This window comes from Theropithecus gelada, unplaced genomic scaffold (genome assembly GCF_003255815.1).
Source record: "Theropithecus gelada isolate Dixy unplaced genomic scaffold, Tgel_1.0 HiC_scaffold_15876, whole genome shotgun sequence".
Taxonomy (NCBI): domain Eukaryota; kingdom Metazoa; phylum Chordata; class Mammalia; order Primates; family Cercopithecidae; genus Theropithecus; species Theropithecus gelada.
In genome coordinates this window covers 1,435,581-1,507,669 of record NW_020257632.1, presented here as the reverse complement: position 1 = coordinate 1,507,669, position 72,089 = coordinate 1,435,581, and positions in this window count along the sequence as shown.

Here is a 72,089-nt window from a genome sequence, read left to right as displayed (position 1 = left end):
GAAAACATATCAGTAGTTGCCAGGGGCTGGGTTGAGGAAAAAAGTTGACTGAAAGAGACATGTAAGAAGTTTGCAGCATGATAAAACTCTTCTATTTCTTGATGTTACAAAACTATATGTAATTATAAAACCCACACAACTGTACACTGAAAGGAGTAAATGTTACTGTATGTAAATTATATCTTTATTTTAAAGATGGGAAAAAGTAATGTGTATTTACTTAATAAAGTGATTTTTCTTATCAGAATATTGTGGTGGTCTAATTAATCTTATTTTGATGCTCTAGCTTGAAGAAAAATCACATGCTACTTGCCATAGTATCCCATTTGTGAGAAAGCGCTTCACCTCCTTACGACGAATCAATGAGAAATCTTCTAAACAAATCTTGGTTTAGTTGACCAGTTAGTGAGACTTTAGGAATTCAGTCAATTATTATGAATGTACTGCAATCTAAATTTTTCTAGTTATATGTAATTTTTAAAAGTGTGATCCAATTGATTCTAATATCTGAAAATCATTGTCACATTAAAATGATTTTCCACTGAAATGATCCTTTTTAATTAAAAAAATAAGTATTGTTCTTTATGAGACAAATCTGTCTACATTAGAGGACTTCAAAAAGTCGTATTTATTCCAAGTATTCCTATACAAATTAGCACTAAATTTTGATAAATAGAAATTGTACTTAAAGCCTGAATGTAGTTAATAATGGCATTTTCACTGTTTCACAGGTTTCATGGAGCTCATCAAAATTAACTATTTGAACAAAGAAAAAGATGAGTAAAGAATCCAAGAGGATTACTTATGTAATATTCAGCTTGAACATTTTCCAATTATTTTTCAATTGGACTCTATGTAAATGGGGAAATCTGGAAATGTCCCCAGAGTGTGGTTTGTGGCCTTCTAATAATCTGTCCAGGTTTTATAAATGAGAAATCTTGTCATCTTATCATAGAGTTCCAAAAAATTGTAGCAAACTTTGTCTGCTAAGTGAACCTAAATAATTCCAATTTTAACTTCAAGAAAATTATCCTTGGAAATATCTCACAGTTCTGCACATTGCTGAGGATATAAAAATGTCCCCCTTTCCAAGAGTTATTAACCCTCACAACAGATTCTCTGAAACCTTAACAGCAGCAGTTCAAAAACATTCAATTATAACAATCACATTTTTTATTTCCCTTCTAAAATTATTTCCTCCTGATTTTGCATAGAAAAACAATCTAGGGTCAAAAAGCATTAACAATTTATTCGGTTTTCAACTGCTGAGTTCTTTATGTGAAATTGCTGTTTTATTGACACTGTGGAGTACACATCAAACCTCAGGAAATGTTTTACAAGGCATACTACAAATTTGAAGAGGTGTGATTCTGAAATATCCTTCGATTACCATATACAATTCATATAGAAATAATAGAAACAATAGAAGAAATGCATAACCAAAAGGTTAGCACTGTTCTTTAAAAACAGCTTCCCAAATTGTTTTTGTTGGAAGGTTATGTTTTTAAATTTTAAGTTTGAACTTTTGGGAGGCTATTCTGGGAACCTGTATACTAAGGAGAAGCAACAGTCAATCTCCACATATACTCCATATAACTTGGAAAGACTACAGCAAATTATCTAGTTTCAGAAAATGCAAGATATCCTCATCTAATACCCACAAGCATAATAAAATCTGGACTTGTCAGGCTGATATCAATTCCACCATTCCAATCTTTGTTTCAATGAATTATTTCCACCTTGTAATCCAGACAACTGAAAAACTTCCCTTTCACACATCTTTATTTATCATCTCTGTGCCTTTGCTCAAATAGTTCACTGACCTTGAATGTCCTTCTTCCCTATCTCGCTGTGCCCAAATCCCATTCCTTCTGAAAAGATCATGTGAAATGTACATTCCCTTATGAAGCCTTCCTTGACCACCGAACATTTGATTATTAATCAGATTCCTTCTTTGCTAGAATTTCTATAGAACTATATTATACCTAATAACATTTTTTATGTTATAATAGAACTGCTTATATACATGTGTTGTATCCATTACTTGATTATAATATATTTAAGGAGACAAAATATTCTGATTTAGTTTTAATTCTCTCCCTCCCTCAGGCCATACCATGCTTAGCACATGTTGAACTCTCAATAAATATTTGACAAATAGAGAAGGGAAGATGACAGTTCTCAGTTCAAATAAAAATGAGTTGGAACAGTATGTAAGTTCTGCACAATCATTAAAATAAAACAAGTCTCTTTGTTACCATTTCAACAAAAAGTTATTGCTGTTCAAGAGAACAGAGAGACCTAACTAAAAAGGTAGAAAAAAGAAACTATCTTTTCTGGTAATATTGACTCTTTATATTGATACTCATAAACATTTTTATTTATTCTTAATCACTGTAATGCAAAAACTTTATCATACCATGCACTGTAGACAAAATATGAAGAACATAGTTTCTGTTCTCAAGACATGAAAAAATATTGGTTTGTTTAAAGCTGGGTGTCAGAAAGGTAAAAACAAAACCTAATTTAACAAGAACTATGAGAAACATAAGTACAGGGTGTTTTGAAAATGCACAGCAAGGCATTACAGCTTCGGGTGACAAGGAAACTTCCTAATGAAGAGGAATTAAGGTATGTCCTCAAAAGAAAGAACAAATTCCCCAAGCAAAATCAAGAGTGAAGTTGAGGCTGCGTAGAGTACAAACACCTGGAAGTAAGATGGAGTATGACTCCTTCAGTCTGCAAGTATTCCTGTCTAGGTGAGGTGCTAAAAAGAAACGATCCAAAACAGCCTAGCCCAATATGAAATGTGAGGGATCCATGGAGATGATGGAGACAGCTGACCTGTGAGGCCTCCTCCAACTGCCCTCCCACTCCAGTGTTTAAGGAGCATTTGCAGGTCATTCTCTGTAGATACTACTCAACAAATGATCTGACACTTGCTTTATGGCCTAGTATGTGGCCTATTTTGGTGAAAATTCTATATGCCCATATATTCTGTAGTGGTTGTGCATAATGTTCTATAAAAATGTTAATTCGCTCAATTTTGTTAAAATTATTCAGATGTTCTATAAACTTCTTTAGCTGTCCACTTGTTTTAAAAATTACTGAGAGATAGGTCTTCAACTATTATTGGGAATTTGTCTACATCTTTTTTGTCTATTTTCCTGATTTGTCTTCATAGACTTTGAAATTAGGATGTTAATTGCATATACATTTAGAATACTTGGGACTCCCTGCTGAATTGACCCATTTGCCACTTTGAAATGTCTTCTGTTATCTTTCATAATTCTCTTTGACTTAAAGTCTACTTGATCCAATATTAGCATAGTGCAATATAGGTTTTGCCATGCTTTTGCTTTGGAATTACAATACATGTATACTATATTTGGGTTTTGTTTTATACTGCCTGAAAATTTTTTAAACAGAAACTTTTATTAAAACTTTACACTGTAATTTGTACAGCTAGGTTTAAATATGTTCTGCTATTTGTTTTCATGTTTGCACATCAATTTGGCTTCTTTATTCTGTCCTTTCTTGCTTTTTTTAAGTTAATAAAGAACTTTTTTATAATTATGTTTTAAATCCTCTACTGGCTTTTTAAACATTTTGTATTTTTAATTAGCTACTCTAGCGATTACAATATACATTTTTAACTAATTAGAGTCTACATCACATTAGTGTTTTACTCTTTTATAAATAATGTAAGAATCTAGCAAGAGCATACTTCTATTGATTCTCTTCTCTTATAATCTGTACTGTTGGATGCTATATTTTACCTCTATGTAGGTTACATGTCCTAAAATCCAACATCCTTTTTGTTGCATTAAAGAGTAAATTTGTTGCATTAAAGAGTAAATTTCTTTAAAAAGATTAAAAAGTGTCTTTAATATTTACCCAAATATTTACTGTATTCCTGCAGTCTCATATTCTTATCTAGAACATTTCCTTTCAACCTGAAAATTTTCCTGTAGTATTTCCTATAATGTGAGTCTTCTGGCAATGGATTCTCTTAATCGTTCTAAAAATGTCTTTATTTGATTCCATTTTTCAGTGGTTTTCAATGAATATAGCATTATAATCTGACAATTATTTGCCTTACAACTTTAGAGTTAGTATTCCATTATAATTTTGACTTCCAATGTTTGTATTTAGAAATAAGCCTTTAATCATTGTTGCTCCCCTGTAAATATTATATCTTTTTCCTCTGGCTGCTTGTAAGGTTTTCTCTTTAACTTCAGTTTTTAGCAATTACACTATGATGTACCTAGGTATGAATTTCTTTGCATTGATCTTACTCGGGGTTTGCTAAACTTCTTGAATATGGAGATTGAATTCTTTTTATCCGTTTTAAAGAAATTTTTGGTAATAACTTTATCAAAATTATTCCTGTTCTTTCTCTTCTTTCCTTTTGGGTCTTCAATTACACATTAGATGACATGGCAAGGTCTCACATCTCTGACATTATTTTCTGCTGCTTTTTCTTTCTTTGTTTTTTCTCTCTACTTCAGACTGAATCTCTTTCTTTGAGTTCACTGGGCATTTCTTCTGCCACATTCAGTTGTTGTAAACTTATCCACTTAACTCATTTCAGGTATTTTATTTTTGTTTCTAGAATGTCCACAAGTTATTTTTCCTTCAAGATTCTAATATGCTGTTGAATTTTTTATCATTCTTTCATTTTCCATTTTTTTCCTTATTTTCTATTACACATCTATGGTAGCTATTTTGAAGTATGTGTCTGGGATTACAATGTTTGTATCATTTGTATTTCTGCTTCTATGGAATAATTTTTCTCGCATTACATGGTTCACATGTTCTTGCATCTTTCCATATATTTCACAGTTTTGATTACATGGCACAGATTCTTTATTTTGAAAATGGTAGGTCATTTGATATATATTTTTCCCCAGGCAAGGTATGTCCCATTCTCATAAGTCAGGTAGGGTAAGAGGCTGATCGCCTGGATGTATTTGAGAACTGAACTGTGTTGAGGCTGGTTTGCAGCTTTATTTAGTATCATTTACCTCATGTGAAAATGTTTTGAGGGCTTGAACATTTTTGTGTTTTATTGCTGGTCCCCTTTGCAAGAAGAACTGTCCCCTAACCATTCGTCTGTGGGAGTTTTTTTCTCTGCCTTTCCAGGCTAGCTCATTAGTCTTTCACCTCCAACAAAATCTTTAAGGGAAAACTGATAGTGATGAGTGGTGGCACAATCAGTGAGTTAAGGGGTCCTGAGATTCCAGTAGGTCACACTGGTCAGCGTGCTCATTACAGTTTCACTGGCTTCTTCTCACATACAATCCCTCAGCTAAAGGGAGCTCCACGTTCTGCTCACTTGTATCACTCAGGCACAAAGTGACTAAAGCAACCATCAAAAAACAGTGGCTACTAATATATGTTTATCCATCTATCTTCCTTTATAGAATTGAGGTCCTTTAGGTTTCTTATAACCACAGTTTTCTATGCCTTTTAACTTATATGACAGTATAGTTCCCTAGTTTTTAAAGTACAGATCTGCTGTAACTTTCTATATTCTAACCAGAAATGGATCTAGTTTTAATTGTAATCAAAATATAATGTTAGTAATTCAAAATGAGTTAACATATGAATATGTATAAATGCATGTGTGTGTGTATATATATACACACACATGCACACACACACACACACACACACACACACACATATATATACACACACACACATATATAATTTCCCCAAATCTGCCCACACATCTCAGGGATTCCTAAAAGATTAATGTTTCTTAGGAAATAGAAAGAAAAATAGGCACCACCTGCATGGCTATTGCAAATAAAAGTTTATTCACAAAGTCCTAGATACATTCTTAAAATTGGTAAATACAAATTTAGAAAGCATTTCTTTACTTGGTTTTAAAAGTTCATTACTTCTGCCTTTTCTACCCCCATAAATAATACCAAAAAAAAAGTGACAAACTCTTAATGAGCTATAAAAAATGACAGCGTTTCAAAAAGAGTAACTTTTGAAGTTGTGACCATGAATGATCATGCCCTTCCACACACGGCTACTTGCTACAATGGTCAGAGCCAAGACACTGGGCTAAACTCCAGCTTGGAATCTGACCACAACATGGCAATGTTCCTTTTCCATCTTATGGTACAAATAGTATTTTTATGAGTCTAGGTACATTTTGGGAAAACGGAAATGATCATATTTGCCTCTGGATGATGCTTGCAAAGAAAATAGCTCATCTTAGAGACAGCATTTTTATAACTACAAAAAAAGACCTCTTTAAAAGTTTTTTTTTTTTTAAGCAAACAATAGCAACTGTACAACTTCAAAGTTTACCATTTTTTTAAATAGGTCATTTCAAGTCAAGAGTAATCAAATGCACAAAAGGATAAAGAGAAATAGCTGAATTTTCTCCAGTAAAGGAGACTTGAACAGCTATTGATTTAGGGATACTGACAGACCAAACTTCAGAATTGTTATGACGTGTAACCATGCTTTTCATTGAAAACTAGTAAAATAGTATTGTATTTACAAATCTTAGAAGTAAGTTTTCTTTAGATGCTAGCTGGAGATTAAAACTAAAAGAAAATTTGCTTTCTTTTCTAAGATGAAACATACGTATATTTTGTTTTTCTTTTTCTCTTTATTATACTTTAAGTTCCAGGGTACATGTGCATAATGTGCAGGTTTGTTACATATGTATACATGCGCTATGTTGGTGTGCTGCACCCATTAACTCATCATTTACATTAGGTATGTCTCCTAATGCTATCCCTCCCCTCTACTCCCTCCCCACAATAGGACCCAGTGTGTGATTCTCCCCTTCCTGTGTCCAAGTGATCTCACTGTTCAATTCCCACCTATGAGTGAGAACACGTGATGTTTGGTTTTTTATCCTTGCGATAGTTTGCTGAGAATGATGGTTTCCAGCTGCATCCGTGTCCCTACAAAGGACACGAACTCATCCTTTTTTATGGCTGCATAGTATTCCACAGTGTATATGTGCCACATTTTCTTAATCCAGTATGTCACGGATGGACATTTGGGTTGATTCCAAGTCTTTGCTATTGTGAATAGTGCCTCAATAAACATACATGTGCATGTGTTTTATAGCAGCATGACTTATAATCCTTTGGGTATATCCCCAGTAATGGGATGGCTGGGTCAAATGGTACTTCTAGTTCTAGATCCTTGAGGAATCGCCACACTGTTTTCCATAATGGTTGAACTAGTTTACAGTCCCACCAACAGTGTAAAAGTGTTCCTATTTCTCCACATCCTCTCCAGCACCTGTTGTTTCCTGACTTTTTAATGATCACCATTCTAACTGGTGTGAGATGGTATCTCATTGTGGTTTTGATTTGCATTTCTCTGATGGCAAGTGATGATGAGCATTTCTTCATGTGTCTGTTGGCTGTATGAATGTCTTCTTTTGAGAAGTGTCTGTTCATATGCTTTGCCCACTTTTTGATGGGATTGTTTGTTTTTTTCTTGTAAATTTGATTGCGTTCTTTATAGGTTCTGGATATTAGCCCTTTGTCAGATGAGTAGATTGCAAAAATTTTCTCCCATTCTGTAGGTTGCCTGTTCACTCTGATGGTAGTTTCTTTTGCTGTGCAGAAGCTCTTTAGTTTAATTAGATCCCATTTGTCAATTTTGGCTTTTGCTGCCGTTGCTTTTGGTGTTTTAGACATGAAGTCCTTGCCCATGCCTATGTCCTGAATGGTACTACCTAGGTTTTTTTCTAGGGTTTTTATGGTATTAGGTCTAACATTTAAGTCTCTAATCCATCTTGAATTAATTTTCGTATAAGGAGTAAGGAAAGGATCCAGTTTCAGCTTTCTACTTATGGCTAGCCAGTTTTCCCAGCACCATTTATTAAATGGGGAAGACAATTTCATTTCTTTAAATAATTAAGTTATTGATAAATTATCAGTTTCATTATAGTGCTTCCACCTAATACCTTTTTTTTTTAACTTTTATTTTAGGTTTGGGGGTACATGTGAAGGTTTGTTACATAGGTAAACATGTGTCATAGGGGTATGTGGTACATATTATTTCATCACACAAGTATTAAGGCCAGTACCTAGTGGTTATCTTTTCTGCTACACTCCCTTCTCCCATGCCCTACCACCCAAAATAAGACTTAGTTTCCGTTGTTTCCTTTTTTTGTTTTTATAAGTTCTTAACTTTTAGCTCCCAGTTAAAAGTGAGAACATGCAGTATTTGGTTTTCTGTTCTGTGTTAGTTTGCTCAGAATAATTGCCTTTATCCAATCTGTCAGATAAATAAATGGGCATTTAGGTTGATTCCATGTCTTTGCTCTTGTGAATAATATTGCAATGAAAATTGTGTCTTTATGGTAGATGATTTATATTCACCTGGGTATACACCCAGTAATGGGATTTCTGGGTATAGTGGAAGTTCTGCTGGGTCAAATCGTCATAGTGCTTTCCACAATGGCTGAACTAATTTACACTCCCAACAACAGCTTATAAGTGTTCCCTTTTCTCTGCAGCCTCAGCAGTATCTGTGATATTTTTTATTTTTACTAATAGCCATTCTGACTGGTGTGAGATGGTATCACTTTGTGGTTTTGATTTACATTTTGCTAATGATCACTGATATTGAGCTTTTTTTCATATGCTTGTTGGCTGCATGTTTGTTGTCTTTTGAGAAGTGTCTGTTCATGGCCTTTGCCCACTTTTTAATGGGTTTGTTTTTCTCTTGTAAATTTGCTTAAGTTCCTTATAGATGCTGGGTATTAGACTTTTTGTCAGATGCACAGTTTCCAAATATTTTCTCCCATTCTGTAGGTTTGTCTATTTGCTCAGTTGAGTTTCTTTTGCAATGCAGAAGCTCCTAAGTTTAATTAGATACCACGCGTCAATTTTTGCTTTTGTTGCGATTGCTTTTGATGTCTTTATCCAGAAATCTTTGCCTGTTCCTATGTCCAGGATGGTATTTCCTAGGTTGTCTACCAGGATTTTTATATCCAGTTGTGAGTTTTACATTTAAGTCTTTAATCCATCTTGAGTTGATTTTTTATATGATGTAAGGAAGTAATCCAGCTTCAATCATCTGTATATGGTTAACCAGTTATCCCAGCACCATTTACTGACTAGAGAGTCTTTTCTGCATTGCTTGTTCTATCAGCTTTGTCAAAGATAAGATCAAAAAAGATGAAGAAGGGCATTATGTAATAGTAAAGAGTTCAATTCAACAAGAAGACCTAACTGTCTTAAATATATATGCACTCAACACATGGGCACCCAGATTCATAAAGCAAGATCTTAGAGATCTACAAACAGACATAGACCCCCACACAATATAATGAGAGATTTCAATGCTCCACTGACAGTATTAAAGAGATCATTGAGACAGAAAATTAACAAGGATATTCGGAACCTAAACTCAGCACTGGACCAAATGGATCTGATAGACCTTTACATAACTCTCCACCGCCTCCCCCCACCCCAAAAAAACACAACAGAATACACATTCTTCTCATCTCCATATGGCACATACTCTAAAATTGACATCATAGTTGGACATAAAACAATTCTCAACAATTGTTAAAGAACTGAAATTATACTAAACACACTCTTAGACCACAGCACAGAAAAAGTTGGACATAAAATGATTCTCAACAATTGTAAAATAACTGAAATTATGCCAAACACACTCTTGGACCATGGCACAATAAAAAAAAAAGGTGAAGACTATGAAAATCACTCAAAACCAATGCACTCAAAATCACTCAAGACTATAAAAGTCATGCAATCGCATGGAAATTAAACAACATGCTCCTGAATGACTTTGGGGTAGACAACAAAATTAAGGGAGAATTCAAGAATCTTTTTGAAAATAGTGAGAACAAAAATAAAACATACCAGAATTTTTGGGACACAGCTATATCTGTGTTAAGAGGAAAATTCACAACACAAAATGCCCACATCAAAAAGTTAGAAGGATCTCAAATTAATGAACTTCACAACTGAAAGAACTGGAGAAGCACGAACAAATCAACCCCAAAGCTAGCAGAAGATAAGAAACAATAAAAATCAGAGCGGAACTGAAGAAAATCAAGATGTGATAAAACATTCAAAAAATAAAGAATCTAGGAGCTGTATTTAAAAAAAATAATAATAAAATAGAGTAATAAAGAAAAAAGAGAGAAGATTCTAATAAATGTAATCAAAAGTGACAAGAAGGATATTAGTTCATTCTCACACTGCCATAAAGAGCTACCTGTGACTGGGTAATGTATGCAGAATAGAGGTTTAATTCACTCACAGTTCTGTAGGCTGTACAGAAAGCATAGCTGGGAAGCCTCAGGAAACTTACAATCATGGTAGAAGGTGAAGGGGAAGCAAGCACATCTTACCATGGCAGAGCAGGAGAGAGAGGGTTAAGGGGGAAGTGCTACACACTTTCAAACAACAAGATCTTATAAGAACTCACTCACAAGAACAACAAGGGGGAAATTTGTTTCCATGATCCAATTGCTTCACACCAGGTCCTTCCCCCAACACTGAGAATTACAGTTAGACATAAGATTTGGGTGGGAACACAGAGCAAAACCATGTTAGCAGATATTACCACTGAACTCACAGAAAAACAAACAACCATCAGAGAATACCATGAACACCTCTACACACACAAACTAGAAAACCTAGAAGAGAAGGAAAATTTCCTGGACACATACACCCTCCAAAACTGAGACAAGAAGAAACAGGTTCCCTGAACAGACTGATAATGAGCTGCTAAATTAAATCAGTAATAAATAGCCTACCAACAAAGAAAGCCCAGGACCTGATGGATTCACAGCCAAATTCTACCAGATGTACAAGGAAGAGCTGGTACCATTCTTACAGAAACTATTCCAAAAAATTAAAGAGAAAGGACTCCTCCACAACTCTTTGTATGAGACCAACATCATCTTGATACCAAATCCTCACAGAGGCACAACAACCAAAAGAACTTTAGGCCAATATCCTTGATGAACATTGATGTAAATATCCTCAACAAAATGCAAACCTAATCCAGCAGCACATCAAAAAGCAAATCCACCATGATCGGGTAGGCTTCTCCCCCGGGATGCAAGGTTGGTTCAATATATGCAAATCAATAAATGTGATTCGTTGCATAAGCAGAACTAAAGACAAAAACCACATGATTTTGCAATAGATGCATAAAAGGCCTTTGATAAAATTAAACACCCTTCCAGGTTAAAATTCTTAATAAACTGGGCATTAAAGGAACATACCTCAAAATAATAAGAGTCATCTATGACAAACCAATAGCCAACATCATTTTAAATGGGCAAAAGCTGGAAGTCCTAGCCAGAGCAACCAGGCAAAAGAAAGAAATAAAGGACATCCAAAGAGGAAGAGAGGAAGTCAAACTATCCCTGTTTGTAGACAACATGATTCTTTATCTAAAAAAACCCATAGTCTTGGCCCCAGATCTCTGCTAGCCAATAAATAACTTCAGCAATGTTGCAGGATACAAAATCAATGTACAAAAATCACTAGCATTCCTGTACAACAACACCACCAAATCAAAAGTCAAATCAGAAAGTCAGTGTCATTCACAACTGTCACAAAAATAAAAAAATATCTAGAAATACAGCTAACCAGAGAGGTGAAAGATCTCTACAATGAAAAATTTTAAACACTCTTCAAAGAGCTCAGAGAAGACACAAACAAATAAAAAAGCATCCCATGGTCACAGATAGGAAGAATAAATTATCATCAAAATGGCCATATTGCCCAAAACAATTTACAGATTCAATGCCATTCCTATCAAGCTGCTAATGACATTCTTCACAGAACTAGAAAAAAACTATTTTAAAATTCATATGGAACTGAAAAAGAGTGCAATTAGTCAAGGCAATTCTAAGCAAAAAGAACAAAACTGGAGGCATCATGTTACCTGACTTCAAACTATACTACAAAGCTACACTAACCAAACAGCATTGTACTGGTACAAAAACAGGCATGTAAATCAATGGAACAGAATAGAGAGCCCAGAAATAAGGCTGCACATCTACAACCATCTGCTGTTTGACAAAGCTGGCAGGGCACTTGTTTTGATTATAAAATTTCATTCTCCCTCTTCTATACCAAAGAACAAAATAGTTTTCTACATGTCTGTGACATAATTTATCCTTTTAATGTTATTTTTAAAGTAAGTGTTTCCTTTGAATTGTCATTGTTAGATTCAGTTTCTAGAAAAGTAGAGACAAAGTCGCAGTCTAAGATTCCGTTTCTTTTGAGAGAATCCTAGATTATAAATCGCCTTTTTCATTCACTTTTTGAATAGCCATTTTTACTAAAGTTTTAAAAACTCCTCAGTTTGTATAGAAAATCTGAATAAAATATAGTATAAAAATAACTGATTTCTAAATATGCATATGAAGATATGGCTAGGAAAAAAGATTATTTTATTTAGTTTAATGTTCTGAAGAACTGAAAAATCAAATACTTGATTCCAAACATAAATTTAGAAAAATAATTCTTCTAAACAATATACTTTAGTTTAAGCTCTCCCTATCCCTCATGAATCATTTTGGGGAATACAAATATTAACTTAGTATTGGAAAGATGGTAAACAATAATGATTGGTTGCCAAAAACGATTTAAGATATATGTGATAAAAGAGAGTGAAGAGATAGTTGAAAATCTGATCTCTCCTCTTTAAGCTATATTAAAAATAATATTAAATAATTGCATGCAGAATGTTTACCCTTTGCATTATATTTTTAAGACCAACTATTTAAACTGATTCTATGAAAATTAACAAAAATGTTGACTCATTTACTTAAACAAACAGTACATTCCACTTCTGCTTCTTAATGCAAAGGCTTAAGATTACACTGCAAAAGAAATCTCAAGATACTGCACATTTGTAAAGCCGAAAATATGACTCTCAAAATCTAACTGTACTCATTTAATGATGGTAATATCCACTAAGTAGATACTTTAACTTGGAATTTTAAAGGTAATATCAGTGATAAATTATTATGTTTCTTTTCCTCATAACTCCTGAAGAAACTTGTCTTTATTATTTAATCCTTCAAAATGGTGTAGTTAATGAATATTTTCTCATATAAAGTAATCAAAGTGGCAGAAGAATCCAAGAATTTCATACCACTGGTCAATGCATGCAAAGCATTTGTCTCTGGTAGAGAGATTCAAGGAAATTCTTGTCATAATATCTAACAACTTCCTATGATGTTAGTCATACTTATTTAAATAAATCCTGAAACTGTGTTGCCCATTATGCATACATAATTTTATGCATGATTTTATCTCTGATCTTCTGGACTATATAGTTTAATTCTGCACTACTTCTCAGCATTAAGAGCCTATAACCACTCTGTGAAAACATGGTAGAGTAGAAATTACACTAACTACAGTAACTGGTGCATAATTAGATGTGCCATTTAATTTCTTAATGTGTTTTTCATTATCTGTAAATTAGAGGGCTTGTTGGACTCAAAAGTATCAATGAGAATGGGTTCTTCTAGCACTACCTGTAGGAATTTGTGTGTCATCCTGCTGTAGCTGGGAGTTTCCCATCTATAAAACAATGTATTATTTTGGTTTCAACTCCTAGTTCCACTGATTCTCTGTATTTTAGCATTCCCATATCTGCATAAACTGTTATACCTTTGCTGAAGATAAGCCTTTCACTGATTTCCACCCCAAGATCTTCTCACAGCAATCATGTGGTGATATTAGTGGATTTTACTGACCTTGAGAGGAAGGGCAATGGCTCAGTCATCTGCAGATCCTCTTTCTATCACATTTTTCTACCAGCTCCCTCTCCAAAGAAATAAACACATTTTTCTCCCTCCCCACCTATCCTCAATCCTCAAGTCTGATATCACACTAGATGTTTTTCCACTGACCTGGAGCCCTCTTTGTCTTACTTTCCATTCCAAGGGTTTTGAGCAGGTTTCAAAGTATCAAAGTATTTATTTCCATAAAGAATGCAGCTCACTTTCTAGGAGGAATTATAGTAACACTTTTTTTTCTATTTTACTATCATTTGATTTGACATAAAACATCCTTCCAAAACAGTCAAGTTTCACTTTTCAGATATTGTGTAAAAACATGATAACCTCTTCTTCGCACTCATGATTTTGTTAAAATGTGATTATGTTCCCCTCAACTTTTATCTTTTCAGCCTCTATTTATATATATGCTATGTATATATATCAGCCTCTATTTTTATATATACATATTTATATATATGATATACATATTAAGCATATACACACATATATGCTTAAGGAAATTCTTTAATTCCTTTTTTTCAGTGTTAAAATTTCATTAAATCCTTCTGACCTGCTGCCTTGAAAATCTCTTGGTCATTATGGTTCCAGTCGCTTTGAAAGACATAAACTCCCATTCCCTTCTTTAATAAGATTAATACCAATAAATTAAAACAGGATGTTATAATCTATCTTAATCAGGACTTGGAAAATATATGGCCTCATAACCAGTACCTTTGTAAGACATGATTGTGAAGCCAATACACTGAAGTATTAAAATCAGGTCACTAATAGTTCAAGATTTGCAAACTTAAACAATTGAAAGATTTTGCAGCCTATTTAGCATACTTTATTTTTGCGAAAGATTTTGAACACTTGTACACTTGTTAGGAAAAAATATTTTATAAAATTAATATTTCAAAATAAAACATGCTATAAACTCTACTTTCAACAGAATATAATCTACAATGGATGTATACTAAAACAAAAGCCATTGGAAGGGTTTAAAACAACCATAATTTATTATTTTAGGCGAATGTGGGTTAAGATTTGCAATGTACAGCTTCGATGCTACCATATAAATACAAAGCCTTTTTCTGCTCAGAAACAAACAGGTAGAAATTCACAATATAAAGATTGCATAGGCATCTATAAAAGCTTTTAAACTATCCCTACAAAGCTGCTCTACCAGATATAGATTGAAAGAATTCATTATTAAAAGAGGGATCAAAACAGGCTGCAATTATGCCCAGTTAATCCCTTCAAAACAGTGTGGTATTTCTTCACCAGAGTAATTATTTGCACAGGAGAGAAAATAACAACCATATAGAACAAATTAAAACTTTACCTTCAGATGCTACCTCAATTGTTATGCAGATTTCACTCTGTACATTCATTGACAAGCAAGGGAATCAAAAAATAAGATTTTTCTTCTCTAATAAAAATATTTTAATATTATTTACTCCCTACACAGTTGAAAATGTTATAACATTTCACATACTTTCTCTTTTATACTACCATATACATTTTAGCATACTTAAAGGATGTCTTTAAATACCTATGTATTAAAAGGGTGAGCAAATACATCAAGCATCCTCAGAATTTCTGTAGTCTGCACCTGAATGCATGTGCAAACACACATCAAATGACCACTGCCGTGTACAAACTGCTTGTTTAGGCTTTTTTAAATACGACGATCACATGTTTAAATGTCATGCTGGGATTTAGTTAACTAAGGTGGCAGGTTCTTAAGATGGAGAATTTATTATGTTGAAATTTTCCAAATGTAAGACTGAAAAGGAAAAAATGTGTCAACTTTTATTTATTTCCCATATAAATACAGGCAATTTAGTTCTTCCCCAAAATACAGGCGGATTAGATGAGTTAGACAGTAGTCAATTCATTTTGCATAGGAATGGCTCATTAAAAAAAGGGCCCTGCATTTGTATTAAGCTCTGATTGGACAGAGCACAAAATGAATTTACAGTGTCACTCAGAGATGTAGCAGGACTAATGAGGGAGGAATGGTGCAGCGTAGGGTGGGCAAAACTGTAGTGTGTTCATTCATTCCTTCAGCTGGTACCGCTCACGAAACTGAGGTGTCCCTCATTATACATGTGTCCCAGAGGCATTCTTTAATATTTTAATAAATAACAACATCAGCCCAACAAGAAATTAATGAATAGTATCATTAATAATGAGCTGGAGTCTTGTAGTGATAGGACAGATATTAAATTGAACCACTGTGGTGCTATCTCTAGAGACTTGGGATATTTCCAGTGGCAAACAAGGCGTCTGAATGAAGCAACCAGCTCTCTGTGCCAACAGCTTTTACAACAGGTTGGGAGTAATAAAAGAGGATTTTCTGCACGATAAAGTTAAGCCCTAGAAAATCTGCTGGTGTAGATCGGTGTGAAAAGTACTGCCAAACGTGATCCTTAATTAAACTTTAATTAAGATAAAGCTTTCATTTTTTTTCTCTTCCAAGAAAAGTAGCAGCCAAATGGGCCTTGGCTGTTTTCTACCAAAATCTAACCTAAAATCATTTTGTATTAGACCATAAAAATTATGCTAGAATGATATTAAGGTGCTGACTTAAATCCGCCAAATGAGAATATTATTAGGAATAGCTGAAATGGCATAATTTCTCGCCACAACAGTGGGAACATGTGTGCGTATGTGGAGTTGTATGAACAATGAAGTGGTTCTCTGTCTTAATTTCTCACTTTCTAGTATCCTCATTTTGAAATCACTTTAAAATATTTCAATTTTGCTTTGCAATATCAAGAATATTTTTATCTTAAAAACAAAGATACGGGTTATAAAACTTTTCAATTAATCTTGGACCTCTGATTATATTCAGATTATATTAAATTGCTTATAACTTGAATAACTGTTGTCATTTTTATAAAACTGCTTCAGATGCTGAAAAAATATTTAGCTTTTCTTCTTCTAATTCCATGACAGGCTATTGTTAGTTTTATTTATGTTAATACTTTCTTTCTGTATTTTTGTAAACTAAGGTGGTATAATTTAGTTCCTGCTTTTCAGTTAAACCGTAAATTATGCAGAGATGTGTTATGCTGATGAATAGATACAAGACTCAAAAGAATTACTAATAACTATTTTATTCACATAGTTTACATAGAGTATTAAATATTATTATTGTGGAGTTTTCACTGTCTACCTACCTAATATTTACTATACTGAAAAACACTAAATGATGTTATTTCAAAATTCATTTTAAGAAAATTTGAACATCCCTTTTTAACACAGAAATCTACATTTGATTATTTTAATGAAATCTATCTCTTTCAAATTTCTCATTCATACACTGAATTGAATTCTAGTTTCTTTGTATTGTTTCTCTGTGTTCTCTTGCATCTCATGAGATTCTTCAGTATCATTATCTTAAATTCTTTTTGGGGGGATTTCATACTTGTTTTTTTTCCATTGGAATCTGCTGCTGGAGAATTATTTGCTCCCTTGGAGGTGTTATATTTCCTTGCTTTTTCATGTTTCTTGTGTCCTTACATTGATATCTGTGCATCTGGTGTAACAGTTGCTTCTTCCAATTTTTTGAATTTGCTTTCATAGGGGAGTACTTTTTCCTGAAGTTGTATCTGTGGTGTTGGTCTGGCAGGGTACTTTGGCTTTGATTCCAGGTGTGTGTAGTGGTGCGGTCTCTGTATGATTTCTTCAGCCTTTCCCTGCATTTGGGAGCCCCTCCAGGTTCCCAGTTGATCCCAGCAGAGCAGGCTGCTTCCTTCTCTCTCGTTGTTTTCTGTAGGTGTTTGCTGACGCTTCTTTATTAAATTCCAGTGTTCTCCCTTAGATCATCTATTAGAAGTGTGATTAATATCGACTCACTATTTTGGTTCTTCTTTGTGGTGGAGGTGAGTACCAGGTGCCTCTAGTCAGCCATCATGAAGCTCTTTTCTCCCTTTCATATTTTAATAGAATGAAAGATGGTTGTAAGGTCTACACATTGCTGCAATGGCTCTATGGTTTTTATTCATGTTCAATGCTTTATGTTTTTATTCATTTTCAATTACATGCCTTATTACATACTGACAAATTTGAAACACTTTGCTCTTCAGTGACAATTTTCAGACTAATAAGAATTCTGATAATAAATAGAGTATAATCTGTGCAATTTTATTATGTCTTTGCAGTTTATCACTGATTTTTTTCATAATATAAAATTAATGTCTGTCTTTTATTTTAGGAATGGTTTTTATATGCTTTCAGGCCTAATTCTGTTAACCAAGAATGAACACTGTCAATAGAAAGTATCCAGGTTTTTATTCAACATACGGCCTTTGAACAATGGAGGCATGGAGCAAAGCAGAACTAATGCTAACCTAAGAAAACAACATCTTCATTTTCTCCTTCTTCATATAGTTTCCACACCAACTCTAGGACAGTTTAGGAAATAAACATCTCTTCAACTTCTAAATAGCGGCAATTGAAAAGGGTGGACTCATCTATAACGACATAGATAGAGGTCATCTATAAGAAGAGCTATTATAAATGTTCATTTTATGGCAAGTACTATGTCATTAAAAAATAGTCGAAAAATGTTAGAGTAGTTCTTGTCAACTTCTGACTTAGATAAAGAACAATGGCTAGAAGGCTCAAAGTGTGAAGAAGGAAGTAGAGAACCTGGTTAGTTTTCCCTGATCTGCTTATTAATTGTGACAAGGTGCGCCTGGGAAGAAGCCGAGTCAACGAGATGAGATCAAGAACAGGACTCTAAAATTTAGGAAAAAGACAGTTATTCACTACCCTATGTATCTCATTTTATTTGAGCTGAATCAAGTTAATTATGCCTCCTTTTTACACCATGCATACACAGATCTCAAGTCAAATAAACATTTAAATTAGTTCTACTCTAGAGAGCTTTGAGCCATTTCCAACTCACAGATTATATTCTTTCACACGAGGAAACTTAGTTTTTCAAATTGAGTTTCATCAAATGTGTGTCAGTAAGATCCTTTTTGAGTGCAGAACTGAATTAATCTATTGTTTATTGAAAGAAAAAAACTACAGTGCATTATGTTACATGTCTTTATGATCACAATAGCATAGTGTCTCTAGAATAACATAGAGTCAATAGAGCAACAGTTAACAGAGCATATTCTTATTGTATAGCTGAGACAAAATAATTTATACAACATTCTCATAATCTTAGCATTTATATGTTATTTGTAATCTCCGTCTTGAGCCAGTAATTCATATGGATGATGATTGGATCCTCCCACACATGAAAAACTAAGTACAAAGATGTTCAACACATAATTATTTACAATAGGAAAAATTTAGAACTATCCACAAATTACAACAGTGAGCTTACTAAGTAAAATATGCTCTATGAAATTAATAAATTACTGCGTAACAATTTAATTATAAAAATTACTATTTTAGGCCAGGCACAGTGGCTGATACCTGTAATCCCAACACTTTGGGAGACTGAGGTGGGTGGATCACTGAGGTCAGGAGTTCAAGGCCAGTCTGGCCAATATGGTGAAATCCCGCCTCTACTAAAAATATAAAATTAGCCGGGTGTGGTGGCATCACCTGTGGTCCCAACTACTCAGGAGGCTGAGGCATAAGAATTGCTTGAACCTGGGAGGCGGAGGTTGCAGTGAGCCAAGACTGTGCCACTGCACTCCAGCCTGGGTGACAGAGTGAGACGCTGTCTCAAAAAAAAGAAATTACTATTTTAAAATTTAGTAAGATCGTAAATACTTGTGTTATAAAGTTTTAATATTAAATTCAAAATTATGATAAAGACATGTATAAGAATATTCATAGAATTGCCCACAGTAGTAAAATTTGAAAAGGTTCAAAAGTTTATCAGAAAAGAATGGATATATAAACTTGTTTTCCTTTTCATTATATGCTAATGTTTCTGTAATGAATATTCATTATAGAACCCTAATAACAGAGGCCTTATCCCTGAGGGACTGAGCTTAAGACATGACAATCGAATAGGACATTCCTAAGCTAGGTATGCCAAGAACCAAATGAGTGAGGGAAAACAGTCACACTATAGACTCCAGAAAGATGCTCAAACAACTCCCTGACAGGAGCAGCTTGGAATGTTCACAAAGATGGATCTTGGAGAAAGAGTCTCAAATCTAACTAAAACAGAGAAGCAGGCTTAGATTTCAGGCAGACAAAGTGATGTGAAGAAATGGCCTAAAGTCTACCTATTGTACTCTTAAAACAATGAGTAAATCATTTGGTTATCAAAATAGTTTTGTGGTGGCAATAGGAAGTGACAGATTGTAGTGAATCTTAATTCTTGAAGCAGAGAGTTTGCATTTTGTCTTGTGGCATGGGAGCCATGGAAGATTATTGAGCTAACTGATAAAGAAGTTTAGAAAGGTGAAACTGCTGTATAGTGTTTTCTTAGGTTGAGCTTCTCTAAAAGCAAATGTTGAGACTACAACTTGAGTTTATTTGGTGGAACTCTCAGGACACAATTGATAGAGAGAGGAAGTGGGACAGGAAGGGAAAACGGCATTATAGGTGCATTAGTGAGTGAATGATCATTGTGAGCAACTTGGGTTCAGCATCACTGGGTAGCCTGTGAGAAACCATGAACACATCTCATAATTACATTACAAATGCTGCAGCCTATCCATGCCCAGGATGATCAGGCTGGGTCATTTTCCATCCACTTCTACTCTTTATTGATTGGAGGTTGGCCCTGAGAGTGTTAATTTCCTGGAATTTTTACATTGTCCTGTCTATGGTCAAACAAGCTCCTGGGATGCTGCAGAAATCCCTTAGGCAGAGATGGAGAGAACCACAGGCACTTGGGCACACCTTAAACAGTCTACTGCATGTAAAGATGAATTCAAGAAGACCAAGTAGAAATGAAACAAGACACCACCAATAGATGCATTGGAAAAGAATGAAATTGGTAGAAGAGAACACATTTAACAGGACATTAAGCATTGGGAAATCTGTATCAAAACTCTCTTTAAAATAACTGTGTTCTGTGCCTTATAGTTTCATTTTTAACATCTAGTCTTAGAAAATAAAATATATGTAAGGATTGTGCAAAGATACGCTTGTGAAAGGACGATTTACACTGCTGAATTTAGAGGCAATTTCTAACCAAAGAGTTTGATGAGGAGGAGGATGATGATGATGATGATAGTGGTGGTGATGATGATAATGGTGGGGAGGGTGGTAGACAATGACGATAATATAAAATAGTAATACAAATAGTTAACCTTTGTTTATTGAATACTAAGAAGACGCCTGGCATGACTCTATGTGTTCCATAACTATTATCTCATTTGTTTTTCATAATAATCCTATGGTATTAGTTGTCCTATTTTACAAGTGAAGAAACAAGTGATAGAAAGATTAAGTACCTTCTCCAAAATATTACATATTTTGTAATATTTGAAAGAGGCAGAGCCAAGAATCAAACTCAGACATCCCAGCTCTAAAATACAGAATATTGTAAATCAATGGAAAATGAGATTTACAAAGAATTTGTGGTCATAGGAGAAGTGCTTATAATGCAACATTAAGTTGGACTACAGCATATAAAATTGCATATACATAGATATTAATTTAGGCTGAATTTAGAATACTAGCAATATTTTGAGCTGAGCCTATATAGATTTCTCTCTAACTACAAGTACATAAGTACATAGAAATGCTAACAAATAGGCAACACATAAAAGTTTAGTAGAAAGAAAAATTCTTGAGTGCCAGAAGAGAAAATGAAGTCTAGAGTAGATTGCTACTATTACAAGTCAATGCTGCAGGAGTACAGTTGAAATTGCTTCAAGATTTAGGACCTATAAACTAGAGAATGCAGCTCTAATACTCCATAATGAATTTTTTAAAAATCTACTAGATCCAGAAAGATTTAGGCTTTATCCAGGTAGAAAAATAAAAAGCTATCTATGAGGAGAAATCAAAAGCACAAGCCTGTAATCAACATGGATGTGAATTCAAAATTTTACCAACATTTATCCATTCAACAAACGTTAGTAATGTAAAATAAAACAATTATAATAACTGTAACTTGAATTTTGTGTGATTAAAGTTAGGTGAACCTAAAATATGAAACAATAGTATCATGGAAATTAAACTGTAAGGAAGAAGTTTCGGTCAAAGTATGCTAACAGTATGGCATGGAGAGGATAGTTATGCTGACGGGCTTATTCGGTAAAGTATGCATGTTAAGAATCCAAGGGTAGCTGCTGAAAGAAAGGAAGAAAGAAAGAAGGAAGGAAGGAAGGAAAGAGAGAGAGAGAGAAAAAGAAAGAAAGAAAGAAAGAAAGAAAGAAAGAAAGAAAGAAAGAAAGAAAGAAAGAAAGAAAGAAAGAAAGAAAGAAAGAAAGAGAAAGAAAGAAAGAAAGAGAGGAAGGGAGGAAGGGAGGAAGGGAGGAAGGGAGGAAGGGAGGAAAGGAGGAAAGGATTGGAAAGGAGGAAAGGAGGAAAGGAAGAAAGGAAGAAAGGAAGAAAGGGAGAAAGAGAAAAAATGCTGGTGGGGCTGGGGGTGGTAAAAAGTCAATACATTTAATAAAGGGCAACAGAGGAGAAATAAGAAAGAATATTATAATCAAAACTCACACAAAAAAATGATAGAACCACCATCCAAATATATTAGTTATCCTAACAAATGTAAAACAATAACATTTTTAATTTTATCAGGTAGATTATGAAAATCTGTCCATATGTTCTTCGTAAGAGACACCTAAAACCAGGCAAATAATAACCAAAATGAACTGCTATGCCAATGTTAGTATCAGACAAATTAGTCTTTAAGGCACATGCAATTTAGGGAAAACGAAGGTCATTAAATTACATAAAAAGAACAATTCGGAAGGTATAATATTGCTAAACCTACATGAACTTAGAAAGATAGTCTCAATCTACATAAGAAAAAAACTATTATTAAGAATTTGAAACATACAATCATAGTGGGAGATTTTAACTTACCATTTTCAGAAACGAAACTGAGCAGAAAAAAATATTTTTAAAAGTTTGCATATTTGAATGACTACTTTATCATTATAGAGGATAATGCCAAGATCAACAAAAATTCTGGAAATATCATACATTTCTTGACGAGGAATCATATAGCTCAATGGTTTACTCTGTCAGAAAAAAGAATCAATTGCAGTACATTTTACCTAGTCACTACTTTCTTATGTTTTCTGAAAATATTTGGTAGTCCCAAGCTTAGCTAATGGTTCCTGGTATGGTGATCAGATAACTCTATATAGACTGGAAGTTGCCTCAAGGGGATATTTCATTAATTTTGGTGTAACATATTAAAAATAAGGATAAAGTAATAAAATTTTTGTGACTCAATCTAATGCTATCAAATGTATTATTAAAATTCCTTCCTTTAAAGCAGGGAACAAAATAGCATTATAGATGACTATTTTGTTGAGTATGTGTGTGTGTGTATGTATGTACACATTTTAAAAACATAAACTATTTTTTTTTTTTGAGACAGAGTCTCACTCTGTCACCCAAGCTGGAGTATAGCAGTGCAATCTCGGCTCACTGCAACCTCCGCCTCCTGGACTCAAATGATTCTCCTGCCTCAGCTTCCCGAGCACCTGGGATTACAGGCACACACCACCACGCCCGGTTAATTTTTGTATTTTTAGTAGAGACGGGGTTTCACCATGTTGGCCAGGCTGGTCTCGAACTCCTGATCTCAGGTGATCCACCTACCTCGGCCTCCAAAGGTGCTGGGATTACAGGAGTGAGCCACCGTGCCTGGCCAAAAAATATATATTTTTTAAAGTATGCTGATGTATATAGCAGTAAATCTAGCAGTATTTATATGCATTTTATACATGTACCAATTATCCCTAGATGAATACACAAAATGCTGGCAGGAGTGATTGCTTCTGAGGTGGGATACTTAGTGGCTGGGAAACAGGCAGAGGAAAGTTAATGTGCATGGCACACTTTCCGTTCATTTGGAACCACATGCATATTTAACTTACTCAAATAATTAAAATTTACAATCAAAATGCACTTATTAAATGAAATTTTAGTGACTGTAAATAATTTGTGCAGCTTAATATTTTTGTCTGAAAAATTAATAATAGCAATAATGCTATTGCATATACAAATAGGATGCCAATGATGTAAAAATTATGCATAGAAAAAACAAATTTGTGCAAATATACTAACAGTAGAATACCCCGGTGATAAAATATGGGATTTTGTTACTTTTGAATTTTATGTGAATCTGTATGTGTTTCACATTGAGTATGTAATTTATTAAAAATCAAGGAAAAATACTCTTTAAAGGGAATACTATTATAACCATGAGCTTAGATATTAACAGTAGAATTGGAAAAGACATTATGAAAAGGTTTTTTCAACTGTTTGGATATTGACAGACAAATTTTAAAAAGGATAATTCTGAAGTTTGGCTTGACCAAATGGCAGTTATTAATAGGAACAGGGAAATTAAGAGGAAAGGAAAAAGACATTTGAGTTGAAAGTGATGACAAGACACAACGTAGAAATGTCCAGCAATTTTTTAGAAGTGTTAAGAATAAATTTTTAAACAGAATCACCAAGAGAGTTAATGAGCTGTTGTTTGGATTTTAAGGCCTTTTATTAACTGGCCCTACTTTACTTCTACAAGCTTAAATCCAGGACAGCAATAATAAATCAACAGTAAAAATTCAGAAATAAACGACTGGCAAGTTACAAACTGATTTATTACATATTATGTCATTCACACTATGAAAAAGAAAAAACTGTTATATGATCTATTTTACCAATGAAGAAATCCAGGTTCAGTGAAGCCATTGAGTACTTTGCCCTAGGGTCTAGAATTCAGGTCTCCAACTCTCTGTACACAATTTTGAGTGAAGTTTGTATTAACTCAGGCCAAGTGTATGCAAATAATATTAGATACTTTCTAGACAATATCTAGATGTGCGTATATTTTAAATCTGAACCTCTGTAAATAATTATTTTTATTCTTAGATTAGTTTTCTACTTTACCAATTCCATCATTAATTTCTCTCTTTCCTATTTCAAAATGTAAATTTAAATGTTACATAATTTTTTATTCTGTTAGCTAATTCGGTTATTCTGAAAATGGTTTACAAACTGTAGAAAAACACTATGGGGCATTTTGAAGCGAAAAATCTTATAATTTTTATGCTTTATTACCTCATATATTATTGCCATGAGCATAGTGTCAACATTCTTGAAATATAATTATTAACTTTCATTGGAGTCTACTTCACAATATCATAACTGAATCAATGTGGAGGAGTAAGTACATAATTTTGCACAACCTCTGCCTCCCAGGTTCAAGCAATTCTCCTGCCTTAGCCTCCCGAGTAGCTGGGATTACAGGTGCCCACTACCAGACCTGGCTAAATTTTTTTGTACTTTTAGTAGAGACGGGATTTTGCCATGTTGGCTAGGGTGGTCTCGAACTCCTGACCTCAGGTGATGCACCTGCCACAGCTCCCGAAAGTGCTGGGATTACAGGCGTGAGCCACTGCCTGGGCCTTTTCATTCATTTCTGAGCTTAGTATTGAAGAATCCTGATTCCTGTTTATAATACTGCTGAATGCAAACAAAATGAATGCCAATCACCATTATTTCCAGGAAAAATAAAGCTAAAAGTCCACTTTATAAGTGGCGACACAGTCTCTCATCATGTCAATGAACAAGTTATCTTGTTATCAGCTCTTCTTATATAAACCGATCAGTTAAGGTGGCAATGTTTGAAATCATCTGATGATTTTGATCATATTATTGCCATAGTGGTCTCTGAAGATTCCTTGATTATAGATGATGAAAAGGCATTTAAGTACATAAAATAAACATCCATTTGTGGAGTCCATTGTCTACCATTGACAGATATGACTTCTTTCAATTTTAAATGATAATCCTCTATCTCTCTTTAGAGGGAAGCAGCATTTGGTCTGCCTTCTCAAATTAATTTTTGTTACTAGAAATGAATATTTGTGATTTTTGAACTCACAGACTAGCTAAGGAAGAATTTGTTGACACTGGCAGCTAGATTTTGAAAAGAGGTTTCTACTAGGCCTCTAACCAAGGATATAGAAACTGTGAGCACTTATATAGGCATAACTCATTTTATTTTTTATAATGCATTTTTTACAACTTAAAGATGTGACAACCTTACATGGAACAAGTCTATTGAGACTATTTTTCCAACAACATGTACTCATTTTGTGTCTCTGTGTCACATTTTGGCAATTCTCCCAGTATTTTAACATTTTTCATATCATATCTGTTATGGTGATCTGTGATCAGTGATCTTTGGTGTACTATTGTAATTGTTTTGGGGTGCCATGAACCACATCCATATAAGACAGCAAACTTAATAAAAGTTGTGTCTATTCTGATGGCTTCACCAATGGCCAATCTCCAGTCTCTCCCCCTTCAGGCCTCTCTATTCCCTGAGACACAACAATATTAAAATTAAGCCAATTAGTAACCCTACAATGACCTCTAAATGTTCAGGTGAAAGGAAGAGTCCTATGTCTCTCACTTTAAATCAAAAATTAGAAATGATAGAGCTTAGTAAAGAAGGCGTGTCAAAAGTCAAGATAGTCTGAAAGCTAAGCCTCTTACACTGAACAGTTAGACAAGTTGTGAGTGCAAAGAAAAAGTTCTTGAAAGAAATTAAAAGTACTACTGCAGTGAATTTGTGAATGTTAAGCATGCAGAACAGTCTATTGCTGATATGGAGAAAATTTGAGTGGTCTGGATAGAAGATCAAACAAGCCACAGCATTCTCTTAAGCCAAAGTTTAATCCAGAGAAAGGCTTTAACTCTCTCCAACTCCATGAAGGCTTTGAGAAGTAAGGAAGCTGCAGAGGAAAAGTTTGAAGCTAGCAGAGATTGGTTCCTAAGGTTAAAAAATATAAGCCATCTTTATAACATAAAAGTACAAGGTGAAACAGCAGGTGTTGTTGTAGAAGCTGCAGCAAGTTATCCAGAAGATCTCATAAAATTTCAATGTAAACAAAACAGCTTTATATTGGAAGATGCCATCTAGGACTTTCATAGCTAGAGAGGAGAAGTCAGGTCCTGGCTTCAAAGCTCCAAAGAACAGTCTGATTCTTTTGTTGCAGGCTAATGTAGCTAGTGACTTTAAGTTGAAACCAATGCTCATTTACTATTCTGAAAATCCTAGGCCCTTAAGAATTTGTGCTAAATTTGTTCTAAATCTACTCTGTCTGTGCTCTATAAATGAAATAACAAAGCTTAGATTTGGATGACAACACATGTTTGCAACATGTTTTAGTGAACATTTGAAGTTCCCTGTTGAGACCTACTGCACAGAAAAGAAAAAAAAAAAGATTCCGTTAATGTTACTGCTCACTGACAATGCATAGGTCACCCAAGAGCTCTGTTTAAAGTATATAAGGAGATTAATACTGTTTTCATGCCTGCTAACACAATGTCCATTCGGCAGCCCATGGATCAAGTAATTTCAAATTTTAAGTCTTATTATGTAAGAAATACACTTTGTAAAGCTACAGTTACCATAGATAATCATTCCCCTGATAGATCTCAAGAAAGTGAATTGAAAACCTTCTGGAAAGGATTTGCCATTCTAGATATCATTAAGGATATTCATGATTCATGGGAGGAGGTCAAAATACTAACATGAGCAGGAGTTTGGAAGATGTTAATTCCAACCCTCGTGGATGACTTTGTGAGGTTCAAGAATGCAGTGAGGAAAGTAACTGCAGATGTGGTGCAACAACCAAGAGAAATCGATTAGAAGTGAAACCTGAAGATGTGACTGAATTGCTACACTCTCATGATTAAACATGAGCAGATGAGGAGTTGCTTCTTGGATGAGCAAAGAAAGTGGTTTCTTTAGATGGAATCTACTGTTAAGGAAAAGGCTTTGAACATTGTTGAGATGACAAGAAAAGATTATATTATGTAAACCTTGTTGATAAAGCAGCAGCAGGGTTTGAGAGGATCAACTCCAATTTTGAAAGAAGTTCTACTGTGAGTAAACTGCCGTCAAGCAGCATCACTTGCACAGAGAAATCTTCCTTGAAAGGAAGGGTCAATGAATGCAGCAAACTTCATTGTCTCATTTTAACAAATTGTCATAGTCACCCTAACCTTCAGCAACCACCACCGTGATCAGTCAGTTGCCATCAACATGGAGGCAAGACCCTCTACCAGCAAAACCAGGACAACTCGCTGAAGGTTCAGAAGATCACAGCATTTTTAGAAATAAAGTATTTTTATAATTAAGGTCTGTACATTAATTGCACACTTAATAGACTGTAGTACGGTATAAACATAACTTTTATATGCACTGGAAAACAACAAAAAAAATGTGTGTGGCTTACTTGACTGCAATATTTGCATTATCAGGATGGTCTGGAACCAAATCCATAATGCCTGTACCTCGAAAATGGGGTCAGATGGCTAATGGGGCTGGCAAATGGTAATCTGCTGGCATAACTACCTAACTCCAGCGCAGTTATTTGTATTTGTGATTTGAGGTCCAAAATAACGAGCCCACAACATGGACTGAGGAAGTGGGATACTCTTTCTAGATTTGACTCCATATCTCTTCTTCTGTCAATTAAACAGTCCCCCAGACAGGATGCTTATTTTATTCTGGCAATAAGTATTGGGCAAGATGTTCAACATGCTGATAAATTATGTAGTAAATAAATTATTGAAGTGTATTATTAATTAAGGCATAATGAAATAGTTAGGTGGCCTTTTCATTTGACAGCTAGGAGTTAAAATTCGAGAGAGCTGTTTATTATATAGCACAAATAGCATTAAGATCCCAAAGTAGAATACGGGAAAGGTACATGTCTATATGCACTAAATGCTCATATTTCTGGTGACTCTCATGCGATTACAATGCACTAGCTACCAAGTCATTTTTGATAGTATTCTCTTAGCTTTTAATTTCTCACGTGGGGAAAAGATAATAAAGTCCTCCATTACTCTGACTACACTACACTGCAGTCTGTACAGAGTCTGTCTACACTAGAATGATACAATAAAACCATAGCAGTGATATATGTAAAAGTCACACTTTGTTTAAATGATTATTGTTTATTTTATGCTGCCATCCAAAGAAATTGTCTAAAAATGGGGATTGATTCACATACTCTCAAACTATTTTATGAACGTATTAAGAGAGAGTACATGCCATGATTGTGTCTATACCTATATCCCTGTGCATGGAACTTCTATATCTATATCCATTTAAAAATGTGTGTATCCATGATTCTGTGTGTATATACACAATGGAGAATGCTATTTAGATCTCTAAATGATTTTTCCCTGCCCTTAATCTGTATTTAATCAGGAAACCATTCTGTAATGAGAAAACTGTTCATTTTAGTCTTTTATGTTTGCGATCCCAAGGTTCCTCCTTAGTGATTACATTTAGTAACTCCCTTTCGCTGTCTGAAAGCACAGGCAGTTTTTCCATAATAAAAACTGGATTAGCATGTATCAGGAAGAGACACCACCAGCTGTCACTTTGAAATCAGACCACTCGGCCCTATTTGAGATGACAATGGATAAACTGATAAATGACAGGCAGTTTTCCTATATTTATCTAGTAAGTGGTTAATATAGGCTAACACTGTCTGTAATAAAGCTATAAACAGGGTCAAAGAAGAAAAAAGCTTCATTTGAATAGGATATACATTATTAAAAGAGAAAAATCCACTATAGCACACTGTATTATTTATTTCATTCAGTTGAGCTGTTATAATTGTCACTAATAGTTTCACTTCTCTTTCCTTATTTATTTTACTGTCTTCTCATTTGATAATGTTGCAGTTATATTACTTCTGCTGTACAAATTCTGAATATGTTTAAAGACAAAATTCCAAATGATTGAAACTTTTTTCTTCTAATAATTTCTGCAAATCATAGCATTTCAGAGAATTCTCTGTAACTGCAATTAGTGAAATAATTTTATTTATCACTATATTTAGCAAGTAGTATGATTCAGGCAGACCTCAAATATTGCCACGTTGTTAAACTAATCCAAACTACAGATGAACTAAAATAAAGGATGTATGAGCAATATGTATCAATAATAGTTTAGAGGACACTTATATTGATAGTGGGCTATCAGTAATCATTAGGAAATTAAGAGATTGTGATACTCTGATATTTGTCACTTATAGTAATGGCCTTGGGGGTTTAAATGATGACTGCTAGATTTAGGGCCTTTTAGTTAAATAATTTGTTTTTAAGTTGTTCTTCTTTAATTACTTAAATTATAAAAATAATTATTATCTTTTCAGATGTTGAAAATATATACATCAAGAAAAAGTTAATAATCCTCTCCATTATCCCCTTTATTTTTGAGCTAATCAATATTATCAGATTGGTATCTGCCTTTACCTGACTTCCTTCATGTTATATTATACCCATGTTAGAGATGATGAAACCAGCACAGATAGATTAAGTAACTTGCAAAAGATACGGACCAACCAAGTAATATAGCCAGGATTTAAACAGAGGCAGTCCACTTCCAACACCTACATCAAAACCATTATACTGAAAGGCTGCTTCTGTTAGATTTTATGACCGAATAAGTGAATGAGTGATTTAGGTGACATAAAAGTTATGTTGACCCCCATGTTTCATTTTGGGTGGGTATTATCATTAACAGATATTTGGTGTGAAGGGGATGGAGATTTGGAGTAGGAGTTACATGAATTCTTTTTAATTACTTGAGTTGTATTTTAAAGGACATTTGTGCTTTAAATGCTTATAAAACTTCCAAATTGCATATGTTCAGCTGGCACAATAGCAAACCAGAAATGTCTGGGCTGGATATACAGAACTGAGAGCAGCAGCACACAAATAGTGCTTAAAGCCATGTATGATAAAGGAAGAGACACCAGTCGCTTGATGATGTCACGTAAGATGCAAAGTAGAGAAAACTAGAAAGAAAAGACTGAAAAGAAGTAGCCAGAGTAGCTTGTTTGCTGAGGCCAAACAAGAAAAAGAGAAATCACAGAAGCCAAGGATGTTGAGAGTTCTTAAAAGAAAAGAGTAGTCAAAAATGCCCATCACTTCAGAGAGGCAAATTAAAGGAAAGCTAAAAGGAGGATATTGGATGTGGCAATTAGAAAATCATTCTACTTTTTTTTTTTTTTTTGCCAGATTAGTGAAGAGGTAAATAGAAATCATGAAGGTAGAAGGCATTTTCATAAGTTAGCTAATAAAGGACAGAGGTTGACAGGCCAAGGGATTTCAGGGTCACTGTCATTTTATTTGTATTATTTTACATGGTTTTGTTTTACTTTAAGTAGAAAAAGTAGTTGAGTATATTTAAAAACTGCAGAAAAAGAATCAAGGTGAGGGTACAGAGATTGCAGGGGATAAAATCTGACCTGTTAACCATTGTATATACCCATAGCATCTTCCACGGAATCTGATATCAAGTGGATGATTTCTCCTCCTTCTAAGAAATTCACTTTCTGGAACTTTTATTTAGTGGTGGATATGTTTTCCTCTGGGAAAAAAAAAAAAAATATATATATATATATATATACACACACACACACACACACACACACACACACCTGGGAATTTGAGAAAGGATTAGACAGTCACTAACCACACATGTTCTGGTTACTATTGTCACCTCTTACCTTCCCTTTTCTGATAATAGAATGTCTGGTTCCTACAATTTAAACCCAGGCCTAATGGCTCCCTTCAGAGCCCTTGGACACTGTCATGCCATTTGGATGCAGAAACCCAGGCCTCAACACTCCCCTTTCTTCACCTTGGGATATATATGTGATGTTTCCTCAGTTAAAAGATAGGTGATTCAGGGGTCTGTCAGCACACATGTTCCATTAAACAAACATTGCCCCCAAACTCACCCAGTCTCTGCCCTTTGCAGACACTGGGAAGGGCTGGTGACGCTGTCATCTGTCACTGTGCCCTAGCTACCCGTGACCGAATGTTCCTATAGACTCCCTTAACCTCCAAATTCTAAGAAACTAAAGTATTAAAGTACTTTTACACTCCAGTTTATTTTTCCTAATACCAGAGTTTATACCCTGCATGCTTGCTGGGGTAGTACACCCACATACAAACACACACACACACACCCACACACACTCATAATGTGTAGCTATATGTAACAAAATATTATATATATTATATCAGATAATATGATTTTCTAAAATTACTATCATGCAGAAATGTAAGGATTGGCCAGTTGAACACTAAATGACCTAATTTGTTAATAATGCTATTATACCCTTAACTTCCAAATTTAAAGTTTTTTTTTTTTTTTTTTTTTTTTGAGGCGGAGTCTCGCTGTGTCTCCCAGGCTGGAGTGCAGTGGCGCGATCTCGGCTCACTGCAAGCTCCGCCTCCCGGGTTCCCGCCATTCTCCTGCCTCAGCCTCCCGAGTAGCTGGGACTACAGGCGCCGCCACCACGCCCGGCTAATTTTTTGTATTTTTAGTAGAGACGGGGTTTCACTGTGTTAGCCAGGATGGTCTCGATCTCCTGACCTCGTGATCCGCCCGTCTCGGCCTCCCAAAGTGCTGGGATTACAGGCTTGAGCCACCGCGCCCGGCCCAAATTTAAAGTTTTAACCTTTAAATCTCGAGAGATATATTAAAGATTTTTGGACATAAGATATTTTTAGAAGGGAGGGAGTTCAATGATTAAAATCACATATACCAAAATTACTGTGCTGTTTTAGTAAGAAAATAACTGAAAGAACTGTCTAAACTCTCACTTCTATGCTTATTGTGAATTTATGTTTTTAATTAAGCACTTAATTAAATACTTAATTGTAGGTCTTTTTGGAATCTCAACCCCTTTCACATATGAATGTCTATTTTAAGAGATCAATAAACAATTTTCCAACATTATGCTTTGTTATTTCATATTCTATTCATATGTGTTAGTTGGCCAGTTTCTTTTTGGTTACCTTAATGTCTTTCTTTTTTTAAGATTACAGATATAATCTTAGTCATTTTGCCATTATTTATAAAACCCAAAAATAACATGAATAAGGTCTTTTCCCTTTGCCATTGTTTTACTCAAATAAGATTAAACTTAAGTTTCTAAATGTGGGAAGCCTTAACTAGAATAGTGTCGCAAAGAGAAACAAAGGTTCTTTTTTCCCCTTAAAATCTGTGTATAATTATCATAGTTCTGTACTTGATTTGATGTTTCATTAACTCATCTATTAAGATTTGATTTAGAACTATTATGACTGATGTGGATAATATACCAGACCCCTGTCCCATAACACTAACATACGTAAGTTTAAAATAACTATTTTTTATTATTCTGTTGCCAGGTAATTAAAAGCATATAAAAGCACCCACAAAATTATCAGATACCTGAAAAACTCTCTTTTTGATTACTCATTGGTCATTCACCTCTATTGTTCCTTATGCAAAGAACCTGATTTTATTTGGGTATGGGGCAGTCATATGCTTAAGATGAGATGGGGCACTCTCAGCTCTCATCTCAAAGTTCACTAGGCCCAGTGGCTCAGTTTTGATTAGTGTGAGTCAGTCATCAGGAATCTTGTCTCCTTGACCATGGTTGTTCAAGAACAGGCATGCAATGGAATTCTGATTGATGGGCTGTAGAAAAAGATAGTACTTGATAAATCTCTTATAAAGAGACATCAGAAGAAACATTTTCCCATCTAGTTCTTGAAATTGTATGTGTGAGAAAAGATGATACTTGGAGCTTTGCCATTTTATGACTATGACAAAATAAATTCGAGGTCAAAGCCAGTATAATGAGGATGTCAGAACTGAGTTATGAAAAATGCCTAGATTCTTGATCATTTCACAAAATACTAAATTAATGAATCTTCAGATCTTCCTACATCTTTGTTCCTTTTTCACTAAATAAAGTCAGTTTAAGAAGGTCGTATAATACAAGGTCAATACAAACAACTAGGAGTATTCCTATATAATGACAACATAAAACTGGATTTCTTTAATGTCACTAGATAAAACATTGAGGATAAAATTAATAAGATATGTGCAATATTTATACCCTGAAAACTATAAAACTGCTGAAAGAAAAGAAAGAAGACCTAGAAAAACTGATTTATAGATTCAATGTAGCCTCAATCAAAATCCAAGTAGGCCTTTGTAGAAATTGCAAGGTAATTCTAAACTGTATGTGAAATGCAATGACCCAAATTTTAATCTTTAAAATGAAGAACAAATCTGGAGAACTTACACTGTCCTATTTCAAGAATTACATTAAAGCTACAGTAATCAAGACATTGTGATGCTGGCAAAGAATAGACATTCAAATCAATGGAATGGAAATAACTCAGAAATAAAAGTAATACATGTATCATAAACTGATTTTTGACAAAAGTGTCAGGGTAATCCAATGGAGGAAAACAGTCTTTTCAACAATGGTTCTGGAACAGCTGGATATGTTTATATGGGGAAAAAAAAAAAAAAAACCTTGACCCTTACTACACAGTACTTGCAAAAATTAACTCAAAATCAGCCATAGATCTAAATGTAACAGTTAAACCTATAAAACTTCTAGGGAAAAAAAAAAAACAGGAGAAATTCATTGTGACTTTATGGTCATTAAATATTTCTTCGCTATTATTCCAAAACCTAGATTGATATAAGAAAAAAATAAAGATGCATTGTACTTCTCCCAAAATGAAAAACTTTTACTCTGTTAAAAAAAAAAAAGAAGAAGAAAGAAAAACTTTGAGAATATGTGAAGGATCATCTTCTTACAACTCAATAATTGGAAAACAATTAATCTCATTGAAAAGTTAAGCAAAAATGAGCAAAGGACTTGAGTAAATACTTTCCTGATGAATTGCAAAAAAGCACATAAAAAATGTCAACACCATTGTTTATTAGGAAAATGCAAATTCAGATAACAATGAGATACTACTACATGCTCATTTATCTAATCAATCCAAGATGCTAAAACAAAATGCCATAAACTGGGTAGTTTAAACAATACATATTTATTCCTCACAGTTCTAGAGGTTGAGAAGTCCTAGGTTAAGATGACAGCAGATTTGTTTCTTGGTGAGGGTCCTCTTCCTGGCTTACAAGTGGCCACCTCACTGTAGCCTCATAAGACAGAGAAAGCAAGCTCTGGAGTCTCTTCCTCTTCTTGTAAGAGATATTAATACATCATGGAGGCCCTACCCTCATGACGATATCTAAACCTAATTACCCCACTAAGGCCCTACCTGCCAATTCCATCATACTTAGGATTAGGGCTTCAACAAATGAATTTTGGGGTGGAAGAAACATTCAGTTCATAATACTACTTGAATGACTAAAATTTAAAAGTCTGACCATACCAAGTGTTATTGAGAATGTGATGCCATTGGAATTCTAATACACTGATTGTGAAAATGCAATGCAAAATTATAACAGCCACTTTAGGAAAGAATTTGGCAACATCTTATACAGTTAAGCATACATTTACTCTAAGACCCAGCGATATCGCTTCTAGGTATTTCCCTAACAGAAATGAAAGTATATATTCTCACAGAAGCGTGAACTCCAATATTTATAAAGCTTTATTAACAACAGACAAAAACTGGAGTATTTATCAATTGGTGAGTAAACAAATAATTTGTTGAATATAATGAATATAAGTCAGCAACAAAATAACTACTGATACACACAACAACATAGAAACATTTCAAAAGTGTTATGTTAAATAAAAACAAGCCAGAAACAAAGACTACATGCTGTATGATTCTGCTTATATGAAATTCCGAGAAAGGCAAAGATGGAAATCAGGTCAATTATTTCCAAGCGAAGATGGGGGACATAGGGAGGAATGGACTACAAGAAGTACAAGGGACATTTTGGGGTGATGGAAATATTCTATATTATGATTGTGGTTTAAATTTGCAGATACATATATTTTCAACACTTACTGAATTGTGATTTTATTTTATGTGAATTATATATCAATAAACCTGATAAAACTTAAAAGTATTTTGCTTGTTCCTGCAGCCCTTTACTCCTTTCTTTATTCTCTTCAACTAAAAAAGAACACCTAGACTATGATCCTTTGATGCTGTGACCATTTTGAGGAATGTAAACACTTTGCAAAATGTTTCAATTTTTTTTCACTAATTCTGACTATCTGAAAAATAGTATATGTTCCAGGAATTACATTTCTTTTAGGATAAAAGCACTGACATTGCAAGTACTATTTTGTTTCTTGAGGCAACAAATGCCACATGTTGTGGGAATTCAGACCAAGGAATTAGACAAGAGAGAATAATATATGGTCGGTATCATCTTATGCCCCCTGTTATTACCTAAACTAGAGTGCAAAATGTTGAACTAGCAATGATCTTGATCCTTCACATCAATTTCAATCTTTGAATAGATTAGAAAAGGTTACTAATAGTTTTTGAGTCTGTGTTTTCTCTCTCTCTTTCTCTCTAACAAACCACAGTTTTTCATATATAAATTCCATTTTTACTTCTTACAATTAAGAAAGTTTGCAGTGTTTAAAAGTGAATTAACTACAGTCTTATTCTAAAATTCAAATTAAAATGCTTTTGAGATGTGGATATATTTAGTTAACTCTTTATTGCCACTTTTTTGGCAGACTATGAAAAAAACAGTATTTGTACAGCATTTATAATTTTACTACAGCCAAGAAAAGTGAACAAATTTCTGACAAGAACTCCATCCTTATGCCTCAACAAAAGAGACTTAAATAAATCTCAGATCTTAATCTGAAATCTGAGATGATTAAACCAAGAAAATCACATTTGGTATATTAACTCCTTCTAGCTTTCTTCTACTTTTTCTACTGTCATTGTGTATTGTAATCATTTTCTTCACAAAATTTTCTTCTCATTTTTTAAATTGTTCTTACCATGAGAAACTAAGTGTTCAGGAACAACAGAAAAGTTTGAGAGACACAGGTTATATTTTGATTCCCTTCATACCTCAGGCACTAACTTAAACAATTCTCTATTTTACTCATTAATTTTCTTAAATATAAAAATATTAAAAATAACCATAACAGCTAATGTTCACATGGTAAGGACAGGTCTTTTAAATATGATAATCACCAACAGTATATTTAAAAATACAACAATCTTCCTCTAAATTTGGGTGCATACAAGAGTCTTTAGGCAATTTTTTAAGTATATTTTTGATTTCTTTGTTTTCTTGGCATACCTTATTTTTATAATAAACCAATCAATATTATCTGTTGTTTTAGAAGAAAAGAGGGCAAAATCCTCTCTTTGGACTGCTGACATTTTTTATTTGTGCATATCAACATTGTTTTTGGAAACTCTGCAAGTATCTCCAAAGTATTTTAATTTATTTAATTTAAAAGTAAAAATAAGTAAACTTTAGGAAGGTAATAAGTAGAAAACAAAATATTGGGAATTACTATATCTTTTCAGATACATATAATTCTGTGTTGTAATTTCCAATATGCTTTTGAAATGAAAATATATCAAAAATTTAAACAAAAAGCAAAAATCTAGGAGAAAGTTTGTAGTTTATTTTCTTAAAAACTGGCAACTTTAAGCCTGTTTTTTTTTTTGTTTTTTGTTTTTTTCCTGTGCTAATGAGAAAAGAAATTCCATATTTTCTGGAACTGTTTTAAGATCATTTAGTAATAAGCTGCAAACACTTTTAGCTGGTGGAAAAGTTGGTCTCACAGTGCAAACAATACTTCTTGGTTTCAGAAGAGGGGGAGCTAAAGGCCAAAGGGTAAATTCCACTTGTAACAGGCTGCATATTTTTGTGGGCAGAGTCAATGCCAGAATGGTCAACAGCCTTTACACCACCAAGCTGGCTTGTTGCTAGTGGGATCCACTTCCTTTAGATATGATAGAAAACTCATGTTGAAAAACTAAATGTATTGATAAGTTGTGGCAAATTGACCCCTGCCTTATTTTCTTAAATTTGTGATTTATGTATTTTCCTCATAAAGATCTGCTTTGTGAGGTTTTGTCTTTGTTGTATTCAGAGTGTAGGAAGAGAAGGAGGGTGTGATGAAGAAAAAGCCTGTGAAAGAGTTTGTTTATAACATTTGTTCTTATTGTTTAGAAGAATTTTTAAGCCATTATGGAAAAGGCCAAAAATAAGGAGAAGGGATAATTATGAAGACAATATTTTTAAGAGTCTTTTTGAGAATAGGGGTAAAAAAAAAAAAGCCAGTTATAAAGAATATCTCCCCAAATCCAAGTTTCCTGTCTAATTAGGTTCTGGCAGAAGTTACATTCTAAAGCGCTCTTCAAAACATTTGGGAATTTTAAAAATCCTCTCTACAGGGGACTATATTGGCAAGCACAAGCCCAACAGTGAAGAAAATGAAGGAATCAATAAGCCATCCCAAGTCAAAAGAGGATGCATTCTTGTACTGTACCTGCCCAAGGGAAACGTATTATGCATGTTAATTTAAAGAAATAAAAGTTTATGAGAAAGCTTATATTGTATCAAGTATGGTAATATATATTTTGTTTTGATTCATAGCAATTTTCATACCAATTTTTAATTATTCTACTCAATAGATATTGATGACATTACCTATGAAGATATAATATTTAGGGTGGTAATTAAATGTACACCTTTATTGTGAAACTGTGAACTCAAAGAACATTGGTGGAGATTATTTATGTTCTTTTATTTGTGCATGATTCCAGGCAATAACTGTTTCAAATGAAAGAAAAAGGTTAAAAAACTAGCCAATATTTAATAATACCTTGGAAACACATACCCACCACCCACAAATGTTCATCTAAACTATGACTTGGAAGTCATTAGCTACCCATCAGAAATATTGAGGATCCTTAGTGGAAAATTTTATGAGTCAAGATAATTTGGGTTCAAGTGCCATCCTTGTTACTATTTTAGGTTCATGAATAAGAACTTTGTAACTCTGGAGTTTAGCTTTCCCATCAGTAAAATAAAGACTTTCTGATTGGCAAGGTCTTCTCAAATTCTAGGAATAAGTAACTAGTAAGCACCAGTTGTAGGCCACCGCTAATTTTCCTTATCTATTCTACATTAATTCTTCTCAGTTCCATTTAATTACTGTTAATCTGAGTAGCAAATTTAACATTAAAGGATTAAAGAACAATAAATACTGATTTTTACTTTGTTCCATCTTTTAGATAATGCTTTAAAAAAATCCAGAAGCATTAAAGTCACAGAATGTTGAGAAATTTCAGGCAATTTAGCTAGTCCAAGAGGGAAAGTCATTTCAGCAATTCATCATTTTGCTTCTTAAATTTGTCTACACTACTCCCCTTTCCCACCCAGGTTTTTGTATCTTATATGATAATGTCTTAGCTCAAGCTGCCATTTAAAAAATACTATAGACTGGGTGGTTTAAATAACAGAAATTTATTTTCTCACAGTTTTGAGGACTAGACATGCAAGATCAAGCTTCCTGTCAATTTGGTTTCTGGTGAGAACTCTTTATGGCTTGCAAACTTCCACCTCCTTACTGTATCCTCACATGGCAAATGAGAGAGACAGTTCTTGTGTCTCTTCTTATAAACACATGAATCCTATCAGATCAGGACCTCATTCTTATGACCTCATTTAACCTTAATTACCTCAAAGACCCTATCTCCAAATACAATTGGAAATTGAGGTTTCAACATATAATTTTTTTCAGGGGACACAAGCATTCTGTCCATAACAGATAAATTAACATCTACTCTCTCAACCAGGTTAGAAATTGTCTGACTCCTTCCTTGCCTTATTAGTAGTTAAGTCCAACTGAATTCTTCTTCCCAATGCATTTCCAATTCTACTTTTTCTTCTCTCCTTTTAAATGCTTCTCATTTCTTGGATTTTTCCAAACAGATACAGTGAACTTCATAAAACAATAATGAATTCCTAGTGACTCAAGTAGTGGTACTCTGTGTGTGGGGGGGGGTAGATAAGGAGGTGTGGCTGGGGAGTGGGGGTAGTAATTAGTCACATTACAATCACAAGAAATGCTTTTGTAAAACATATTTTTTCCAAGAAGTTCTCTTCTCTACCTATAAACTTTCATTTATAAAAATAAAAAAAAAAAGAAACAGTACTGGTAATCAAACTGCATTCTCCTCTTTTGCCCAACTGCAGTGTCACCCCATGTTCTAAATTACTGAAGTTCAGAATAAGTTTCACAGTCTTTATTCTGATATTTATTCCAGAAAGTAACCATGGTGTGCCCTTTTAGGCTAACTATGCTTTACAACAGGGGTCCCTAACCAGTACCAGTTCATGGCCTGTTAGGAACCAGGGCACACAGCAGTAGGTGAGCAGTGTGTGAGCAAGTGAAGCTTCATCTGTATTTATAATCACTCACTATCACTTGCATTACCACCTTAGCTCCACCTCCTGTCAGACCAGTAGTGGGATCGGATTGTGAATGGCTCATGTGAGGGATCTAGGTTGCACATTTCTTATAAGAATCTAATGCCTGGTGATCTGTTACTGTCTGCCATCACTCACAGATGGGATCGTCTTGTTGCAGGAAAACAAATTCAGGGATCCCACCAATTCTACATTATGGTTGCTTGTATAATTATTCCTTTATATACTACAATGTAATAATAACAGAAATAAAATGCACAATAAATGTAATGCACTTGAATCATCCTGAAATCATCCCCCCTCCCCGGTCCATGGAAAAATTGTCTTCCACAAAAATGGTCCCTGGTGACAAAAAGGTTGGGGACAGCTGCATTACAACAAACGTGTACACACACTCTACTTAACCACTCTGCACTAGTCACAAATACTAAACGTCATCCTAAACCAGTGATTCTCAAACTTTTTGGTATCAGGACTGCTTTATACTTTTAACTAGCACTAAAGAATCCAAAGAATTTTTGTTTGTATGGGTTATGCCTATTGATGGATACAATATTGGAAATTAAAACCATAAACTTCTTAAAACATAAGTCTATACAGCATACATTCTGTTAGTGTTCAGAGTGATTATGTAATTGTAAGTTAAATAGCATATGGAAAACTGCATGACACTCAAGAGAGAATGAAAGTAAGAAAGCCAGGTAACATCCTGGAATCATTATAAAAGTTTGAACTTTTGTCTCAAAGAACTCCAGGAGTCCCATAAACTATATTTTGTGAACCTGTACTGTAGGCTCTTCATAATTACTAAGTATCAGTCTTGAAATTTTTGATCTTAATATCACTTCATCCCCAGTTGTACTTTTTTCTACAGGCCTAGTTCTAATGTCAGGTTCTCTATGAAGCATTTGTTGACCTAGTTATTCCATAATGATGGAGGTGATGACCAAAAAAAAAAAAAAATCAATAAAATCTATATCAGAGTAACTAGATGAAATGATATATTTATAATAAAGTAAATGATAATATATTTATACTAAAATTATATTAAGATAATAATATTTTAGGTAAAGTGGAAACACTTGCTAATGGGCTATAAAAGAAATAGAGAAGAGAGGTCAGGAAGGTGGTAGAATATGAGGCAAGCTTCTCATACCATCCCTGACAACTATAAGAATTTTGCACCTATCCACAAAGTCTCTCTGTGAGATCCTCGAATTTTAGGTAGGAGATTATGAAATCCTGGTGGAGTCTAAACCTAGAAAGGGTGTTTTGAGAGTACAGACCAGCATCCAGGTTGCAGACCCTCTGATTGTGTTCCCACATTCAAACCTGGCAACAGTGTAATTCCCCAAAGGGAATGGCTACAATGCCATTTGGACATGAACCTGCAACCAAAATCATTTACCAAGGGCCCTGGAAAGAATCATGCACACTAGTCTTTCAGCATAAAGGCTCACCTGCCCACTAGCGTTGATCTTGGGAGTGGATCTGAAAGTTACCCTGTAAATCAGCTCTAGCCACCCTCACCTGCGATCTCAGCTTATTACGGCTCACACAACAACACAGAGGGAGACTAACTTACATCTCAGAGCCTGGGAATTACCCATTTGCCTGAACCTTTGTGATGGACCCATTGTCCTACGATAGTTCCTGAGGGGGCCTGGCAAGAAGTTCTGGGCCTTCTTTCTACAACTAGGGAACTCCTCTGTTACTGCAGGAAACTGCTGGGAAGCACACCTGTCTATGCCACTGAGATGGGCTCACCAGCATCTTTTCACCTCAGATTCAGAGGGAATCCAGAGTCAGCTTCAGTACCCTTGCAGCAGTCATGGCATTGTCCCACCTATATAGGAATCTTCTGGGAGACATACATCCATCTTGGCCACCAGGAATGACTTCTAGACTTAAGTTTCTGGCCAGCTTTTCCATACAGCCTGGGTAACCCCCTTAGGTTTTCCCCAGATCCACATGGACAAAGGTGCCAAGCCAATCTTGGAGCCCTCACTGTGAACCAGGGATTAGGGCAACTGCTAGTGCTGAAATGGTTGCAGTGATCACAGTCTCTGACAACAGTATGCTTAGATGACTGGATAGGACCACCGAAGAAACACAGGCACAAACAAAGCCAGAGTGCAAAGACTCGAATGAATACCTAACTTATTAATGTGCAGACATTGACATATGTCCACAAGCATCAAGAACAATTAGGGAATTATGACCTCACCTTATAGACAAAACAAGGTGCCAGAGATGGATTCTAAAGAGATGAAGATGTGTGGTCTGTTAGAAAAGAAATTGGAAATAGCTTGGTTAAAAACGCTCAGTGAATGTCAAGAAAACACAGAGAAACAATTCAGAAATTTATCAGAGAAATTTTAAATAAATATTAAAACATCTTTTTAAAAAAATTAATATAGGCCGGGCGCGGTGGCTCAAGCCTGTAATCTCAGCACTTTGGGAGGCCGAGATGGGCGGATCACGAGGTCAGGAGATCGAGACCATCCTGGCTAACCCCGTGAAACCCCGTCTCTACTAAAAAATACAAAAAACTAGCCAGGCGAGGTGGCGGGCGCCTGTAGTCCCAGCTACTCGGGAGGCTGAGGCAGGAGAATGGCGTAAGCCCGGGAGGCGGAGCTTACAGTGAGCTGAGATCCGGCCACTGCACTCCAGCCTGGGCGACAGAGTGAGACTCTGTCTCAAACAAAAAAAAAAAAAAAAATTAATATAATTATCATATTACACAATATAATAATCCACCATGCTCAGGAGGCATGAGAGATTTGAAGTGAGGAGAGAAGGTAGCAATAGTCACCCAGAAGTGTGAGTGAGTGAAAGGGTTATTGAAATGTAGAATTCTTGGGCAGAACCAAAGATCTGCTAGGATATAGTAGTCATAGAATTAAAAGTGAAAATAGTGTGATAACAAGAACTGGCAGAGATCTTAACTTGAGATCTGTATTAGTCTGTTCTCACACTGCTGCCAAGAATGACCTGAGACTGGGTAATTTATGGAGAAAAGAGGTTTAATAGACTCAAAGTTTCACATGGCTGGGGAGGCCTCAGGAAACTTACAGTCATGGCAGAACGAAAAGGGGAAGCAAGGCATGTCTTCACACGGCTGGAGAAGGAGGAACAGAGCAAAGGGGGAAGTGCTACACACTTTTAAATAACCAGATCTTGTAAGAACTCACTCACTATCACTAGAACAGCAAGGGGAAAATCCGCTCCCATGATCCAATCACTTCCCACCAGATCCCTCCCCCAACACTGGGAATTACAATTCAACATGAGACTTGAGTGGGAAGACAAACCCAAACCATATTAGGATTTATCCCTAAGGGATCTGTGGCTGAAAAACATTTCAATATAATTGATTTTGTAAATACTTCTTTGTAGTATGATCATATGCATTTGTGTATATTTGTGTGCATTTAAAAACATTTTACTGAAAGAGGTACAAAGAATTTATCACACTGACCAAGCAGTTCATGCCACAGATAAAGGTAAAAATTTCTGGACTTTAGGGAGTATCTATAAAAGTCACAGCTGGAGGTCAGTTGAAAGACAAAAACATTGGGGAAGAATCCACTGCTTGATGTTTGCTGATAGAGGCAAGCCATTCTGTGAAAGGACTTTCTTACTCTGAACAAAAATCCATCAATATATGTTGAATAAATGAGTATACCCACCCAATAACCTGGGCCACCCACTTTCAGAGGTAGATCATTAAATACCTTTGATTTTTTTTTCTACAAATATTGGTATTTATAGACTTTTAAAAATCTTACTTCTTGAGTCAATTTTTGATATTTATCTGTCCATATGCTACATTATCTAGTTCATCCAGGCTATCAAATCTATGGCTGTAAAATTGGGTGTTTTTTACCATAAATATTTCAAACTCTAACTCATTTCTGAAATTTTACCCCTTTCTATTCTTAATGTTTACTTTTGCATTTTATTTATTTTTCTGCGCTATCAGACTTGCTATGGGTTTGGTTTCTTTACTTGATCCTTTCAAAGAACAATCTTTAGAATGTAATGATGTGATCTAGGCTTTTTGCTGTGTTTTCTGTTTGTTTTGTTTTGTTGTGTTTTGTCCTACCTTGTCAATCCTGAGTTTTAATCAATACCAACTTCATCAACGTGCTAGCAGGGTGATCTTAGGCAACTTATTTAAGCTTCTTGTGCATCAGTTCCTTACCTATAATATAGGGATAATATTTTCCTACCTCATACAGTTGTTTTGAAGTCTCAATGAATTTTTAATTAGTGTTAGAAGTGTGACGAGCTCATAGTATGCTGTCAAGAAATATTTTGTTGATGATCATTGTTTTCTGTTTTCTCATATATAAAACACACAAGGCATTTTCTATTTTTCTTCTTTTCTAATAAATAAATGATGGCTATACATTGGATATGGCTTTCCATATCCTTTCTCCTCAGCTCTCATATTTTTGGTCACAAAAGAGCAAGTTTTTTAAAAAATTTTACTCATTTTTTTATTTTCACCATCTTTGAGCTTTAACTTGGATAGGGCATTTAACATTTGGGCTTCAATTCTCTGTGCAGTAGAATTTATAATTAAATAGGGGCATACTGTGTACCATCAGCATTATGTTATAATTAACATAGAATAAAGCTATACAAATTCTCAGCGTGCGTTTGTTGAAGAAATACACACATAAATCAGTGAAATAGAATAAAGAATCCGGGGAGATAAATGCCTATGTCAGCATTTAAAAATTTGAATTATTTAGAAACAATTGACTATTTTATAAATGACCATATAATAATTGACTATTTGGAAAATATGAAGTTTAATCCCATATATGCATGCAACATACCTAAAACTATATTTCAGATAGGTATAAAGACAAATGCAAAAAATTCAAAGATACACCATATCAGAGAAAAAATGGAAATATTTTTAATAGTCTTGAAATTAAAAAGCCTTTTTAAATAAATTACAATCTGAAATCCATAAAGAAAACATTTGACAGATTTGGCTAATTTTTATACTTTAGTATTTTCAAAGATCTTATGGCCAAAGATAAAAGCAAGGCACCAACTAGAAAAAATATTTTCAACATATGTAATAGTCAGAATTTTTACAATCAAAATATATATCTACCTCCTACAAGGCAAAAAGAATAAACAATGTAACAGAAAATGAGAAAAGAATAAGAGAAAGCAACTCAGAGAAGAAATATTATTAGCCAATAAATACACAGAAATACCATCTACCTCACTAAGATCCGACAAAGATAATCTAAAAATGAGATTTCAATGTTTTGTTTTACTTTGTTTTGTTTTTTGAGGCAGGTTCTGGGGCTGTCACCCAGGCTGGAGTGCAGTGACGCATTCTCGGCTGACTGAAGCTTCTGCCTCTCAGGTTCAAGCGATTCTTGTGTCTCAGCCTCCCGAGTAGCTGGAACTACAGACATGCCACTACGCCTGGCTAATTTTTGTATTTTTAGTAGAGATGGGCTTTCACCATGTTGGTCAGGTTAGTCTTGAACTTCTGAACTCAAGCAATCTGCCCACCTCGGCCTCCCAAAGTGCTGGGATTACAGGTGTGAGTCACCATGTCCAGCCAGATATCAATGTTTTATCAAAAAAAGGAGAAATAATTTTTAAAAAAATATTAATATCCAGTTTTGGTAAAGGTGGAAAAATGAGCAAATTTCTATATTTTTAGTTAAGCCTTTTAGAAGAGAATTTTTTTAATGACAAAGTTATTCCACATCTAGAAATGTATTTTAGAGAAATGCAAGCACATGTGATCAAAAAAGACTATGCAAAGGTATTCATTACAGCATTGATTACTTATTTAAGAAAAAAAATTTAAGTCTTCTTGATGTCTTTCACTATAGAATGATTACATAAATTATGATTCATTCATAAAATACCTTGCAACTGTTTTAGAAGTATAAGGTAGAATGAAATATACTGACACATAATGATTTCTGTAACATTGGGGGCACAAAGTCATCTGCATATATACAAATACATATTTATATTCCTTTTGTGTAAGATAGTGACAGAGAAAGAGAGAGACACATAAAAAGACAGAGAAATGAGGGGCAAAAGGAGGAAAGAAAAGGAAAATGAAACATATTCTTGTACTCATACAGGAAATATTTATTGAACATCTGCTATATACCAGTTTTTGTTCCATGATCAAGACAGACAGGGTCACTGCTCTTAAAAAGCTTTTCTTCTAAAAGTGACAATGAAATGTAAACAAGAACATGAACAAATAAATAACTATGTAAGGAAGTCATCCACATAGTAATTATTCACTCATTAAGAAGTATTATAAAGAAAATAATATGGAGAATAGCATAGAGAATAAAGAAGGGCTGTGGCAAATAATAGATCAGTCCTCAGAGAAGCCTCATCTGAACTGAAACCTGAATGATGAGAAGGAGCTAACCAGAGAAGGGGAAAGAGAGCTTCCAGCACAGCGGATGGCATCTGCAGTCACTGAAGCAGAAATTAGTTTAGAGTGCTTAATTTAGGAAAAAGGAGACAAACCAATATGACTGGTGAATATCAATACAGAGAGAAATGTGAGAGCCAAGGCCAGAGAGGTGGACAGGGACCAGATCACATGTGGTCCTGAGAGTCATAGCAAAAGGTTTGGATTTTATTCATAGTGAAATGATTATTGGAGGGTTTCCATCAAGTAACAAAACTTGATTTCTTCTTACATGTATTCACTTTCACCACTACATATAGAATGAATTGCAGGGGCAACAGTCAAACAGAGGGACCATTTAAGAACGTGTTACAGTGGTATAGATGACAGAGTATGGTGGTGTGCATTGAGAGTAAAAATGGAGAAAGTTAAATGAGTTCAGCATACACTGAGGAGGAAAAGCAGCAGGGCCTACTAATGTGGAGAACATGAGAAAGAAATCAAAGAAGACTCCAAGGTTTTGGAATTCAGGAATTAGGGTAGATGGTGTAACGACTTATTAAATGGAAAGACAAGGGGAGGAGCAGATGTTGAACTTGCAGGAGTCAAAAACTCAGTTTTGGTCATCATAGGCTTGAGTTACTATTAATAATAAAACTAGCTCTTCTGTAATACTGTGTATGTTTTAAGCGCTTGTCATATATTACCTCACTTAATCTTTATAAAGACCTATAGCATAATACTTCTATAGAGTTAGAAACTTTTTAATGTTTTGTTTTTTTTAAAAAATGGGTACTCTATAGTTAGAAGATACTCATAAAAATTCTACATTAACTTAAATACATTTGTTTCTTATTCTATCACTCTAGGTGTGCACTTTTTAAAAACATGAATGTCAACAGTTACAGATAAAATTTAGAAAATTTTGCAGGACAGTTGAACATTTTGGTTTATTAAACCTAAAAGAAATGATTTTAAACATTCCTCATAAATCTGATCCCTGACTCTGAGAGTTCAGGCTCATTGGAGGAGGAAAAGGAGAAGAGATTACATCAAAACTTTTCCTTGGGTTTCTTTACTAGCTAAGGCAGGGTGACTATTTGTACATCTCATCCTCTGACGCTCCATTCCTAACATGAAGACTAGTGAAAAGTTAAACAAATTACTATTTTAACTGAGTTTGAAGAAGTTTATAGCTGTAAACTTAACTGGATAAAAATCTTGACATTCTATGGGTTTCCAGTTTTATTCAGCTCTTAAAAGAGAACTCTTGTCATCCTGTTTCTATATATATTTTAATTGCACTTTGTTCTAAAGAACTACATTCATCCCACAGCAAATTGGAATGGGATGCATATGTTTGCTCATAAAACCTATAACAGCCCTTAAAATGTAATCAATTTTCTCTAAAAAGACTGAATATTCATTCACAGTCCATCAAGCCACTCCCAGGAAAAGCAGTCTAATTTATCTTCTCCTAAGACCTTCATAACAACTACTTTTTTTCTGAAAAGAAAGGAGGAAAAACATTTCTTCATTTCCGTAGTGATGTCTGGGACAATGCTTTGTCCAAAGCACCTGATTGCAACTTTCTTCTTCCTCAATCCATTGACAAGCGGTTTGTAAAACTATTATTCTGTAAAATTACTAGACAATGGACGAATGATGCCCTTCCAAACAACACTTCTTGAAATTCCTAATCAAAATGTTCTGTCTGAAGTAGCTTGAGTCTGACAGCAAGCCCCACCATGAAATGCCAATGTTTATTCATTCAGCTCTCCTCTGCCTTTCGAAGACGACGATGGCTTTGTCCTCCTGCAGGGAAGAGCATGCTCTTACGTTTGCAGACAGCATTTGACAAAGTTCCACATCAGAGATCAAGGTCTTGGTAGAGAGATTGAGGTCTAAAAAAGGAGGAAAACAGAATGGACATAAATGTACATAAAATGGATTGAATGCTGGCTAAAGGGCAGAAGAGGGTATGGTCATAAATAAAAACTTTTCATGGTGACAAAAGGTAACCGGAGATATATTATTGGATCACTGTGAGGATCCCACTTATTTATTAACTGTTAAGGTGAATTTGGCAATCGAACTGAAAGGAAAATATCTGGTCTTTTAAATATAGTCATGTTAGGGAAATGGAGAATAACATTGAAATTCTATTTTCTGCAGGAAAAAGCAACAGTAAATTATGGGACATATATTTTATAAATTGATTCAAGCTAATAGGCCTTCAGTTTGAAATGCTAATCTACGTTTTTTGGTATCTTTTACCTCCACACTATTACTAAAAAGGGCAAGTAAGCAAATTGTAAAGAGAAGGCAAAGAATTGAAAGTAGAGTGTCCATTAAATGAAATTGAAAAAAAGAATATTTTTTCAAGAGAACCAGGAAATTATGAACTCAGCATGTAGCTATCATTGCTAGGGACCCCTTTGCCCTCTGACTCATCACCCAGAGTGTGTCAGATAAAATACAGGATTCCTAGTTAGATTTAAATGTCAGATAAACAAATAATAAATATGTAGTATAAGTATGTTCCATGCAATATTTATGGGATACACTGGGCACGGTGGCTCATGCCTGTATTCCCAGTGCTTTGGAAGACAGACGGGGGAGGATCACTTGAGCCCAGGAGTTCCAGGCTCCAGTACTTGAGCCCAGGAGTTCCAGGCTCCAGTGAGCTATGATCATGCTACTGCACTCCAGCCTGGGCGACCCTTCCTCAAAATAATAATAATAATAATAAATAAAAAGTAGAAATAATTTTTTAAAAGATCGTGGGATCTAGTCATATTAAAAATTGTATGTTGTTTATCTAATTCTAACTTTATTGAGTACCCTGTTTTGTTGCTGCCTCCTGTTGTTGTTTTTTTAAGTCTTGCAACCCTAACACAGGCATAAACTTCCAGCCAACAGTTCTGAACATTTATAAACTCTCAGTGAAAAGAATGGGATACTTGGGACCATGGTGTGGAAGGAGCACCTTTCCTGTGATTAAAGTGAAATCACACAGAACTAATTGTCATTATTAAAATAGATTTGGGGGAAAATATCTTTGATTTTATTCTCTTTAACGTAATCTTCCTCCCGCTTTACTTTTCCTGTTCTCTTCATTAGGAATAAGATAGTTTGTAATAAGAAACATTTTACTGTGATTAATGCTATAATGCATTTTTGAGTCTTAAGGATGTTTTTGTGTCTTGGTTTCTTTTAATAGAAAAAAATTGTTTTAGATTACTTTAAACATATCAATGTAATTTTAGATAGTTTGAACCTAAAATTAAATTCTTCAAAGATCCTATCAATACAGGGTAATTTTTAAAAAGCCACATGAGAGTGTCAGGAGGGACAGGAAATGTAGTTTGTCTCTTCCAGTAAGTCGTATTGTATCTTTGAATAACTCCGTGGCTTCTTTTGGCCTCTGCTTATTCATATATGAAAAAAAACAAAGATTAAAAATATCAGAAGATTATATTAAAATCATCTCCTGTCTCAACACTTTAAAATTGCAAAAGTTAGAATTTAACAGTTGTATTAAACATTGAAACTTTTATAAAAATTTACCTGTTTTTAATTGATGCAATTCTTTTTTTTATTATTATTATTTTTATCAATAGTTACCGGGCCTATCCAACTTGAAATTTCTAGAATAGTCCAACTTTAAAATTAATTCCAGGACTTGCATTTCCAGCAATATGACTGGTTATTATGAAAACTCCCTTGCTACGAAAACTGCTTAAAATATAACATAAAGCCTTTGATATGCATGGGTGAACTCATGAGGCAGTAAAGAGCTATCCCCATGGAATGAAAATGGAGGAAAATTAAACACCAGAGAAGGAAGTGGACACTGACACTTTATTGTAGTTGTCCTGCTTCTGAGTGTGACTATAGGGGTAGCTTGTAGTTGCTGCTAGCCTTGGCAACAAAGAGTTTGGCCTTTCCTTTTTGTTTCTTTTTCTGAACTTTCATTTTAGGTTCACAGGGTGCATATGCAAGTTTGTTACACTGTAAATTGTGTGTTGCTGGGGTTTGGTGTACAAACCATTTGCCACCCAGGTAGTGAGCATACTATCTGATAGGTAGTATTTCAACCCTTGCTCCCCATCCTTTCTCCCCCTCTGTAGTCCTCAGTGTCTATTGTTCTCATCTTTATGTCCATGTGTACCCAATGATTAGCTCCCACTTAAAAGTGAGGACATACAATATTTGGTTTTCTAAACCTGTGTTAATTTGCTTATGATAATGGTCTACAGCTGCATCCATGTTGCTGCAAAGAACATGATTTTGTTTTTCTTTAATGGCTGCATAGTATTCCATGGTGTATATGTCCCACATTTTCTGTGTCCTATCTACCATTGATGGACATCTAGATTGATTCCATGTCTTTGCTGCAATGAATATACACATACATGTATCTCTTTGACGGAACAATTGATTTTCCTTTGAGTGGGCATCCTTGTCTTGTTCCAATTCCTTTGGATATACATACAGTAATGGGATTGTTGGATTGAATTGTAGTTCTGTTTTTCATTCTTTGAGAAATCTCCAAACTGCTTTCCACAGTGGCTGAACTAATTTGCATTCCCACTAACAGTGTATAAGCATTTCCTTTTCCCTGCAGTCTTGCCAACATTTGTTTGTTTTTATTTTTGGACCTTTTAACAATAGCCATTCTCACTTGTGTGAGATGATACCTCATTGTCGTTTTTATTTGCATTTCAGTGCTGATTAGTAACGTTGAGCAGTTTTTCATACGTTTGTTGGCCACCTGTATATATTCTTTTGAGAAGTGTCTGTTCATGTCCTTTGCCTACTTTTTAATGGGGTCAATTGGTTTTTATTGATATGTTTAAATTCCTTATAGATTCTGAATATTAGACCTTTATTGGATGCATAGTTTGCAAATATTGTCTCCCATTCTGTAGGTTGTCTGCTTACCCTGTTGGTGGTTTCTTTTGCTTGGCAGAAGCTGTTTAGTTTAATAGATCTCACTTGTCAGTTTTTATTTTTGTTGCAATTGCTTTTGGAGACTCCATCATGAAATATTTGCCAAGGCAGATGTTCATAAGAGTATTTCCTAGATTTTCTTCTAGGATTTTTATAGTTTTAGGTCTTACATGTAAGTCTTCAATCCATTTTGAGTTGGTTTTTGTATATGGTGAAAGGAAGGGGGTCCAGTTTCAATCTTCTGTATATGGCAAGCCTGATATCCCAAAACCATTTATTGAATAATGAATCCTTTCCCCATTTTTTGTTATTGTGAACTTTGTTGAAAATTAGATGGTTGTAGGTGTGTAGCTTTATTTCTGAGTTCTCTAACTTGTTCCATTGGTGTATGTGTCTATTTTTGTACCAGTCCCATTCTGTTTTGGTTACTGTAAGCTTGTAGTATAAAGTCCAGTACTATATGCCTCTCGCTTTGTTCTTTCTGCTTAGGAATACTTTGGCTATGCAGGCTCTTTTTTGATTCTACATAAATTTGAGAATATGTTTCTCTAATTCTGTGAAAAATGATGTTGGTAGTTTAATAGGAATAGCTTGAAATCTGTAAATCACTTTGGTCAGTATGACCAGTTTAACAATACTAATTATTCCTATCCATGAGCATGGAATGATTTGCCATTTGTTTATGTCATCTCTGAATTCTTTCAAGAGTTTTGTAATTTTCATTGTAGAGATCTTTCACCTCCCTCTGTAGCTGTATTCCTAGGTATTTTATTTTTAGTGTGTTTATTCTGAATTAAACTGTATTATTGAGTTGGCTCTTAGCTTGGAAGTCATTGCCGTATAGAAATGCTACTGATTTTTTACATTGGTTTTGAATCCTAAAACTTTACTGAAGTTGTCTATCAGTATTAGGAGCCTTTGGGCAGAGACTATGGGGTTTTATAGGTATAGAATCATATCATCTTCAAAGAGAAATAAGTTGACTTTCTGTCTTCCTATGTGGATGCCTTTTATTTCTCCTTCTTGCTTAATTTCTCTGTCTAGGACTTCCAGTTCTGTGTTGAATAGGACTGGTAAGAGTGGACATCCTTGTCTTGTTCCAATTCTCAATGGCAATGCTTCCAGTTTTTCCCCACTCAGTATGATATTGGCTGTGGGAGTTTGTCATAGACGGCTCTTATTATTTTGAGGTATGTTCTTTTGATACTTAGTTTGTGAAGGTCTTTTCTCTAAATTTTTGTGGTTACATAGTAAGTGTATGTATTTACTGGGTACATGAGATGTTTTGATACAACATGTAATGTGTAATAATCACATCATGGAAAGTAGGACATTGATCCCCTCAAGCACTGATCTTTTGTGTTACAAATAATCTAATTATGCTTTTTCAGTTATTTTTAAATGTACAAGTGAGTTATTGTTGACTATAGTCACCATGTTGTGCTATCAAATACTAGGCCTTATTCATTCATTCTACTTTTTTGTATCCATTAACTATTTCCACCACACCTCCACTTCCCTTCTTGGCGGTTTTTAGCATGAAGGGGTGTTTGAATTTTATCAAATCTTTTTCTGCATCTATAGGGATGATCATGTGGTTTATGTTTTTAGCTTTGTTTATGTGTTGAATCACATTTATTGATTTTTATATATTAAACCAACTCTGCATCCTGGGAATGAAGCGTACTCAATCTGGGTAAATTCACTTTTTGATGTGCTGCTAGATTCTGTTTTCTAGTATTTTGTTGAAGACTTTTGGGTCTATGCTCCTGAAGCACATTGGCCTGAAGTTTTGTTTTTTGTTGTATCTCTGCCAGGTTTTGGCAGTAGAATGATGCTGGCTTCATAGAATGAGTTAGGGAGGTATCTCTTCCTCCTTAATTTTTTTGGAATAATTTTAGTAGGATTGGTACCAGCTCTTTTTTTTATGTCTGGTAGAAGTAGCCTGTGAGTCGATCTGGTCCTGGGCTTTTTCTGGTTGGTAGGTTTGTTATTAGTGATTCAATTTCAGACCTCATTATTGGTCTGTTCAGAATTTCTGTATCTTCCTGGTTCAATCTTGACAGGTTGTATGTTTCTGGGAATTTATCTGTTTCTTGTAGGTTTTCTAGTTTGTTTGAATAAACGTATTCCTAATAGTCTCTGAGGGTTGTTTGTATTTCTGTGGGTTTGGTGTGGTGATGTCACATTTGTAATTTCTGATTCTGTTTAGTTTGATCTTTCTTTTCTTCTTTATTTATCTAGCTAGTGGTCTATCAATCTTGTTTATTCTTTCAAAGCACCAACTTTTGGGTTCATTTATCATTTGTAGGGGTTTTGCATATTAATTTCATTCACATCTGCTCTGATTTTGGTTATTTCTTTTCTCCTACCAACTTTGGAGTTGCTTACCTCCTATTTTTCTAGTTCTTCAAGGTGTGATATTAGGTTGTTAATCTGAGATCTTTCTAACTTCTTGATGTTTAGTGCTATAAACTTTCCTTAGAAGATTGCTTTAGCTGTGTCCCAGAGATTCTGGCATGTTGTGTCTTTGTTTTCATTAACTACAAAAAAAAATTATTTCCATATTAATTTCATTTTTTACCCAAAGGTCATTCAGGAGCAGGTTGTTTAATTTCCATGTGATTGTATGGTTTGGGTATTAAGTTTTACTTTTATTGCACTGTGGTCCAAGAGCATGCTTGGTATGATTTTGGTTTTTTTGAATTTGTTGAGAATTGCTTTATGGCTGAGCATGTATTCAATCTTAAAGTATGTGCCGTGTACAGATGTGACTAATGTATATTCTGTTGTTTGATGGAATGTTCTGTAGAAGTCTGTTAGGTCCATTTGGTCAAGTATCAACTTTAGGTCTCATATATCTTTGTTAGGGCTGGGTGCAGTGACTCATGCCTGTAATCCCTCCACTTTGGGAGGCTGAGGCAGGCAGATCACTTGAGCTCATGAGTTTGAGACCAGCCTGGGGAACGTGGCAAAGCCCTATCTCTATGAAAAAATGCGAAAATTAGCCAGACATGGTGACATGTGCCTGTAGTCCCAGCTACCCAGGAGGCTGAGGTGGGAGAGTAGCTTGAGCCTGAGAGGTGGAGGTTTCAGTGAGCCAAGATCGTACCACTGCACTTCAGCTTGGGGAGCAGAGAGAGACTCTGAATTAATGTATTTATATTATATACTACATATTATATATGTATATAATATATAATGTGTTAGTTTTCTGCTTTGATGATCTGTCCAACGTGGTCAGTGGGATATTGAAATTTTTCACTTATTATTGAAGTGGGATGCAGTTATCTAAGTCTCTTCATAAGCTTCTAAGCACGTGTTTTATGAATCAACTACATTTTTGAGGGAATTGTATCACCGAGAAAATTCACCAGCCTGTACTTTAAAAGCCATTTACTGATCATTAGAATAATGCCAAATTCTTCAATATGTACAGGCAGCTAAAACTCTGTACAGCTCTGAGAAGTGCATATTGTGCACCACCCACCTTGGATATAGCCAAATTAAATAATGGACAGGGGAGAATTTACCGAAGAGTGGAGTCAAGGACCATAAACATCAATGGACAAGATTTTTTCTCCCAGAGTCAAATTAAGATAATCAAAGAACTTCCTCTACACCTAGGGAGGGACCTTTCATAATGGCTGTCATAATGATTTTGTAATTGCTACGGACCAGCAACTATTGTGCATCTCTTATCCTGTCCAAATGGGGTATTAATTATGAATTTTTAATCGCTGCTCCACAATTGTATATTGGGTGGGTAGGGGAGAGGAAAGGTACACAATTTGCTGCCCATGAACACAGAACTGTCCATTAGCTAGAGATCCTGGTTGGATTTAGAGCTGTGACTCTTGAGGAGGGGATGTGTGATCCATATTTGAAAGGAATTATTTAATGGATGTGATAAGAAGATAGACTCTTGCAAGAGTATCCTACATGCTCACCAAATAATTTTCCTTTTCCTCCTCATCACACAGTTTAACTGCATTTTCTAACATCACTCGCAGTTAGTTATGGACACATCACAGCTTTGGCTAATGAAATTTGCTAGAAATGGGTATGTATTTGCAGCATCTTATATAGTTTTCAAGATAGTAGATGTCCAATAGAAAATAATGAACACTTTCCTCTCCTCTCACACTTCTTTTCAATTTAGTTATTGTATAAATACTAATTGAGTACTCTTATTCTTTGGCATGCTAGGACTTGGACATGTAAGGCTGACCCAAGACTTCTCTTCAAATAATAACTTACGATCCGCAATATTTCACATACCCTCACCACTATCAGAATTTACTTCTCTTCCCTCTATGCCTACTAAGTTTTCCAAAGTTATATCAATTAAACTGTTAAACCATTATTAAGGGCATTCTCACTCGTTTCTTGTTTACTTCAATGCCCTAACTTTAGAGACATATTTTTATGAAGGATCTCTCAGGATGTGAGTTAGGTTAGTGAGGATTTGCCCTTTCTGATGTAATCTTTCCACAAGGATTACCCCACTTCCAGAAACTGATAATAAACCAGTTAGGGAAAGTTTTATAATAACATATCACTCTAAGTACACTTTCTGGGAATTGCATTACCAGGTTCTTGATATCATTGATAAAAATGCAGTTGCAATGGCATGAGTCTTAAACACCTCTTTGGAAAACAAAAATATGCCTGATAGATCATAAGGCCAAATTTAAGTTTTTTTAATCTAAGATATCTTCACAACAGCAGTACTATTTGTCTTTCCTTTGTGTGATCCAAAATTAACGGTGAGCAATCTAAAAGAAATTATAAAATGGTAAATATATGTGTTCTTTGAAAATAAACAAATACTTTTTAGACATGACCAGTTACCTAAACACACTATTGATCATTATAATGGAGGCCCGAGTCTTTTACTAACACACAAAGCATAATCATTTTGGCTTACGAATTGTCTGTGATAGGGCCCTTCCCCCTCTTTTTCTTGTGATCTTTAAACATCACCTTCCTACACTTTTCTGTATATAGACTAATTAAGAAAATAACGTTACATTTGATTTTCTTATTTTTATTCAAAGTGATTATCTTTAACAAATTCTTTAAATTATTCTGCTTTTTGTATCAGTGATTAATGTATTGTGCCTGGTTCCTCTTGCCTGCTAATTGTTTTATACAAGTGGATGCTAATATAAGCAATAAGGTTTTATTAATGTCCCAATCAAATATATTGAAGCATATATGTGTTAAATACACGAGTGCTAAATAGGTGATCTTTCTTGAAAGAACATTAGGTTTTGAACATGGATCCATATGTATTAATTAATGTCTCTTTCATAGCCTTTCTGTAAGATGATTAAAATTGTTTATATTTTATTATGTAAAACAGTACATTTATTAACATACAGATGTATTCACAAAATATAAGAGAAACCACACTACCTGAAGGCACAAGCTTGAATATGGACAGATTCATAATTCAAAATTATTTTTATATTTATTTCAAAATATATATTTTATTAATAAGTACCTTAAAGTTTTGCCCTGACAATTTTTTTTTAAAGTTCTATTGTTAAATAAAATAGAAACTGGGACAGGCATGGTGTCTCATGCTTATAATGCTAGCACTTTAGGAGATTCACTGAGGTGAGTGGATCACTTGAGACCAGGAGTTCAAGACTAGTTTGGCCAATATGATGAAACCCCATCTCTACTAAAAATGCAAAAAACAAACAAACAAACAAAAAATTAGTCTGGTGTGGTGGCAGATGCATGTAATCCCAGATACTTGGGAGGCTGAGGCAGGAAGATCACTTGAACCCACGAGTTGGAAGTTGCAATGAGCCGAGATCACGCCACTGCACTCCAGCCTGAGTGACAGAGTGAGAATCAGTCTAAATAAATGAATAAATAAATAAAACAGAATATGTTCAAAGTTAAAAAGAGAAAGATGATTATGAAATATGATAATCTTATACTATCAAAAATGTAGCTTCCATTATCAATAAACATCCGAAATTAGACTTGGCTAAAGCTTTAGTTACAAAAACCCATAGAGACTTCAGAAAAAAAAAAAAAAAAAAAATTTTAAAAAAAAAAAAAAAAAAAAAGATTTAGCAGAAACAGAATAAAACATTGATGTCACTGTAAATGTAATCATATGAAACAAAATTTAACTCTTTGTTTTTCTCAATTTTCTAAGAGCTGTTACCTTGGGACCTAACCATAATGTTTTACTTGTTTAACCTTCGAAATTGAGTTGCTGCCCGTGAATAAATTAAATCTGGTCATAGACAGTCTCTGAAGTTCAATTACTTCATTAACTCTTACCTATTTCTTAAAATTCGAAATTTTCAATATCAAAAGTAAGTCATGAAGACAGATATCCTGTCTATCTGAAGCCTGGTCAAAACAATTTGTAATCATCATAAGATAGATGCAAATGGTTCACAGCCACAATAAGCAAGGAGTTAGTAAAAATCAATAGGGAAAAGACAAACCACCTGTGATGGTTTTAAAACACTTAGTTTAAACTCTTTATTTAAAATTATGTTTTACTTCTCCCAGTGAGAAATTAGGTCTATGTACGGTCCCTAGGATCTGGGTGCAGCCCTGTGACTGTTTCAACCAATAGAGTATGGCAGAGTAATGCTGTGTGACTTCCAAGGATGCATGACAATGCAGCTTCACTAGAACACTCACACTTGGATCACTCAATCTCTGTAAAACGTTCACCTATTCTGAAGATATTCTGCTATGAGGAAGCCAAGCTACATGGAGAGACCTTAATAAGTGTTCTCCTCAGCACTCTTCGTCTTTGAGTCATCCCGACCCAGGTGCCAGACATATGAGTAAATGAGTTTGTGTAAGTATTAGTATTATTTGTGTATTAATACAGGTGTATATTAGTTTCTGCAGTGGAACGCTGGTCCCCTCCACCCACAATTCATATGGTGAAATCCTAATTCCAATGTGATGGCATTTGGAGGTGGGGTATTTGGGAGGTAATCAGTTCATGGGAGTGAAGCTCTCATGAATGGGATTAGTACCCTTAAAAGAATAGGCCAATACTGCCCAAAGAAATCTACGGTTTCAAATCTATTCCTATCAAACAACCAACATCATTTTCCACAGAATTAGAAAAAATTATTTTAAAATGCATATGGAACCAAAAAACGAGCCTGAAGAGCCAAAGCAATCCTAAGCAAAAAGAATAAATTCAGAGGCATCACACCACTTGACTTCAAACTGTACTACAAGGCTACAGTAACTAAAATAGTGTGACACTGGTATAAAACACATAAAACATTGCAACAGAATAGAAAACCCAGATAAAAGCTGCATACCTACAACCAACAGATCTTCAACAAAAATGGCAAAAATAAGCAATGGGGAAAGGATTCCCTATTCAATAAATGGTGCTGTGATACCTGGTTATCCATATGCATAAGAATGATGCTGGACACCTACTTGTCACAATACACAAAAATTAACCCAAGATGGATTAAATACTTAAATGTAAGACCTAAAACAATAAAATTCCTTAAAAAATAACTAGGAAATACCTAGTTCTCAACACTGGCTTTGGAAAAGAATTTATGACTAAGTTCTCAAAAGCAACTGCAACAAAAACAAAAATAGACAAGTAGGACCTGATTAAAGAGCTTCTGCCCAGCAAAAGAAACTGTGAACAGAGTAAACAGATAACCTATGGAATGGGAGAAAATATCCACAAACTATGCATCTGACAAAGACCTAATATTTGGACTCTAAAAGGAACTTAAACAAATCAGCAAGCAAAAAACAAATAACTTCACTGAAAAGTAAGCAAAGGACATGAATGGACACTTCAAAAAAGAAGACATACAGATGGCCAGCAAACATGAAAAAATGCTCAATATCACAAATCATTAGAGAAATGCAAATCAAAATCACAATGAAACACCATCCTACACCAGTCAAAAGGGCTATTACTAAAGAGGAAAAAAAAATCAGATGTCGATGAGGCTGCAAAGAAAAGGGAACACTTATACACTGTTGGTGGGAATGTAAATTAGTTCAGCCACTGTGGAAAGCAGTTTGGAGATTTCTCAAAGAACTAAAAATACAACTATCATTCAATTCAGCAATCCCATTACTGGATATATACCCTAAGGAAAATAATGTATTCTATCAAAAAGACACATGCACTTGTATTTTCATTGTAGCACTATTCACAATAGCAAAGACATGGAATCAACTTAGGTGGCTGTCAGTGGTGAATCGAATAAAGAAAGAGTGGTACATATAAACCATGGAATACTACAGAACCATAACAAAGAATCAAATAATGTCTTCTGCAGCAAGATGGATGCCAATGAAGGTCATTTTCCTAAGTGAATTAATTCAGACACAGAAAATCAAATACTGTATGTTCTCACTTATAAATGGGAGCTAAACATTGGGTAAACATGGACATAAACAGAGGAATGATAGACACTTGGGACTATGAGATGGTGGAAGATAGGAAGAGAGCAATGGTTGAAAACTACCTATTGGGTGTCATCCTCACTACCTGTCTGACAGGATCACTCATACCCCAAACTTCAACATCACATAATATACCCATGTGACAAATGTGCACTTGTATACCTCCGTGAATCTGAAATAAAAGTTGAAATTTTTAAAAACAGAATAGTCCAGAGATTGAGTTACCTCCTTTCTCACTTTGTGAGGATATAAGAGGTCAGCAATCTGCAGCCTAGAAGAGGGTCTTTACCAGAACCACACCATGCTTACTTCTAGCCTCCAGGCCTGTACGTAATAAGTTTTCATTATTTAGAAGCCACCCAGTCTATGATACTTTCTTTTAGCATCCCAAGCTCCCAGTTTCCTGCTATAATAAATGCTGCTATAATAAGTTGCTACAATTAATGACTTGAAACAACACAAATATATTATCTTGGAATCTGGAGGTTAGACTTCCAGAGTGGGTTTCCCTGGGCTAAAGTCAAGGGAATTGACTTGGAGGATTGTGTTCCTTCTAGAAGCTCTATGGGAGAAAATTTGTTCTTGCTTCTCTGGATTCTAGAGGCTGTTTTCATTCCTTCGCTTGTAACTGCTTCATCTGCAAAGCCAGCAATGGCGAATTGAGTCTTTCTCCTGTCACATCACTCTAACACTCTCTCTCTTATCTTCCTCTTTCTCTTATAAAGACCCTTGCGATTACACTGGGCCCAGCTGGATAATCCAAAATAATATACCTATCTCAAACTATTTGTTTTAATCACACTTGCAAGTTTGCTTTCACATGTGTACCACAGTCATTGGTTCTGGGGTTTAAGATGTGGGTACTTTAGGGGCATCATTCTGCCTATCATAAGGTGATACAACCAGAACCGGCTTTTTAATTTGCAGAGTCCAGTGTAAAATGAAATGCAGGACTCCATGTTAAACAATTGTTCAGAATCCCAAGATAGCCATAGCAGAGTGCAAAACCAAACATGGGGCCCTTCTAAGTGCAGATCCACGTGCAGTTGTACAGGTCACAAATTCACTCTTCAAACTGGTTCTGGAAATAGCCCAGAGGTATCACATCACTCCCAGGCTTCCGGTACCCCTAGCTGAGATTCCAGACATCACAGAGTAGAGACACCCTGCTGTGCCTTTCTACATTTTCTGACCCATAGAATACAGTAACACAAAAAAATTATTGTTTTAAGTTGCTATGTTTTAGCTAATTCACTGTATAATAATAGTAAATGGAACACTGTCTAATAGAAATAATACTATATGATAAAACATGATTTTTAGCAACAGGACTATCAATAGCCACTTCATATACAAAAAAGAATATCAACTTTAGAATTAGTCAAAATGCAAATTAAACAGTAACATCAGTTGGACTCTTTCACATTGTCAAAGGATTGAAAACATGTTATGGAATGAAGAAATCTTGACATGTTCACAAATTTGTGGAAACATTTTAGAAGGGCAAATTGTCAACACCCAAATATATTTAAAGTAAACACGTGTCCTTTGACCTGATAATTCTCCTTCTGCAAGTATTCTTAGAGAGTTCCTTGAGGTGACTAGTATAAGGTGTTTACTGTAGCGTGATTTGAAACTGAAAAAGAGAGATGACCTAAATATATAATGATGAGAAAATTATTGCATAAAATACAGTATAGTACTATGGAATATGAAAGTAAAGAAAGAGCTATCTCAGTAAGAATTGATGTAGAAGTATTTTATAATATAATGTTGAATTAAAAGAATACAATTTGCACAATAGTTTCCACTTAATCCTGCTTTTGTAAAAATATGTTTTTATATATATGTTTGTATGGAAAAATACCTGGAAGTTTATACTACTAAAACTTAACTGTTAATTCTGAGAGATGAGATTATAAAATAGGAAAGAGAATAGGTGAGGTGATCATAAAATTGGTTCTGAGGGGCAGTTTTAATTCACTCATCTTCCTGAAGTAATTACATAAGTTTTAATTACTTTTACTTTTATTCTCAAATATATTCTAATTTGACTAAAATGATCACAGTCTGGGGATAGGAGCTATCACTTTTTATTTTGTGAATTTCTGTGCTGTTTGAATTTTCTAAAATGCATATTTATTATTTTGTCACACACACACAGTTTTTTAAAGAAAAATTTGGCAATTGTTCCAAAAATTTTAAGTGTTTATCTTTTTTATTAAACTTTTTCCCTTTAAGAGAAGAGGAAGGTACAAAGATTTTCATTAAAGTATTTTATTTTTAATCATAAAAAACTAGAAACAAACTAAATGCTCACCAGCAGGAAAATGATAAACTATACACAATTGAGTGGAATACTAAGCAACAGTTTTTAAAGAATAGGAAGGTTGACAGGTCAATATATAGAGACATGGGACAATTGAAGGAGAAAAGGACAGACCAGAAGAGGGAAAGGGAAAGGGAGTGGAGTGAAAGGGAAATGAAAGGAAAAGAGGGAGGAGAGAGGGAGAATTGTAATGAACAATTTTTTAATAAAATAAATGCATAACAAGAGGAATGATTAAGTATAATTTGATTCAATCCAATAACACAGAATACCATACAACCATTAACTGTGATCATAGACATTATTTACTACATAGAAATCTATTTATAATAAATTCTTACTATATAATTTTTTGTTTAAAAATAAATGGAAACCAAATTGACATAGAAAAAATTTATTGAAATAAATACCTATGGCAAAATTATGAATATTTAATTTAAATATTTAATATTTAATTTATATATGTGCATTTTATAATTTTTATTCAAATAACGTATACTTTTACATAAAGGTTTATTTCTACTCTTACAAACAATGCAGAAGTATTACAGACAATAACAGGTTATTTGCAAATCAATCTGCAATATTTTAAGCTTTCTGTAAGTCTCTCAGAATACACAAACACTGAATGAATTCAAGTCATTTCTAAAAATATAACATCTCTTTTTCTCTTTCAAATTTTTGATGTTCTTAATAAGATGAAATAAATTAAATCTGATTTTTCTTATCAGAAAATTTATGTATATGCATATATATAAAGTTTTTTCAAAGTAAAATATATTACACATTAAGATTCAGCAAACTATTTTTTCCAAAACCAAGATCCCAGTTCTATAGCTTACAATGCCTATAAAATTACCATGACAATTTACAAACCCAGTGCAGATTTTTCACCTATTTGTATTTATTCTGTTTACCATTTTCATAAGTCAACTTGAGTCTTGTGAGTTTCCATAAAGTCTGGCTTAATGGATTAGTTTCCAGGAAATTGTCTATGGATTAAATTCCCAAACTTAGCTGGCATTCAAGGTTGTTGGAAATCTAGACCCTCCTGACTTTCCAGCCTTATCTCTTGTAAAAGTCAAGAGGGTCTAGACTGCCAGTAATCTTGAATGTCATGCTAAAAGTTTGGGAATTTAATGTATAGGCAATTTATGCAAATTTATATATGCACTAACCTTACCTAGGCATGAAATATATTTTTTGTCTCCATGCTTCTTTGTTTTCTTCACCTGGAAAGTTTTTCCTCATTCTAATAAACTTGATTCACAGATTCTCAACTGAGAAGGTAAGCTAGAAGCACCAAAGGAATTTTGTAGTTGTTTGTTTGGTTGGTTGGTTTTACTTTGTTTTAACACGTATGCCCAAGCTCCATCCAAGGAATCTACTTAATCAGAATCTCCAGAGTTTAGACAAGATAAAGCCATAATTTAAAAAACATATACATGTGATTATAATAGAACTAAAAGCCACTGACTGACCTGAAACAGAAAGTAATTTCACCATGACAGTTGTGCCTTTTCTGCACATCTACCTGGTAGTTATATTCAACTATTTACTTGTATTATCTTAAACTTATGCCCATCTAAGCAATTACAAGGTCTTGTTGGTAAAATTGTATGCTGGGATATAATTTTTTCCCTTATTATGTCTGAAGACTGTGCCCCTTTTCATGTTCATTGCCTTCATAATAAGGCCCAATACAACATATTTAGACTATTGCAATAATTACCTAATTGCCTCTAGTCCTAATTGCCTTTAATCCAGACCTCACAAATCAGAGGGATATTTTTAAGTGATTATCTATTGTTACTTTTCTGCATCAACATTTTATTAACTCCCATGATAGAAATGTCCATACATTAAGGACCAATTCCTTCAGAATCTCTATAGGACGTGCCCACCTGACCCATTTTAACTCAAATTCTCACCCTTTTTCTTTGTTTACCTAATTTATCATTCAGGTTTTGATTTAAATAATTTCCTTAAAATGCTTCCTTAACACTCACCCGCCCCCGATCATAGGCACACATGACCCTAAGTTAGGCCTTCTTGTTATCTATTATCAGAATCTTTGCTAATATTTTTTTTTTCCGTCACCCCGATTGGAGTGTAGTGGTGTGATCATGGCTCAGTGCAGCGTCACCCTCCCAGAGTCAAGTGATCTTCCCCTCTCAGCTTCCTGAGTAGCCACGACTGTAAACATACACCACCAGGCCAGCTAATTTTTCTATTTTTTTGTAGAGATGGGGTTTCCCCATGTTGCTCAAGCTAGTCTCAAACTCAGGAGCTCAAGAGATACACCCACCCCGGCCTCCCAAAGTGCTAGGATTACAGGCATTATCCACGGCACCCGTCCTGGTAATTCTTTTGTAGCCCTCATCACATCTCTAATTACTTGCTTTCCCAGGTATTACTGTAAACTTTAAAAGAGCATGCACTGCTTTCCTAGTACATGGCGAGAATTCAGTGTTTAATGAATACATAAATGATGACTGCAAGCAGTTGTTTCCACTTACCAGATGTTTTGTTTTGTTTAAACACAATTTTAAAAATTAGAGAATGCCAAGCTAAATATTTTGTTGATTTTGTCTTTAAAACAAGAAAAAGAACTCTTTTGCTCTCTTTACAGATGCATTGCATTGAAGCTTTAGATGAAAAAAATGTTAATTATTGTAAAACATATATTTTCATACAGGAGAAAACACAGCCACACATATGTGCATAGTGTATTAGTCATGGAGTGAGCCAAAAACAGATGGCACATCACGGAGGAGAGAGTGCAATAAAGGATCCTTACCATGGTGTGGCTGAGCATAGGGCAACCTCCATGCAGTCCTGCAACACTAGTTAACAGCAAGCCAGCCCTCACTCCTTTCTTTCTTCAGTCTCCTGCTGGGTTTCCATTGGTGAAATCCCACTGGAAGCCAAAAGGGAAGGAGCTTTGATGTATCCCAGGTCAATCTCTCAGGACAGAGAAGAGAGTGGAGAGGAGAATAGAGGAGAGTGTGTCTTCAGAGGCAAATGAAGAACATGCAGCTGAGGGAAGACAGGTCATAGCTATGTGCATAATCCAGGCTCCTTTATCCACCCTAACCCTTAAGCAGAACAATTAACAAGAATCAGAACACTTTGGTAAACAGAGATCAACAATATTTTTTTCTTTTCAGATAAGGCAATAACCACCAAAAAAAAAAAAAAAAAAAAAAAGTACAGGCTAAACAACTAGCAAGGATAGCAATTTTTCTCTTCATTAGGCAAACAGAAAAATGGAAACAGGCATATAGGTTAACCATAAGAATATGTTTTCATAGGATAGTCTTAAAATTAAGCCTGTTGTCCTGTCTTAATTAATAGCACCCCCTTTCACTCTCCTGAGTTTCTTAGTTTGAATGTCAAATTATATGGCCATACTATCAAAATATATGAAGCAAAAGTTTTAAAAATAAAAATAGAAATGAACAAGAACAAAATAGGAGTTTTTACCAGATCATGCCTAATTTTTGATCAAGTTAGTGTACAATAGCTAAATTTAAATGTAGCATATAAATAATGTAAATAATTTTTAAATCCTTATTTTAAGTAAATTGTCTCCTATAGAGTTTATTTCACTTATAAAGATAAAAAATAAATGTATATAAGCTGCACAAACGAGAACCAATGTATTTCAAAACATGATGAAAATTTTGAACATAGTCGTTTATCCATTGTAGCGGCAAAAAGGTGTAATAATGTTATAGGATCTTTGGGGAGTCGCTTTTCTGGCTGGAAATTTGTGGCCAGTGATGCCTTTGCCCCAAGTTTTGCTAGGGCCCACTGGGCTTGTTCCACCCACTCAGCCTGGCAGGCTGTGCTCAGCTCATGCTAGCGACCTGGATCCCACGCCTCCAAGGGAGACTGTGAGTCAGACGTGGAGCAGCGAAGGGTGTGTGAGCAAGTGTGGGGCCTGGCCACTGAGCAGTCAGACACAGCGGCTGCTGCTGAGGGGTGGGCAGCTTCAGGTACTGCATGGGCACCAGCTTTCTGCAAGGGTGTGGCTGGACCAGGTGCATCACAAGCAGCTTCCCCGGCTAGCACCAGGGAATGCATTGGTGTCCAGGAGCTTGGAGACACCAGGAACTGCAAGGCCCCAAAGAGGGAGTCACAGCTCTGGCTCGGGGAGTTCCCAGGTCTGGGCTCCTCAAAGGGCCACAGCTCTTCCCTCTTTCTCTTCACCCACAATGTGGCAAGCGAGGAGGATGTTTCAGCCCTGTTTGTGTTACTGTTCTTTTAGCCTGCCATTTGGCAGGCCCCAAGTTCTTGTACTGCAACAGGGAAGAACGTGATAAGCAGACAAGTGAAGGGTGAGCAAGACGAAGAGAAGCTTTACTGAATCATAGAACAGTTCAGTCTCCTGCAGGGGGCAGCTCCTTTCTGCAGCCAGGGTGTCCCATCATGTGTTCAGCTCCTAGCAGAGAGAGTACCTCCTCTCTGCAGTTGGTTGTCCCATGGTCTGTTCTGTTCTGTTCTGGTTGATCTGGGGCTTTTATGAGCCTCAAAGGGAGGAAATGTGTGCCAATTGGTCCATGGGCAGCCATGGGTAGACCTGGAAAAGGCACCATAAGCTCCCACTCCAATCTGTGGGACTGGAAGCCCAGCCCTCAGCCTTCAGTCCCTCCCTGACCTGAAGGCGGGCCCTCACCAGGGACCTGCCCACTTCACCCAGAAGCCTGCCTGCCTGTCTACTGCAGCTGTCCATGGTACCCAGGCTGCTTGCACCAGGGGGCACCTGCAGGTCAGTGCCAGGCTGTCCTCAGCACCCTCTTTGGCTCCCTCTTGTGCTTTTTAGTGCCCAAAGTCCAGAGGGGATCCAGGCGGTAGAGGGCTGGCATGTCAGTGCTGTCTGAAGCATGTGCACCCCTGGCTGGGCTGCAACAACACCTGGGCTCAGCCCCACATTGCTCCAAGATAGGAGCAGGAACTAACAGTGAGGAGAAACCAGGCAGTGGGAGCAGGCACTTCTGAGCCTGTAAGGGCCGGGGTGGGGCCCCTTCCCAGGTCCCAAAGAGTACAGAGATGCCTGGGTCCACAGCCCTGACTTGAGCAGCTGCAGCTGTGCCTGGGGGTGGGCAGGGCTCCTATCTGCTCCCAACCCCCAAGAGCAGAGGTAGGCCTGGGTCCACAGCCCCAACTTGGACTGCTGCCTGCGACCAGCTCCTGCCTGCTCCACGGAGCATGCAACCCCTGCCGCAACCCCTCGCAGCCTGGGCGGAGGGCTCCAAGTCCTCGCTGGACCCAGGCTGGCATCCAGGGCAGGGGTGACGTCACTGTGATCTCCATCCTGGGGCTCCCCCTCACCTGGCTCAAGGTCCTACCCAGGGGGTACCTCTAGGAGTGGATCGCGGGCCCCGGGCCCAGCCATTGGGAGTGTCAGGTTCAGCGATCACCCTGATGCAGGGTGGACCTGGGGATGCAACCATGAGTGGCCCCGTTCAGAGCCACCTCTAGAGGCACAGAAACCCAGAGCCCTCGGTGGGGTGGGCACCATGGCTGTACTGCTGGCTGGGTCCCCCAAGTAGGTGCCACTCTCACTTCCTGCTCCAGGCCCCCCAAAATGTAGCCCCAGCTCCCCACACAAGCCCAGTCCCCACCCTCCATGTGCAAGTGCAGCACTGCTCCAGGTCCGGCTCTGTCTTAGGGCCCCTCTCTGCCTCACCGTACTGCTGCCCCAACGGTGGGTGACCCGGAGCAGCCCCATCATGGCTGTCCCCAGGGCAGCAGGTTGCAGGGGATTGTCCACCTCCTCGCCATTCCCTCCACGCTGCGGCGATGTGATGCCAGTGGCCAAGCCGGATGGCCCGCAGCTGCCATCAATAACTTTCTTCACCCATCATAAGGGTCATGACAGACACTCTTATGACAAAGGGCAGGTTAACAAAAGAAAAACAGCCAAAAATTTACTTAATCAACGTTTTATATGACACAAGAGCCTTCAGGAATGAAGACCCAAAGACCCAGGGAAAGCCGTCTATGTTTATTCTTAGGTTCAATAAAGAATAGACAGCCATGTAGAAATGTGATTGAGTAAAAGAGATGAGCTAACGCTAGCCGACTGAGGGGGAAAACCCTGTAGGCCCTGTCTGTTCAGATATTTCATGGCCTCTCTGTGTAGCATTTTTTTTTTTTCCCCAGGCATAAGGCAGGGCACCTATCATATGAAAGTCTTCAATAAAGGAAGAAAGTCATAGGATGACCTTTCTAGGTTTTATGACTTGAATTGAGGAAAAATAATTCTGGTGTCTATGACTTGACTTGGGGGGAGACAAGAGGACAGCAGAAGGTAAGAAAAGCCTTACTTCCGAGACCCTTCCAATCTTCTTCAGTTCAAAATATTCAGCAAACAAACACAACATATTTTGGGGTGTTGTGTTCTGAACCCTGATACCACAGTACCATAAACTAGAAACAAATAATACAACTTAAAGTAATGATAACAATAACATTCTCAAAACATTGGAAATAAAATTATAATTCTCCTAAATCATTATAGAGTCAAAGAAGAAACTCAAATTACAGTTAATATACTGGTGTAGAAAACAAAAATGAAAATCCACCAAACCAGGCCTAGGGAATTCAACCAAAATGATGCTCAGCAGTAAATTTATTGTTACTTTTTTATTTCTAAAGATAGAAATAAAAAAAAATATGCAGCTCTAGAAGTTAGAAAAAGGGGCAACTTAGCCAAAGAAAGTAAAGGAAAATAAATATTAAAGAGAAAAATCAGTGAATTAGTAGAAACATAATTTAATCATTAAATATATTTTATTCCTGATTCTAGTAAAATAGATGTTATTGAAAAATATCTTTTTAAATGCTTGATATGTTAAGTTTACAGGAAAAAAATGAACATACACCAATTGGAAAATAATTTTAAAAGTTTTTTAAAATTACTAATGCTTTTATTTTTATTAAACCCATTAAAATATAAAGCATGTAAATATTAGTTTGAAGAGTTATGAGGAAATTCTTTGTCATTGTTTTTGTAATTTTTTTCCTTGTGTTTTTTCTTTGCACTTTTACTTTCAGCAAAATAACCTCATTTTACTGTTTTCTTTCAAATTTTTAAGAAACTGATTTTTACATTGCTCTCCCATACGTAAGATGCACTTGCTTTTATTACTTTAGCAAATCTTTCATCCCAAAGTATCAAAAATTTGTTAAAAAAAGGAAAACTAAGCTGCTTTTACTTATAAACACAGACAAATACTGCTGAATAAAATAATAAAATAATAACAACAAAATTTCAACAGCATTAAAAGAATTCACAACCAAATAGCATTTTGTGTAATTATTATTCAATATTAAATTGATTAACATATGACATCAATTTTTAACAACAAAGCAGATTATTGTTTCAATACATATTAATAAGGAGCTTAATCAAAATGCAATAACTATTCCTGATTTAAAATATAAATAAAATCTAAGTAAACTGAGATCTCCACTATATGACAAAGCTTTTATTAGTAAAAAGGAGATAACATTATTTGCAGATAGTATGATTATCTTCTTTTAAAACCCGAGATACTTTTTTGACAATAATTAACATGAATAACAACACAGGCAAGTGGTCAGTTGCACCAGTAAATGCAATCACCCTCTGTGTATATCTTTGCAAGTTTTTGGTTATGTAAACTATGGACTTAATGCTCAGTTTCACTATTCAAGTAAAACGCTACTTGTACAAGATCAAGTTAACTATTCCTATTATGCTTTACATCAGTTTGAGGTCTGCTGTCATCTACTGTACTGTATTAGTCCATTTTCACACTGCCAATAAAGACATACCTGAGACTGGGCAATTTACAAAAGAAAGGTTTAAGAGTTCCATGTGGCTGGGGAGGCCTCACAATCATGGTGGAAGGTGAAAGGCACATCTCACATGGCAGCAGACAAGAGAAGAGAACTTGTGCAGGGAAGCTCCCATTTATAAATCCATCAGATCTCATGAGACTTATTCACTATCATGAAAACAGTAAGGAAAAGACCTGTCCCACATTTCAATTACCTCCCACTGGTCCCTCTCACAATGTGTGGGAATTTGGGGAGTTACAACTTAAGATGAGATTTGGGTGGGGACACAGCAAAACTATATCATGTACTTACATCAAAATAGAGTTTTTCTCTTTCATAATATTTATACTTCATTAGTGTAAAAATGGCTTTCGAATTACCAATAAAATGACAGATACCAATATGTACTTGATTCTTTAGGAATTATATATATTTTATTAATTTAATCTAAATGTCAACTCTTTCCTCTTAAATTGCATAGAATTGACACAAACTCCATCCTCATTTGGGGGAAATCCAATGTTTTCTCCAGGATGTCTGCAGATGCCAAGGTAATGATGTAATTTAGTCACGTCTGCCCATTCTGTGTCCCTTGGTCTTCTCTCTTTCCTCTTACCACTATCCTATTTTTCCCTTTATTTGGCTTTCCCCAAGCCCAATTCTCTGTTCATTTCTGATGTTAAAGCATTTGGCAGCTCTCCCACAGTCTCTTTCTTTCCCCTTTAAATTTTTACAGCCAAAAAGCTTAACTCTGCTTCTCTAAACAAACAAGCAAACAATTCCCTTCCCTAAGGAGAATTCCTGTGTCTCCTGCAGTCAGTTTACCCATTACAGTGCGTAGTTAAATCTGCATATTATCAATACTATCAACTTATAAAACAGTTTTTCATAGAGGTTAAAAACCCATTAAATGGCTTTGGGCCTGTCTAGAACTACTCCCTCATCAGCTGTGTTGGCCACTAAAGAGCCAGTCTCCTCTTCAAGCTTCAAGTTCCTCATCTATGGAAGCCAGTCTCCTCTTCAAGCTTCAAGTTCCTCATCTATGGAAGATAAACCATAGAAGAATCAATTTCATGGGTTATTGTGAAGCTTATATGAGGTGATTATTTAAAAATATTTACCAAAGTGCTTGGCCCATATTCGACCTCAAATTAATTATTTTTATTAATAGTATTTTTGCTAGTTTGATGCTTAAGCTTACTTTTTACTTAATAGAAGCATTACATCTTTATAAATAATTATAACACTGAATAGTTACAAGTATACATATAGGAATACATAAGTGCACTTTAAAAATCAATATTTTTATTTTATGAGATCAAAAAGTAACCATAAAATTAGAATAAAATACCACGCTTGCACACTTGCAATAACAAAAATATTAACTAAGATAATCCTAGCAACAAAAGTGTAGGGTACATGGAGGAAGATTCAGGGAAACAGCCAACTTGGGCTGTTTCTCAATAAGGAAACAACATTGCCCAGATAGCCAATCACCCACAATAGATTCATAGTTCTAAAGTAATTCTCATAAAATACCAATAGGTTTCTTTTTTCTTCCCCCTCCACATGTAATTACTCAATGAGTTCCCCTTGCCCACCCTAGACAAAGCCAATTTATCAAGACCGGGGAATTGCAATAGAGAAAGGCTAATTCACACAGAACCAGCTGTGCAGGAGACCAGACTTTTACTATTACTCAAATCAATCTCCCCAACCATTCAGGGATCAGACATTTTAAGGGAAATTTGGTGGAGGTAAGACAGACAGGTGAGAAGGGCTCCAGCTGGCCTGTGCACTGGGAGAAATGCACACTGGGGTGGAGCCACAGAAGTCTGCCAGATTTGCAGTGGGGAGGAGCCTGGCCCCATCTTCTTCCTGTGTGGAAACTAGGATTCAATCTTAATCCCATGGGCAGAAAGCATACTCTCTCAATTCGCTG